Below are 72,089 nucleotides of genomic sequence, written 5' to 3'. Positions count from 1 at the left end.
CAAGAACCGTCCAGTTCAATATGATAGCTCGCAGGGTTTGAGGTCCTGCTGCACGTTTGAAGGAAGGCATTAACACATCTGGACGAAGCTGTCGCAGCCAAGACAGGAACGCTGCAGCGTCTGTCAAACCTCTCTCTAGCTCCTTACAGACCCAGCATGCACCCCTCGGAGGTCACACAGGGGTCATTGCCCTATCCAAGAACCGTCCAGTTCAATATGATAGCTCGCAGGGTTTGAGGTCCTGCTGCACGTTTGAAGGAAGGCATTAACACATCTGTACGAAGCTGTCGCAGCCAAGACAGGAACGCTGCAGCGTCTGTCAAACCTCTCTCTAGCTCCTTACAGACCCAGCATGCACCCCTCGGAGGTCACACAGGGGTCATTCCCCTATCCAAGAACCGTCCAGTTCAATATGATAGCTCGCAGGGTTTGAGGTCCTGCTGCACGTTTGAAGGAAGGCATTAACACATCTGGACGAAGCTGTCGCAGCCAAGACAGGAACGCTGCAGCGTCTGTCAAACCTCTCTCTAGCTCCTTACAGACCCAGCATGCACCCCTCGGAGGTCACACAGGGGTCACTGCCCTATCCAAGAACTGTCCAGTTCAATATGATAGCTCGCAGGGTTTGAGGTCCTGCTGCACGTTTGAAGGAAGGCATTAACACATCTGTACGAAGCTGTCGCAGCCAACACAGGAACGCTGCAGCGTCTGTCAAACCTCTCTCTAGCTCCTTACAGACCCAGCATGCACCCCTCGGAGGTCACACAGGGGTCATTCCCCTATCCAAGAACTGTCCAGTTCAATATGATAGCTCGCAGGGTTTGAGGTCCTGCTGCACGTTTGAAGGAAGGCATTAACACATCTGTACGAAGCTGTCGCAGCCAAGACAGGAACGCTGCAGCGTCTGTCAAACCTCTCTCTAGCTCCTTACAGACCCAGCATGCACCCCTCGGAGGTCACACAGGGGTCATTCCCCTATCCAAGAACCGTCCAGTTCAATATGATAGCTCGCAGGGTTTGAGGTCCTGCTGCACGTTTGAAGGAAGGCATTAACACATCTGTACGAAGCTGTCGCAGCCAACACAGGAACGCTGCAGCGTCTGTCAAACCTCTCTCTAGCTCCTTACAGACCCAGCATGCACCCCTCGGAGGTCACACAGGGGTCACTCCCCTATCCAAGAACTGTCCAGTTCAATATGATAGCTCGCAGGGTTTGAGGTCCTGCTGCACGTTTGAAGGAAGGCATTAACACATCTGGAGGAAGGTGTCGCAGCCAACACAGGAACGCTGCAGCATCCGTCAAACCTCTCTCTAGCTCCTTACAGACCCAGCATGCACCCCTCGGAGGTCACACAGGGGTCATTGCCCTATCCAAGAACCGTCCAGTTCAATATGATAGCTCGCAGGGTTTGAGGTCCTGCTGCACGTTTGAAGGAAGGCATTAACACATCTGTACGAAGCTGTCGCAGCCAACACAGGAACGCTGCAGCGTCTGTCAAACCTCTCTCTAGCTCCTTACAGACCCAGCATGCACCCCTCGGAGGTCACACAGGGGTCATTGCCATATCCAAGAACCGTCCAGTTCAATATGATAGCTCGCAGGGTTTGAGGTCCTGCTGCACGTTTGAAGGAAGGCATTAACACATCTGTACGAAGCTGTTGCAGCCAACACAGGAACTCTGCAGCGTCTGTCAAACCTCTCTCTAGCTCCTTACAGACCCAGCATGCACCCCTCGGAGGTCACACAGGGGTCATTGCCATATCCAAGAACTGTCCAGTTCAATATGATAGCTCGCAGGGTTTGAGGTCCTGCTGCACGTTTGAAGGAAGGCATTAACACATCTGTACGAAGCTGTTGCAGCCAACACAGGAACTCTGCAGCGTCTGTCAAACCTCTCTCTAGCTCCTTACAGACCCAGCATGCACCCCTCGGAGGTCACACAGGGGTCATTCCCCTATACAAGAACTGTCCAGTTCAATATGATAGCTCGCAGGGTTTGAGGTCCTGCTGCACGTTTGAAGGAAGGCGTTAACACATCTGGACGAAGCTGTCGCAGCCAACACAGGAACGCTGCAGCATCTGTCAAACCTCTCTCTAGCTCCTTACAGACCCAGCATGCACCCCTCGGAGGTCACACAGGGGTCATTCCCCTATACAAGAACTGTCCAGTTCAATATGATAGCTCGCAGGGTTTGAGGTCCTGCTGCACGTTTGAAGGAAGGCATTAACACATCTGGACGAAGCTGTCGCAGCCAACACAGGAACGCTGCAGCGTCTCCCAAACCTCTCTCTAGCTCCTTACAGACCCAGCATGCACCCCTCGGAGGTCACACAGGGGTCATTGCCCCATCCAAGAACTGTCCAGTTCAATATGATAGCTCGCAGGGTTTGAGGTCCTGCTGCACGTTTGAAGGAAGGCATTAACACATCTGGACGAAGCTGTCGCAGCCAAGACAGGAACGCTGCAGCGTCTGTCAAACCTCTCTCTAGCTCCTTACAGACCCAGCATGCACCCCTCGGAGGTCACACAGGGGTCATTCCCCTATCCAAGAACCGTCCAGTTCAATATGATAGCTCGCAGGGTTTGAGGTCCTGCTGCACGTTTGAAGGAAGGCATTAACACATCTGGACGAAGCTGTCGCAGCCAAGACAGGAACGCTGCAGCGTCTGTCAAACCTCTCTCTAGCTCCTTACAGACCCAGCATGCACCCCTCGGAGGTCACACAGGGGTCATTCCCCTATCCAAGAACCGTCCAGTTCAATATGATAGCTCGCAGGGTTTGAGGTCCTGCTGCACGTTTGAAGGAAGGCATTAACACATCTGTACGAAGCTGTCGCAGCCAACACAGGAACGCTGCAGCGTCTGTCAAACCTCTCTCTAGCTCCTTACAGACCCAGCATGCACCCCTCGGAGGTCACACAGGGGTCACTCCCCTATCCAAGAACTGTCCAGTTCAATATGATAGCTCGCAGGGTTTGAGGTCCTGCTGCACGTTTGAAGGAAGGCGTTAACACATCTGTACGAAGCTGTCGCAGCCAAGACAGGAACGCTGCAGCGTCTGTCAAACCTCTCTCTAGCTCCTTACAGACCCAGCATGCACCCCTCGGAGGTCACACAGGGGTCATTCCCCTATACAAGAACCGTCCAGTTCAATATGATAGCTCGCAGGGTTTGAGGTCCTGCTGCACGTTTGAAGGAAGGCATTAACACATCTGGACGAAGCTGTCGCAGCCAACACAGGAACGCTGCAGCGTCTGTCAAACCTCTCTCTAGCTCCTTACAGACCCAGCATGCACCCCTCGGAGGTCACGCAGGGGTCATTGCCCCATCCAAGAACTGTCCAGTTCAATATGATAGCTCGCAGGGTTTGAGGTCCTGCTGCACGTTTGAAGGAAGGCATTAACACATCTGGACGAAGCTGTCGCAGCCAACACAGGAACGCTGCAGCGTCTGTCAAACCTCTCTCTAGCTCCTTACAGACCCAGCATGCACCCCTCGGAGGTCACACAGGGGTCACTGCCCTATCCAAGAACCGTCCAGTTCAATATGATAGCTCGCAGGGTTTGAGGTCCTGCTGCACGTTTGAAGGAAGGCATTAACACATCTGGACGAAGCTGTCGCAGCCAAGACAGGAACGCTGCAGCATCTGTCAAACCTCTCTCTAGCTCCTTACAGACCCAGCATGCACCCCTCGGAGGTCACACAGGGGTCACTGCCCTATCCAAGAACTGTCCAGTTCAATATGATAGCTCGCAGGGTTTGAGGTCCTGCTGCACGTTTGAAGGAAGGCATTAACACATCTGGACGAAGCTGTCGCAGCCAAGACAGGAACGCTGCAGCGTCTGTCAAACCTCTCTCTAGCTCCTTACAGACCCAGCATGCACCCCTCGGAGGTCACACAGGGGTCATTCCCCTATCCAAGAACCGTCCAGTTCAATATGATAGCTCGCAGGGTTTGAGGTCCTGCTGCACGTTTGAAGGAAGGCATTAACACATCTGGACGAAGCTGTCTCAGCCAAGACAGGAACGCTGCAGCGTCTCCCAAACCTCTCTCTAGCTCCTTACAGACCCAGCATGCACCCCTCGGAGGTCACACAGGGGTCACTGCCCTATCCAAGAACCGTCCAGTTCAATATGATAGCTCGCAGGGTTTGAGGTCCTGCTGCACGTTTGAAGGAAGGCATTAACACATCTGGACGAAGCTGTCGCAGCCAACACAGGAACGCTGCAGCGTCTGTCAAACCTCTCTCTAGCTCCTTACAGACCCAGCATGCACCCCTCGGAGGTCACGCAGGGGTCATTGCCCCATCCAAGAACCGTCCAGTTCAATATGATAGCTCGCAGGGTTTGAGGTCCTGCTGCACGTTTGAAGGAAGGCATTAACACATCTGGACGAAGCTGTCGCAGCCAACACAGGAACGCTGCAGCGTCTGTCAAACCTCTCTCTAGCTCCTTACAGACCCAGCATGCACCCCTCGGAGGTCACGCAGGGGTCATTGCCCCATCCAAGAACTGTCCAGTTCAATATGATAGCTCGCAGGGTTTGAGGTCCTGCTGCACGTTTGAAGGAAGGCGTTAACACATCTGTACGAAGCTGTTGCAGCCAACACAGGAACGCTGCAGCGTCTGTCAAACCTCTCTCTAGCTCCTTACAGACCCAGCATGCACCCCTCGGAGGTCACGCAGGGGTCATTGCCCCATCCAAGAACTGTCCAGTTCAATATGATAGCTCGCAGGGTTTGAGGTCCTGCTGCACGTTTGAAGGAAGGCGTTAACACATCTGGGCGAAGCTGTCGCAGCCAACACAGGAACGCTGCAGCGTCTGTCAAACCTCTCTCTAGCTCCTTACAGACCCAGCATGCACCCCTCGGAGGTCACACAGGGGTCATTGCCCTATCCAAGAACCGTCCAGTTCAATATGATAGCTCGCAGGGTTTGAGGTCCTGCTGCACGTTTGAAGGAAGGCATTAACACATCTGTACGAAGCTGTCGCAGCCAACACAGGAACGCTGCAGCGTCTGTCAAACCTCTCTCTAGCTCCTTACAGACCCAGCATGCACCCCTCGGAGGTCACACAGGGGTCATTGCCCTATCCAAGAACCGTCCAGTTCAATATGATAGCTCGCAGGGTTTGAGGTCCTGCTGCACGTTTGAAGGAAGGCATTAACACATCTGTACGAAGCTGTCGCAGCCAACACAGGAACGCTGCAGCGTCTGTCAAACCTCTCTCTAGCTCCTTACAGACCCAGCATGCACCCCTCGGAGGTCACACAGGGGTCATTGCCCTATCCAAGAACCGTCCAGTTCAATATGATAGCTCGCAGGGTTTGAGGTCCTGCTGCACGTTTGAAGGAAGGCATTAACACATCTGGACGAAGCTGTCGCAGCCAAGACAGGAACGCTGCAGCGTCTGTCAAACCTCTCTCTAGCTCCTTACAGACCCAGCATGCACCCCTCGGAGGTCACACAGGGGTCATTCCCCTATCCAAGAACCGTCCAGTTCAATATGATAGCTCGCAGGGTTTGAGGTCCTGCTGCACGTTTGAAGGAAGGCATTAACACATCTGTACGAAGCTGTCGCAGCCAACACAGGAACGCTGCAGCGTCTGTCAAACCTCTCTCTAGCTCCTTACAGACCCAGCATGCACCCCTCGGAGGTCACACAGGGGTCACTCCCCTATCCAAGAACTGTCCAGTTCAATATGATAGCTCGCAGGGTTTGAGGTCCTGCTGCACGTTTGAAGGAAGGCATTAACACATCTGGAGGAAGGTGTCGCAGCCAACACAGGAACGCTGCAGCATCCGTCAAACCTCTCTCTAGCTCCTTACAGACCCAGCATGCACCCCTCGGAGGTCACACAGGGGTCATTCCCCTATCCAAGAACCGTCCAGTTCAATATGATAGCTCGCAGGGTTTGAGGTCCTGCTGCACGTTTGAAGGAAGGCATTAACACATCTGGACGAAGCTGTCGCAGCCAACACAGGAACACTGCAGCATCTGTCAAACCTCTCTCTAGCTCCTTACAGACCCAGCATGCACCCCTCGGAGGTCACGCAGGGGTCATTGCCATATCCAAGAACCGTCCAGTTCAATATGATAGCTCGCAGGGTTTGAGGTCCTGCTGCACGTTTGAAGGAAGGCATTAACACATCTGGACGAAGCTGTCGCAGCCAACACAGGAACGCTGCAGCGTCTGTCAAACCTCTCTCTAGCTCCTTACAGACCCAGCATGCACCCCTCGGAGGTCACACAGGGGTCATTCCCCTATACAAGAACCGTCCAGTTCAATATGATAGCTCGCAGGGTTTGAGGTCCTGCTGCACGTTTGAAGGAAGGCATTAACACATCTGTACGAAGCTGTCGCAGCCAACACAGGAACGCTGCAGCATCCGTCAAACCTCTCTCTAGCTCCTAACAGACCCAGCATGCACCCCTCGGAGGTCACACAGGGGTCATTCCCCTATCCAAGAACCGTCCAGTTCAATATGATAGCTCGCAGGGTTTGAGGTCCTGCTGCACGTTTGAAGGAAGGCATTAACACATCTGGACGAAGCTGTCGCAGCCAACACAGGAACGCTGCAGCGTCTGTCAAACCTCTCTCTAGCTCCTTACAGACCCAGCATGCACCCCTCGGAGGTCACACAGGGGTCATTGCCCTATCCAAGAACTGTCCAGTTCAATATGATAGCTCGCAGGGTTTGAGGTCCTGCTGCACGTTTGAAGGAAGGCATTAACACATCTGAACGAAGCTGTCGCTGCCAACACAGGAACGCTGCAGCGTCTGTCAAACCTCTCTCTAGCTCCTTACAGACCCAGCATGCACCCCTCGGAGGTCACACAGGGGTCATTGCCCTATCCAAGAACCGTCCAGTTCAATATGATAGCTCGCAGGGTTTGAGGTCCTGCTGCACGTTTGAAGGAAGGCATTAACACATCTGTACGAAGCTGTCGCAGCCAACACAGGAACGCTGCAGCGTCTGTCAAACCTCTCTCTAGCTCCTTACAGACCCAGCATGCACCCCTCGGAGGTCACGCAGGGGTCATTGCCCCATCCAAGAACTGTCCAGTTCAATATGATAGCTCGCAGGGTTTGAGGTCCTGCTGCACGTTTGAAGGAAGGCATTAACACATCTGTACGAAGCTGTCGCAGCCAACACAGGAACGCTGCAGCGTCTGTCAAACCTCTCTCTAGCTCCTTACAGACCCAGCATGCACCCCTCGGAGGTCACACAGGGGTCATTCCCCTATACAAGAACCGTCCAGTTCAATATGATAGCTCGCAGGGTTTGAGGTCCTGCTGCACGTTTGAAGGAAGGCATTAACACATCTGGACGAAGCTGTCGCAGCCAACACAGGAACGCTGCAGCGTCTGTCAAACCTCTCTCTAGCCCCTTACAGACCCAGCATGCACCCCTCGGAGGTCACGCAGGGGTCATTGCCCCATCCAAGAACTGTCCAGTTCAATATGATAGCTCGCAGGGTTTGAGGTCCTGCTGCACGTTTGAAGGAAGGCGTTAACACATCTGGACGAAGCTGTCGCAGCCAACACAGGAACGCTGCAGCGTCTGTCAAACCTCTCTCTAGCTCCTTACAGACCCAGCATGCACCCCTCGGAGGTCACGCAGGGGTCATTGCCCCATCCAAGAACTGTCCAGTTCAATATGATAGCTCGCAGGGTTTGAGGTCCTGCTGCACGTTTGAAGGAAGGCATTAACACATCTGTACGAAGCTGTTGCAGCCAACACAGGAACGCTGCAGCGTCTGTCAAACCTCTCGATAGCTCCTTACAGACCCAGCATGCACCCCTCGGAGGTCACACAGGGGTCATTCCCCAATCCAAGAACTGTCCAGTTAAATATGATAGCTCGCAGGGTTTGAGGTCCTGCTGCACGTTTGAAGGAAGGCGTTAACACATCTGGACGAAGCTGTCGCAGCCAACACAGGAACGCTGCAGCATCTGTCAAACCTCTCTCTAGCTCCTTACAGACCCAGCATGCACCCCTCGGAGGTCACGCAGGGGTCATTGCCATATCCAAGAACCGTCCAGTTCAATATGATAGCTCGCAGGGTTTGAGGTCCTGCTGCACGTTTGAAGGAAGGCATTAACACATCTGTACGAAGCTGTCGCTGCCAACACAGGAACGCTGCAGCGTCTGTCAAACCTCTCTCTAGCTCCTTACAGACCCAGCATGCACCCCTCGGAGGTCACGCAGGGGTCATTGCCATATCCAAGAACCGTCCAGTTCAATATGATAGCTCGCAGGGTTTGAGGTCCTGCTGCACGTTTGAAGGAAGGCATTAACACATCTGGACGAAGCTGTCGCAGCCAACACAGGAACGCTGCAGCGTCTGTCAAACCTCTCTCTAGCTCCTTACAGACCCAGCATGCACCCCTCGGAGGTCACACAGGGGTCATTGCCCTATCCAAGAACTGTCCAGTTCAATATGATAGCTCGCAGGGTTTGAGGTCCTGCTGCACGTTTGAAGGAAGGCATTAACACATCTGGACGAAGCTGTCGCAGCCAACACAGGAACGCTGCAGCGTCTGTCAAACCTCTCTCTAGCTCCTTACAGACCCAGCATGCACCCCTCGGAGGTCACGCAGGGGTCATTGCCCCATCCAAGAACTGTCCAGTTCAATATGATAGCTCGCAGGGTTTGAGGTCCTGCTGCACGTTTGAAGGAAGGCATTAACACATCTGTACGAAGCTGTCGCAGCCAACACAGGAACGCTGCAGCGTCTGTCAAACCTCTCTCTAGCTCCTTACAGACCCAGCATGCACCCCTCGGAGGTCACACAGGGGTCATTCCCCTATACAAGAACCGTCCAGTTCAATATGATAGCTCGCAGGGTTTGAGGTCCTGCTGCACGTTTGAAGGAAGGCATTAACACATCTGGACGAAGCTGTCGCAGCCAACACAGGAACGCTGCAGCGTCTGTCAAACCTCTCTCTAGCTCCTTACAGACCCAGCATGCACCCCTCGGAGGTCACGCAGGGGTCATTGCCCCATCCAAGAACTGTCCAGTTCAATATGATAGCTCGCAGGGTTTGAGGTCCTGCTGCACGTTTGAAGGAAGGCATTAACACATCTGTACGAAGCTGTCGCAGCCAACACAGGAACGCTGCAGCGTCTGTCAAACCTCTCTCTAGCTCCTTACAGACCCAGCATGCACCCCTCGGAGGTCACACAGGGGTCATTCCCCTATACAAGAACCGTCCAGTTCAATATGATAGCTCGCAGGGTTTGAGGTCCTGCTGCACGTTTGAAGGAAGGCATTAACACATCTGGACGAAGCTGTCGCAGCCAACACAGGAACGCTGCAGCGTCTGTCAAACCTCTCTCTAGCCCCTTACAGACCCAGCATGCACCCCTCGGAGGTCACGCAGGGGTCATTGCCCCATCCAAGAACTGTCCAGTTCAATATGATAGCTCGCAGGGTTTGAGGTCCTGCTGCACGTTTGAAGGAAGGCGTTAACACATCTGGACGAAGCTGTCGCAGCCAACACAGGAACGCTGCAGCGTCTGTCAAACCTCTCTCTAGCTCCTTACAGACCCAGCATGCACCCCTCGGAGGTCACGCAGGGGTCATTGCCCCATCCAAGAACTGTCCAGTTCAATATGATAGCTCGCAGGGTTTGAGGTCCTGCTGCACGTTTGAAGGAAGGCATTAACACATCTGGACGAAGCTGTCGCAGCCAAGACAGGAACGCTGCAGCGTCTGTCAAACCTCTCTCTAGCTCCTTACAGACCCAGCATGCACCCCTCGGAGGTCACGCAGGGGTCATTGCCCCATCCAAGAACCGTCCAGTTCAATATGATAGCTCGCAGGGTTTGAGGTCCTGCTGCACGTTTGAAGGAAGGCATTAACACATCTGTACGAAGCTGTCGCAGCCAACACAGGAACGCTGCAGCGTCTGTCAAACCTCTCTCTAGCTCCTTACAGACCCAGCATGCACCCCTCGGAGGTCACACAGGGGTCACTGCCCTATCCAAGAACCGTCCAGTTCAATATGATAGCTCGCAGGGTTTGAGGTCCTGCTGCACGTTTGAAGGAAGGCATTAACACATCTGTACGAAGCTGTTGCAGCCAACACAGGAACGCTGCAGCGTCTGTCAAACCTCTCGATAGCTCCTTACAGACCCAGCATGCACCCCTCGGAGGTCACACAGGGGTCATTCCCCAATCCAAGAACTGTCCAGTTAAATATGATAGCTCGCAGGGTTTGAGGTCCTGCTGCACGTTTGAAGGAAGGCGTTAACACATCTGGACGAAGCTGTCGCAGCCAACACAGGAACGCTGCAGCATCTGTCAAACCTCTCTCTAGCTCCTTACAGACCCAGCATGCACCCCTCGGAGGTCACGCAGGGGTCATTGCCATATCCAAGAACCGTCCAGTTCAATATGATAGCTCGCAGGGTTTGAGGTCCTGCTGCACGTTTGAAGGAAGGCATTAACACATCTGTACGAAGCTGTCGCTGCCAACACAGGAACGCTGCAGCGTCTGTCAAACCTCTCTCTAGCTCCTTACAGACCCAGCATGCACCCCTCGGAGGTCACGCAGGGGTCATTGCCATATCCAAGAACCGTCCAGTTCAATATGATAGCTCGCAGGGTTTGAGGTCCTGCTGCACGTTTGAAGGAAGGCATTAACACATCTGGACGAAGCTGTCGCAGCCAACACAGGAACGCTGCAGCGTCTGTCAAACCTCTCTCTAGCCCCTTACAGACCCAGCATGCACCCCTCGGAGGTCACGCAGGGGTCATTGCCATATCCAAGAACTGTCCAGTTCAATATGATAGCTCGCAGGGTTTGAGGTCCTGCTGCACGTTTGAAGGAAGGCATTAACACATCTGAACGAAGCTGTCGCTGCCAACACAGGAACGCTGCAGCGTCTGTCAAACCTCTCTCTAGCTCCTTACAGACCCAGCATGCACCCCTCGGAGGTCACGCAGGGGTCATTGCCATATCCAAGAACCGTCCAGTTCAATATGATAGCTCGCAGGGTTTGAGGTCCTGCTGCACGTTTGAAGGAAGGCATTAACACATCTGGAGGAAGGTGTCGCAGCCAACACAGGAACGCTGCAGCATCCGTCAAACCTCTCTCTAGCTCCTTACAGACCCAGCATGCACCCCTCGGAGGTCACACAGGGGTCATTGCCCTATCCAAGAACCGTCCAGTTCAATATGATAGCTCGCAGGGTTTGAGGTCCTGCTGCACGTTTGAAGGAAGGCATTAACACATCTGGACGAAGCTGTCGCAGCCAACACAGGAACTCTGCAGCGTCTGTCAAACCTCTCTCTAGCTCCTTACAGACCCAGCATGCACCCCTCGGAGGTCACGCAGGGGTCATTGCCCCATCCAAGAACTGTCCAGTTAAATATGATAGCTCGCAGGGTTTGAGGTCCTGCTGCGCGTCTGAAGGAAGGCATTAACACATCTGGAGGAAGCTGTCGCAGCTAACACAGGAACGCTGCAGCGTCTGTCAAACCTCTCTATAGCTCCTTACAGACCCAGCATGCACCCCTCGGAGGTCACACAGGGGTCACTGCCCTATCCAAGAACTGTCCAGTTCAATATGATAGCTCGCAGGGTTTGAGGTCCTGCTGCACGTTTGAAGGAAGGCATTAACACATCTGTACGAAGCTGTTGCAGCCAACACAGGAACTCTGCAGCGTCTGTCAAACCTCTCTCTAGCTCCTTACAGACCCAGCATGCACCCCTCGGAGGTCACGCAGGGGTCATTGCCCCATCCAAGAACTGTCCAGTTCAATATGATAGCTCGCAGGGTTTGAGGTCCTGCTGCACGTTTGAAGGAAGGCGTTAACACATCTGGACGAAGCTGTCGCAGCCAACACAGGAACGCTGCAGCATCTGTCAAACCTCTCTCTAGCTCCTTACAGACCCAGCATGCACCCCTCGGAGGTCACACAGGGGTCATTGCCCCATCCAAGAACCGTCCAGTTCAATATGATAGCTCGCAGGGTTTGAGGTCCTGCTGCACGTTTGAAGGAAGGCGTTAACACATCTGGACGAAGCTGTCGCAGCCAACACAGGAACGCTGCAGCATCTGTCAAACCTCTCTCTAGCTCCTTACAGACCCAGCATGCACCCCTCGGAGGTCACACAGGGGTCATTCCCCTATACAAGAACTGTCCAGTTCAATATGATAGCTCGCAGGGTTTGAGGTCCTGCTGCACGTTTGAAGGAAGGCATTAACACATCTGGACGAAGCTGTCGCTGCCAACACAGGAACTCTGCAGCGTCTGTCAAACCTCTCTCTAGCTCCTTACAGACCCAGCATGCACCCCTCGGAGGTCACACAGGGGTCATTGCTCCAGCACACGTCACAGTAAACATGAATCCAATCCAGACCCCCCCTGGACACGGTCCATCTGGAGAGAGGTTAGCAATGGGCAACATTTGTCATATGTCGAGGGAAAGCAGCCTTTTGTCTTCGTAGGCACTCCGCATAAATCAACAAGCATATATCGAATTTTTAACAATATCGATTTTTTTAAAGTGTTTTTTTTTTGTTATTTAATTTTTGCGTAATTTAATTCTGTAGCGGGTTGTGGGTTTATAGGGGAATAGGGTACAAAGTAATTTAATTGCAATTAAATAAATATGTTAATTTATAATTGGTAATTCATTAATTTTTAATTGGTAATTAATTTTTAAATGGTAATAATTGTTATTAATTGATAATTACGTTAATGTTAATAATTTATTTTCTGTAGTGGGTTGTGGGTTTATAGGGGAATAGGGTGGGAAATAATTAATTTTAGTCAAGTAAATCAGTCAGTCAGTCAAAATCTTTATTTCGATAAATAAATATCAAAAAAAGGCACGGTACAAAAAGAAACATACAATCATAATTAAAAACACACATTATACAATAGTTAAAAATATACAACTTTAGAGATAAAAACCACATATCATGATTTAACTAAAAACAAAGATACAAAATTTTTTAAAAATCATCACTGTATAAAAAACTATGTAATTAAAAAATTTAAAATATATCGTTCCGCCATCCACTTGATCCTGATATACATTAATAATAATGTTTGACCACTAAAATGCAAGGTGCAATACTTCATGACAATGTGTCCAATCTCTCTTTCACCATGAGTCCTTTCATGGTGCGCACCGCACACACCAAGTAATTGGCTACGTGAAAGACAGTGCTAGGGTCATTTAACAACTGCAAATAAAGAAGTGCTGGTCTAACTTGCAGAAACCCTACCTTTTTTAAGATTGGCACAAGATACTTCCTTCTTTCTGCTAAAAAATGCCCACAAAACATAATAAAATGCATAGTGTCTTGGATAGAGAAGCTATCACAAGAACAAGGAAGAAATTCATCAGGTTTACACCAGGTTGTGTACTGTCCTAATATCAGGTGAATCATGTTCATGCGGAAACGAGTCAATAAAAACCTATGAAAGGGGTGGTTAACCAGAGTGAGGTAGAATTCAGGGCCAGGTGGGTTTGCAACCAAAAGGTGTGCCCTAACCAGGGGTTTTGTTAGTTCCTTTTCCTCTCTTATTAGCGACAGCCTCAAGAGCATATCGCTTTTGGTTCTAGCAACATCAGCCCGGGATATCAACTCCGGTGAAGAAAAGAGGTTAGGTCGTCCCAGAGCGCTAAAACCATTTTTTACATAAGTTAACCACCTAATTTTGTGGGCGTTGTCAAGTAGGAGACAGTCCCTCAAAATGGCCTGATTTAAAGATAGTTCATTATTAAGCCAAATTTTAAGCCACATGATTAGAGGGGCCACTCGAATTTTGTCTGTTATAAAATCAGCCCCCAGTTCAGAATGGACAGAATAAGAACAAGACTGATCGAAAAAATTTATTTTCAGAAGCCTGAAGACAGTCTATCGAGCCATATCCCCATAAGGAACAACCATAAGTTGCAACAGACACGCACTTGGCGTTGTAGATGGACATGAGGGCTGGGACTGGCCTAGCCCCCAGCCTTCTGCTGAAACTCAGGATGGCAGAAGATGTTCTTACTAGGGCACTATTTCTATTTCTTATTTGAGGTCCCCAGCTCCCTTTATCTTCAAACGTAACTCCTAAATACGGGAATGTGGAAACTCTTTGCATTTCTGCCTTGCTGCAATAGAAAGTTTTAACTTTCTTGCAGCGTGAGCCTTTACCCACCATCATAACTTGTGATTTTTTGGCATTTATCTTAAGGTCTAAGGACGTCATGAAAAGGCCAAAGGCATCCAATAACCGCTGAAGACCCAAGCCTGTGCGGGACAGAAGCACCGCGTCATCCGCGTACAGGAGAACTGGAACACTTGTCTCCCCTATACGCGGTATGTCCGGCGTAGCAGTCTTTAATTCAGATTCGAGGGCATTAATATAAACTGTGAAGAGCAGGGGTGCCAAAATGTACCCCTGTCTCACCCCTCTTTTGGACTTGAAACGACTGGTACGTCGCCCCCCTGAGTCAACCCTGACTGAGGCCTGGAGGTCTAAGTGAAGGTCTGCTAAAAGGTTAACAAGCGCACGATCAAGACCCAAATTGTCGAGAATGTGCCACAGTTTGGTGCGATTGACAAGGTCAAAGGCCGAAGATAGGTCCATGAACCCTAAATATAACGACCCATCTTTAGCCCTAGTGTATTTGTCCACTATCATCTGCAGATTGAGGCACTGGTCCATAGTACCCCGTTTACTTCTAAAACCATACTGCAGGTTGGACAAGACCCCTCTATCATCCAGCCAAGCCTGAAGTCTAAGTAGGAAGACCCTGCCCATAATTTTTACAGATGAATCGATTAGAGATATCGGGCGGTAACATGCTGGGTCTACCCTACTTCCCTTCTTAAAGACGGGAATAATTACAGACTCCTTCCAAGATGCTGGAATACTGTTTCTGGTTATAGCGTTAAAAACACCGCACAGCACCCTCGACCAAAGCTTTGTGTCAGTTTTAAAAAAGTCAGCTGGGCCTCCATCCGGCCCTGAGGCCTTATTTTTTAAGGTCTGATCAATGGCAATTTCTACTTTCGAGTCCTCAAAGACAACACCCTGTGTCTCCTGAGAAAAAGAAAGGCCATCTACCAAATCATCCACTAAGTTGCTCGAATATATCGACTCAAAATGGTTGATCCAATCCCCGTCCGGGATATTTAATTCAAGGGGAGCCTGGTTCTTATCTGAGAAAAAAGGCTGATTAACTATCCTCCAAAAGTCAGCACTATTTTTAACAATCTCGGGGTCAGACAGTTCTGGCCAAGCTAATTCCCTGATCTCCTTCTTTCTATTCTCTATGGCTTTTTTGTACGTGGATCTTAATACAGTTATTAGTGGACGGTCTTTAGGGACAACTTTAAGGGCCTTGAGCAAATCAGCGTGAGCTCTTGAACATGCATGGTCAAACCACTTTTTCTCTCTAGGCTTAGACAATTTTTTATTGTTTGTCAGACTAATGTCAATGGAGTTACAAATGTTACCAAAGGCAGACATTACTTGACTATTTGACGCTCTTGCATCCATACATGTTAAAACATCGTTTTCAGTACTAACAAGGACCGCTTGTAGGACGTCCTCTGGAACAACAGAAGACCACTTCAGTCTACGACCCTTGTCCCTTAACACCACATCTTGGCCTCTATCCCCATTTGGCCCCCACTGAGTTAAAAAGGCAGTTGACAATACCTCCACTACTACGGGGTTATGGTCGCAAAATGCTGAGACAATAGCGCCATAGTTAACCACCCTCTCTAAAATCTGGCAAGACATAAATATGTAATCAATTACAGTACCGTCGCCATGACCTTTGAAGGTAGGAGTTCTACTATCTAATTCCCCACAACCAGACTCGTACAAATTCCAAGCATTCAGATAAGACTCAAGGGTTTCCCCCCTAGTAGAATGCTCAAAGTGTGTTAATGAAGAGAACGGAGGCCCCTCTTCTGAAGAGCTTGTGCATGTCTGGGTGCAGGGGTGAATGTTAAAATCACCTAGAAGAATGACTGCAAACTCCTTTACCTTGGTTCTATAGACTGACATGAAAGAATCAATGATATCTAAATTCTGCCTAGTATCAACATTAGGACTAGAATTATAAAAATTAATAAACAAAATATTTGAATAAGTAGGGGGATTGAGTTCAACGATCAAACAATTTTGCGAACCGGAATTATGTTGTGTTAACACCCCTTTTAGAGACGTTTTAAACAAAGTTAACAAGCCCCCCTTTGGTCTACCAGCCCCTCCGCTAAAAGCAGGCACAGAAAAATGTGTATAACCATCCAAAGAAAAAATGTTCAAAGGGTCCCAAGTTTCCTGAAGAGTGATGATGTCAAAAGTCTTCAGTAAATTAATCCAGTCATTAATCCCTGCCTTGGCCCTAATACCGGCAATGTTCCAAGTCATTATTCGGCAATGTGCATTTAAATTCCCTCATTAATAGGCAGTCAATCATTTTCGCCTAAAGATGATAAAGGTGCAAACCGATTAAACAAGGACAAGGCTGGAGATACTTGAGGATTAGGCCTACACAGGTTATAACAGTATGAATCCATGTTTATAGATGGTTGTTGAACTTGTGGTAATCCAGGGAAGAAGGCCTGTCTATTTGAGGGGTAGGTAGGAGTATAGTGGCCTACATAGGATTTAGGGGTAGGGGTCATGCTCAGGTGGTTGTAGAAAAACCCCAATGGGCGTATACTTATATTATCCTCAGTGACCGGTAAGGAGGCCGCCCTTAATAGTACAGTTGCGACGTGCTGTGGGTGTCTTAAATTTACAATAACACAATCGCCTCTGCAGCATTTTCTTGAGGTACCAATCCATTCAACCCTGCGCACTGACACTATGTCATTGCAAAAGGCGATGGGAAACCCACAATACTTGTTTAGCCAAGCAATGACTTTATTTCCTAAGGAGCTAGTTACCTCTTCCCGGGCTTCAAATGAATTTGGATCAACTGTTGGGACATTTGTTAGGACCACTGTGTATGGTGCACATTCAGGAGGTAGATTCACTACAGGTTTTTTCTTCCCCAGTGGTCCCCCCATGTTATTGACGCCTGTTTTATTAGCAACTATTGTCTTCAATGAAGTAGAAGCTATAATATCAGATGTTGACAAAAGTTGGACAGAACTTGCAGGAATTATAGATGGCCCCGTGGCTGTAGCTTTAGCCACATTACTGCTATTTGACCCAGAGCCCGCTGTCGTAGCTGCTGTAGCAGGTACTCCCGGGCCTACAATCTGGGGCGTCATGGTCTGTGACAAATGAGTAGACAAGAGGCACCCAAGTCTGGAGACCTCCTTCGAGACATGATCTAATTTATAATCAACCCTGTTCACTACAACACCCTCAGAAGTAGCATTTTGATGTGCATTTGTAGAATTTTCAGCTGATGTTTGCGCTGGAGGGGATAAGAGTGAACTTAATCTAGCTACTTCCTTTGTCACCTTATCGACTTTTGTCATTAGAGGTTTGATCAATAGCTCCAATTTAGAGGTCATCATGTCTGCAAGTAACTGAAGATGGTCGCCATTTACAGCTTCATTTCCCCCCCCCAATACTATTGTCATTTGTTGCCTCCACCCGAACAGGCTGAGAGCTTACAGTATTCTTGATCTTACGATGCCCCCCACGCTTGTTGATCAGTCTTCTACAAGCCCTAACTGGGCGGCGGACCAGAGATGGAACAGCAGTGGGTGAAGATGGCAAAACATCATCACTGACAAGAATATCCGCCGATGTAGAAGCAAGGTCCAAGTCTGGCGCTATAGTGGGGGGAGTGAATAGGGCTCCCTCATTCATATCATTGTCATCAGGATTATCTAAAACTACAACAACAGAGTCTGCTGCAGGCGAAGAGGGGGGAGTAGTCCGACTCAGCGACTGTCGACGGTCAGAATTAATTTTCGACACCATCTTAATCATGAAATTGTCTATAGTCCCAGCTAATGCAGGAGTTTTACATGAGCGCAGTTTAGCCATTTAATCAATAGGCAATATCAATATGAACACTGGTTTATTAAGAGGTTAGGCACTCACTACGGGATAAGGCAGTTCTATGTCCGATTTCCAATCCGCCAGGGGTCGTGGCCCTGCCCTGCCTCCTCCTGCCCCGGACGGCCACAGACGGCCCGCCCTTGTCCCGGGCTTCTCCCTGGCGCCTCCCGCGCGCGACTCGTGGGGCGAGAGGTGCTCCTCAGCTTTATCGCGCCTCCGGGCGCTCTGCTGTGACAGACGAGAGCTGCGACCGCTGGGGCACCTGGGTCTTGTGGTTCAGCCCTCTCGGGGGTAGCAGCAAGGGTCCGGGTTCTCGTTACTTGCCCCCGCACACTGGAGCAGAATGCCTGGGTGATATGCCGTTCCCCTCACGGCTCGGTGAGTCCTTCAATGCCCCCAGTGAGCGCTCGGCGCTCCTCAGCTTTATCGCGCCTCCGGGCGCTCTGCTGTGACAGACGAGAGCTGCGACCACCGGCGCACCTGGGTCTTGTGGTTCAGCCCTCTCGGGGGTAGCAGCAAGGGTCCGGGTTCTCGTTACTTGCCCCCGCACACTGGAGCAGAATGCCTGGGTGATATGCCGTTCCCCTCACGGCTCGGTGAGTCCTTCAATGCCCCCAGTGAGCGCTCGGCGCTCCTCAGCTTTATCGCGCCTCCGGGCGCTCTGCTGTGACAGACGAGAGCTGCGACCACCGGCGCACCTGGGTCTTGTGGTTCAGCCCTCTCGGGGGTAGCAGCAAGGGTCCGGGTTCTCGTTACTTGCCCCCGCACACTGGAGCAGAATGCCTGGGTGATATGCCGTTCCCCTCATGGCTCGGTGAGTCCTTCAATGCCCCCAGTGAGCGCTCGGCGCTCCTCAGCTTTATCGCGCCTCCGGGCGCTCTGCTGTGACAGACGAGAGCTGCGACCGCCGGGGCACCTGGGTCTTGTGGTTCAGCCCTCTCGGCGGTAGCAGCAAGGGTCCGGGTTCTCGTTACTTGCCCCCGCACACTGGAGCAGAATGCCTGGGTGATATGCCGTTCCCCTCACGGCTCGGTGAGTCCTTCAATGCCCCCCAAGTAAATCATTTTTATTTGTTTATTGGTATTGATTTTTAATTTATTGTTAATGAATTGTTAATTTATTTTAATAACTAATATTAATTTGTATTTTTCATTGATTAATTATTACATAATATTAAATTGGTAATTTATTTTAATTAATTTTTTCTTGGTATTGATATTTAATTAACTTTTATTAATATATTAAATCTTTACTTTCCCTACTGTTGCACTCTCTGAAAGTGGGAATAGTAACTTTTTACCCCTACGCTATCCAACGCTTTCACTACTGTTGCACTCTCTGGAGTGGGAATAGTAATTTTTACCCCCACACTATCCAACGCTTTCCCTACTGTTGCACTCACTGGAGTGGGAATAGTACTTTTTAACCCCACGCTATCCAACGCTTTCCCTACTGTTGCACTCACTGGAGTGGGAATAGCAATTTTTACCCATACGCTATCCAACGTTTACCCTAGTGTTGCACTCACTGGAGTGGTAATAGTAAATTTTACCCTCCTGCTATCTTATGGTAAAAATATTTTATATTTTTTATTAATATTATGTTTATATATATATATATATATATATATATATATATATATATATATATATATATATATGTGTTAAAAAATACAATTGTATGTTTCTTTTTTAACTTATATTATTTATTTAATAATATTAAGGTTATTTAAGTATTTTTAAGTATGTTTTAGTTAATTATATTTATTATTTTATTATTTTTAAATTACTTTTAAGTTATTTTAAAAAAATCGATATTTTGACTAACTATATTTTTTAACGATATTTTTAATTCAATATTTTTGTACTTACCTGTTTGTAGATAGGACTTTGATATTTTTGTATTCAATATTTTGTCATCGATATTTTAGGTATTCAATATTTGTGTATTCTATATTTGGTCAGTGATCCCTACGTCATAGTGTCCCATGGCCAGGGAGCCACAGTTACTGGCTCCTCACCTTGCTCCAATAGCCTCTGGGTGGATAGAAATGTCCCTCCCTTGCTACTACTGGAGAAACAAGCATTGGCATAGCCAATAGATCTCGCCTTTGGGACCTTATAAGTTTACCCATGCAGCAGATTATCCCTTATTAGCATGCCCACACATTCAACAGAGCCAATAGCCACAGAGGCGCTGCAATTTTGATACATGATTACCGTAGCATGAACCTGCACATATATTTGTGGTATATAAAGTGGTGACAACATACTAAACATTCCGAGGTGAGATGGACCAGGATGAACCTGGTGCAGGTGGTGGTGGACTGACCAGGATGAGAGTCAGGCTGGGGCACGTGAGCAGTAAAAGGTGCACTTAGTGGGGATGACAAGTGCAGTAAGTTTTGTTTCTGTTGAGTTTCATGACAATCTTTGTCATCCTTGATTCAATGGCAAAACAACTTCTAAGCAGGGCTTAATTTGTGCCAGTTTTTGAAGGTAGTGGGCACCAAAGCTGATTTCTGGAGACCAATAATTATTTTTCAACATTAATTAACCTAGAATCAGAGCTTTAAGTGGGCTAGGTTCCTCCGGGCCTGAGACCCGGTAGTTATTTAAAACAGATAGGGCTGGGCCATCTCAGCCGTAAATCTAGGGTTAGGAAATTAGTAGGGAGGCAGGGGTATTTAAAGGTGGACAGCAGGCACAAGGCCCTCTTTCTCCTGGGAATTTTGTCAGGAGAAGACCCAGAGAAGAGAGGCGCTGCTGCTACATGGTGTGAAGTAAGGGTGGGGGGCAGAGATGACTGTGGAGCAGGGGTGAAGCGCTGTGTGGGAGGGATGAGGGGCCCGGTATGGGGAGTAAGGCTGGAAAGGACGGGGTTGGTTTGTGGTTTTTGGGGGTGGGGCAGATGGTCATTACTTCGCCCGGATGCCACCGGGTGAGCCTTGCGTTCAATTGCGACAGATACGTTCGCAGACAGTGACTTGAGCAGACGCGGCGTCTTGCTGGACAGCGGCAGCGTTTCAGGGCATAGCAAGGTTTCCATGGTTTTTAAAGCAACACAAATAGCGTCCCTCATCCCAGGAGAAAGGATCTCTTCGATTATTAAAACCACCCGGTCTGTTGGAGTTCTTGTTCGCGGTTGAGAGTGGATTTTGTGGTACAGACGAATAAGGAACAAATAGAAGGCTCCAAGCAAAAAATATGTAGAAAAGGAAAATATGGCTTACACTCCAGTAGTAGGGTTGCATCTAGGCACCACGGCGGCCTCTGCCTGTTGGAAGTGGGTGGTTGGGAGCTCCCTGATGACCTAGCGAAGGGCGGATGGTGGGGGGGGAGGCTGTAGCATAGGGAACCGTGGAAGCCGCCGTGGCGAAGGTTTGATTACAGTTTCTGTGGGTGCCCGGGAGATATGGGCGGGGGGGTTGGGCGCTGTCTGGAAGGGGTGTATGGCAATGGAGGATGGGGGAGAGGGGAGGGTGATGGGTGCCTGTGGTGCAGAGCAGATTTTCACCCTCAGAGGTGGCAGGGAATGGAGCGTGGCGGGAGGGTCTGGGGTAGAGGGGCAGAGTGTTTGCATTCTCACGGAGAGGATGGGTGCCACCTGAGGGACCTTGTAGCGGCGCACTTGGAAGACGGTGGTACGGTTTGGCCCCAGGCAGGCAGGAGGGAGGGTGTGCCGGGCTTGATCTACTAGCAGGGGGCTAGCATTTCTCTCCCGGACTGAGGGAGGTGAAGGAATGCTGGAGGGGAGGAGGGGGGGTCAGGAGCACGATATTGTGGAAGCAGGGAATGATGGGCGGGGTCAGGGTTTTAGGGGGAAGAGACGAGCCTGGTGGGTAAGGCTGGGTAACCCTAAAGCAAACACATACACACTGATCAGGGTTGGACAAAAATAGTGATGGGTGGGCACCTAGTTATGTAGCAAAGAAAGAAACAGCAATGGGTCTGATTACAGTATAAAGGAGGGAGGAGACCGGGTTGGGGGATGAGGCCATCCAAGAGAATGTATTTCTCGGATCAGGAGGTCAGGTTGGGCGGGAGCTGAACAATGGGGTGGTCTGTACAATTAAAGAGCATGTCCTCGTAGGCAGGGCCAGGCTTGGTCAGGGCAGTGATGCGTTCTAGTAATCCCTCCTATGAAAAAAAAACAAAAGAAAAAAAAAGGAAATGTAGAGCACGTGTAGCAGTTGCAAGCAATTACCGCTCTAAGTGTACTGGGGATCCATCACTGTTGTGTTTGCAGTTGCAAGCAGCAGCATATGTTTCCAATTATCGCGCCCGTGTCTGGGGACGATAATTGGAAACATATGCAAGCATCAGGCCGTGGGCATTAACATGGGTGGGACAAAAAGAGCCAATTGTTAAAAAGACGCATGCAAAGGCCAATAGCCTGGGACAAAACTAAAAGCACACAAACGAGCAGGTGCGAGCATGTAGTGAGCTTTCTGACAGCCCTTACATAGAGTCGAGCAGAGCAGCGCATGTGCGCTGCACTGGGCTCGACCTAAAAAGGGGCAATAGGGGCGGCTGAAATTTTGTGCATTCTAATTTTTCATAAACTATACACAAACTTCGGACTTTTTTGCAAAATGCTTTGCATGCTAACAAAGTTTTTGAAATGTAATTAATCCACAATTGTGAATTCTGCTGACATTTCTTTAACAAAAACACACTTCGACCATTTTGGTATGCATTTTTTAAACTACACAACTTTTCTAATGTTTGCCAAGGCCACATATGTTTGAAGTAAAAAAACACTTGGGGCCAGATGTATCAAAGGGTTTAATCCATTCTCTGTTTATGTTGAAAATGCTTTAGTACATTTCACCCATAATGAGTTCTGCAATGTAAACAAGTGGAATTTCTTGGTTGCACCAGCAGCACACCTTTCTGTATTGTGTGCTTATAAGTTATAATATGAGTAACAAAGGTAGGAAAAAACCTTAAATGTTCTAATCTCAACAGTTAAAACATTCAGATAGCAGAGAAGATTAATGTAAACAAAAACCCTATTTCCAGTGATTGGAAGTAGAGGAAGCTTAAGTGGACACCCCAAACTCAGAGACAACCCATTTAATTCTGACATCCCGCGGCTCAGAAGACCCAGAAGAGCACAATGGTGATCTAACCTACCTAGAAATATGTTCCAGTGTGATGTAGATAGAAGGAAATTAACCATGTTTTGGAAAAAACAATTGCTAAAAATCTGACAAACATTATGTTCATCACATTCTACTGTAACCATTATAGACAATGGGGTAACCCAAAATAGTCCACGGACCTGGGTGTAGATAGTTACAAAAAACAGGGATCTTAGACCAATCAATTATAAATGTATCTATTCAAGATGATAATCATTGAGCCTATTCAGAGCTTATAAACATATATAAATTGTAAAATTCTTTAACAGAAACATGAAGTGCAGCACAAAATGATAACTATCAAGAATTTATTGAAAAACTTAAGGACTAAGGTTAAACAATCCTCTGAGGGTCATAAAGGAGAAATTAATTATAGAAATGAGTGGAAAGAAGTGCTAAAAAATAAGGAGGAGTGTTAAAGCAAACAGATTCATTAATAGGGACAAGAAGAAGGGCACATACAAGGTTTCAAAAGAAAGTGGCTTTATTGCCAATAAAGCTGCAGCTTGAGACAATTTGCAGGAGTGCAAAGTGATCTGGTTTTTCAGTAAGCAAGCCAGTTCTTATATACAGTTTTCAGAACCTGGATACATTAATGATTAACAATGACATCATGGTGTGACCATGCTAGAATTAGGTCCACGTGTACATTACAGTATCAAGGTGCATTTCAAAAATATGCCTACGTTCACAATTTACATTATTTGCAACACATCTGACCATGCAGCTATAGGTTAATCTTTAAACTACCGCCTCCTGACTTTCAGCCTTGCCTTGGCCGGTTATCTTGAAATGTCAATGTGCAATGTTGATCTACTATCAGCAGAGGCCCGTGTTTTCTGCTTTTCCATACAGATGACGCACTTGCTATCTCTGCTATCTATGCTAAGCAAACACTGCCCTTTCACTTAACCGGGCGAGGGGCAGAACAAACTTGGCACGTCCTGGGTCAGCGAGCGATTCTTAGAAAGGCCTCGCTGAACTGACTGACCTGGCTCTGTACATGGGTGGAAAGCTAGTGATTCATTAAACAACTTGGAGCTACAGCAAAATGAACACGCACACGTTCTCCAGCTATTCTTTTCTGGCTTTAGCTGAATTTCAGACAACTTAATTTAACTCTCTGTGCACCAGCTGTGCATCATGGAGCAACATTTCATTATGACTAGTGGGCTTATTTTATTAGCAGGCAGGTTACAAACAGAAATTAATATAAACTACGGTTCAATTTAATATTTTCATTTAACAAAGGGCCAACTTATTTTTCATCTTTTACAAATCGACCCTTTGAACCTCAGTTTAAAATAATTTCGTCACGCAGCATATCACAGTCTAATAATTATAGTGTTCATTCTTATCAATGTCAGAAATGTCTATGTTCATTAACTCAGTAGTGGCTGTTTGCATCAGCATTCTTTCTTTTTCCTTTAATTTCCTCACTTGGCATTTTGTCATCTGTCCCAATAGTTGACAGCACATTGGCAGGCAATTAATTAATAGACAACAGCCTATTATTAGTAGGAAAATTGTTATGAACACCATTCCTATCTTCCAACCCCATGCGCTCAACCAACTCCAAAGTGAACCTCCTATATCCCATGTACCAGACTCCTGATGTGCTTCTACACCTATATGATGTAATCTTTTTATTGCTTCCCTGACAGTAACAGAGGTGTCAGGGACATAGGTACAGCAGGACGCCCCTATAACTGCACAGACTCCTCCCCTTTCTGCTAGCATCATGTCAAGAATCATTCTATTTTGTAATGAAACTAATCTCACAGCTTGAAGCTCTACTGTAATATTTTCAAGTGCACTTGTAGTTTCGTTTATTGTTGCTTCGAGTAGTCTGGCTAATCTACGTATATCCCCTGAGTTGATAGATAGACCAATCCATGGTATTATTCCTTTAAATATATCACTTGCTATTTCCGCTGCTGTATCTCTTTGATCCACACTCCTTCTGCCTTGCCGTGGTGCATGTCTTTGCATGTCCCTTCGTACTTTCTTTGTGTCTTTTATCGCTATAGCAGGTAATACAAAACCTAGGTGACAACAACCACTCCAACTTGTTGGAAGCCATGTATAAGCCTTATCTCCACAAATGAAATAGATTGAGTCACCTACGTAAAGTGGAATGCTAATATTTCCGGCCGTCATTTCAAATGTCATATTGCAATTTGTACTATTGCCCACCTGATAGGTCCCGTTACTCTTAATACAAATACTCCCTATTGCGTTGTGTTTTCTTAATTTTAACTTCAAAAATGGTATATTCTTATTTGCCTCTTTTGATGGGCCTGCTATCCCAATGCTTGTATTCTGAGTTGGAAAGATCGGGGTAAAGATGTCAGACAGGGGAAATGTTGCATTCTGCTCTACTACCTCCGTGCAATTTCCCAGTGTCAGAATCTCTGCCATATATTTGTTATATAATGTTCCTGCAGGCGGAGCCGTAGTTGCCCCTGCACCACCAGAGGTGCTTTTCTTTAAATTCTGTAAAACAGCTATTATCTCTATCTTTACTATTGTTACGTAAATAGCATAACAGGATGCTGCGAAAGGCAGTGGGACTTGAACCAGTGGCAAACTTTGGTCTACCGAAGCTGGGAATTGCAAACATATCCAGCAATCTCCCCTTGGTAATATTTTATTGGTATGATGCAACAAAGTCACAAAGGTATTGTGGTGCATATCTTCTCTGTGGGCTATTTCTTCAGGTGACAAAGTGTATGCAGGTATTGTAGCAGGTGTTGTTGGTGCTGGGATCAATTTTTCCATAGGATAGAACACATCTAATAGATATACAGTAATTAATGCTAGCAATAACAGACAGAATATCACCCCACGTATACACATTTTAGACTTGTACCATTTTTTCTTCATTTTTAAAGCTGTATTTTCCCTATCCATACCTATCTATTCCTATACTCTTGTTAATTGGATGTAGAGCTATTGATGACACTATGTTGTGAATTATCACTGTGAATTTTTACTATAATATAAGCTAAACACACAAAAAGCATGAACACATATAAGGTGAGGCTGTAGTACAGAATATATTGCGAACAACTATTCGTTAATATTTCAGATGGTCTCTGAGAATTTCTTGGTACTTCTCGCCTCCCAAAGATATGCATGTAATTTTTGTAATGCACGACCCTTTGATCATATATATCAGTTGGTAGTGCAGCCACACTTAATTTCACAGGAGTGTCCACTATACCTCACCCCACAGGTAATTTTCTAAAGCTAGCTGTCTCGACGACTTGAAAAAAGTTCTTTGCTGGTTGCTGCAGCAGCACGGGTGCTCGCAGTGACAGGAGGACTCGCAAATACCTCCCAGATCAGTTCATCTGCTAATGGCTGCAGTGGCACGGGCACTATGCAGTTACAGGAGGACTCGCAAATACCTCCTGGATCAGTTCATCTACTAATTACTGCAGTGGCATGGGCACTATGCAGTTACAGGAGGACTCGCAAATACCTCCTGGGTCAGCTCATCTACTCAACGTTGAACTTCCCTGATGAAGTGTGCTAAACTTTTCTTGTTCTGCAACTGAGCTATTACTCCTGGTGGTAGTGTGCAATATACCCTAGTTGTATTTTCTTAGTCTGAAAGTACTCTACTCAAGGCTTCTTGTAATGCTATGCTATTTAAATCTCGCATTAGTTGGTATTCTAGCTGATCAAATACTTCCTCAAGGTAAATGAGTGCGTTTTCGTTGTCTTCCTCACTGCTATTCTCAAAGTCAGAAATTGTTGTCAAAATATCTGTTAGGATGATATCTAGTAGTAGTACTTCACCTACTTCCTGTAGAAGATCAGGTACTGGAATCACTGACATTTCATCTCCTTCTTCTTGGTAGATCTTAAATTGTACCTTTTTTCCTCTTTGACTGGTTCTGGTGTTGGCGTGTGTTGCTGACCTGTGTCTTGACTGGATGCCGTCTCAGTGGGTGCCCTCTTTATATGACTGGCGTGAATCCAGGATTTGTAGTTGGTGCATTTCACTGCTGTCTTTGTAGCGAGCAGCACCTGCTGCGGTCCCTTCCAGCGAGCTTGGAGGCAGTTGGACCTCTGGAATGCTTTGATGAGCACCCAGTCTCCAGGCTTGAACTTGTGCCCCTCGACCTGCAGCGGCTCTGGAAGTGCTCCCTTCACGTGCTGGTTGATAGAAGCAAGAGTACGTGTAAGTGACATGCAGTAATCATTCAACAGTTCATTCGTCATCATAGGCAGAGCATTTTTGTCTGGAACTCCCCACGCTACCATCGGCAACCCAGTGACAATCTCGTGTGCACTGAGTTTGGTCTTGGCATCTGGTGTGCTCCTCATGCTCATCAGGGCAATAGGTAAGGCATCCATCCAGGTCAATTTTGTGTCAGCACAGATCTTGGCTATTTTGGCCTTGAGCACGCCATTTTTTCTTTCCACTGCGCCAGCGGCCTCTGGATGGTAGGCACAGTGTAGCTTCTGCTGTATTCCCAAGGCTTTGCATGTCAGTTTTATTAGTTCATTACAGAAGTGACTGCCATTGTCTGAAATATTGTTTTTGGGACCCCAAAACGTGGGATCAGCTCCTTTATCAGGCACTTGGCTGTTGAGATCGCATCATTGCATTTTACCGGGTATGCCTCTATCCATTTTGAATACATGCACACCACCACCAGGATATACCTATACTTATTTGTAGGGGGCATCTCCACATAGTCTATTTGCAGGGCTTCAAATGGCATTGTTGGCTTCTGAAAGTGTCCCTTGGGTACTGGAGCAGTCTTACCCACATTGTACTGTGCACATACCATACATGTTTGACATATCTCCTGTGCTATCTTTCTTATGTTCTTGTTCACCCAGAATTTATCCATGCAATTTACAATCGCATCCCTGCATATATGTGCCGGGCCATGCATGGCCAAACACATAGAGTAGACCATCCTGTCTGGTAACATATATTTATCTTTGGCATCATTCATCCAACATCCTTGAACAAATGACCCGTTCTTTGACCAACCCATCTGTTCTTCTGCTGTTGCTCCTTGTTGCATTAGTCTTATACCTTCACTTGTTAGATCTAATGACTTCACTTCAGCAGGTAATTCTTGGACCGTTAGTACTAGTGCTGAATTATTTCTTGCTGTCTGTTTTGCTGTAATGTCAGCAAATGCATTTCCCTGGCCTACCTTGTCTGTAACTTTCTTATGAGCACTGCATTTAACTATGGCCAATTTCTTTGGAAGTGCCAAGGAATTAAGTAATTTAGTGATCAGCACTCCATGCTGTATCTTTGTACCTTGTGAGGTAATAAAACCTCTTTCCTTCCAGAGTCTTCCAAAGGAATGTGCCACATTAAAGGCGTATTGGCTGTCTGTATATATGTTAACACACCTTCCTTCAGATAATTCACAAGCTCGTGTGAGTGCCACAATTTCTGCTGCTTGTGCAGACAACTCAGGTATCTTACAGGACTCAACTACAGTTCTATTTGTTACAACTGCATAGGCTGCTGATGTATTTCCATCCTCTGTTCTAAGGCAGGACCCATCCACCCACAGTTCTCCTTCAGCATCTGCATAGGGTGTATCAGTCATGTCAATTCTACCCTTCGTTTGTTCTTCAGTTAACAGAATACAATCATGGTCTGAATCCACTAAATCATCAGTGGGGACAGGTAACAGAGTGGCAGGGTTAAGCACATTGCATTTGTGAAGTGTCACATGTGCTGCGAATAAACAGATCTCATACTGCGTGAGCCTGGCATTTGTGAGGTGCTGCGTGCGTGTCTTATTCAGTATCAGCTCTACGGCATGTGGAACATAGACATCAACTTCATGTCCCATTATAATGCTTTCTGCACGTTGTAGTGCTAAGGCAGTTGCTGCAACAGAACGTATACAGGAAGGTAAAGCCTTGGCTACAGTATCCAAGGTGGCAGAGAAATATGCGCATGGTCTTTTGTGGTCACCAAACTGCTGGCATAGAACCCCAAGAGCACTCCCGTCAGACTCATGGACATAGAGTAGGAAAGACTTAGAATAGTCTGGTAGGCCTAGAGCAGGAGCGGAGCAGAGAGCTTGCCGAATGGCAAGGAAGCTTTGTTCATGTTCTGGCAACCACTGAAGGGGTTCGGGAGTGTCCTTGTGGGTCAGGGCCAATAAGGGTTTTGAAATCAAGGAGAAGTTAGCAATCCACTGTCGACAATAGCTGGCCATACCTAAAAAGGCTCGCACCTGTTTTTGGGTGCGTGGCACTGGTGTCTGTAGAATCAATTTAATGCGCTTGTCATCCAATCTTCTCTGCCCTTTCGACAGGATGTGTCCTAAATAGGACACTTCCTGTTGAACAAATTGTAGTTTCTCTGGGGAAACTTTGTGACCACGTTCAGCTAGGAAATTCAACAAATTGATGGTGTCAGTTATACATTGTGGCTCAGAGTTGCTGCCAATCAACAGGTCATCTATATACTGTATTAGCACAGAATCTGGTGATAAATTGAAAGTATCTAGTTCTCTTTTCAAGGCCTGATTGTAAATGCTTGGGCTTTCTGTGAACCCCTGGGGAACCTTTCTGAAACAAAAGGTCCTCCCGGAGACTGAGAATGAAAACAGATACATGCTACCCTCATCTAATGGAATTGAGAAGAAGGCATTCTTCAAATCGACCACTGAAAAATATGCCATTTCTGGTGACAATGTTGACAGTATTGAGACTACATTGGGGACGACCGGGAACTGAGGCACCACAATCTTATTAATTTCCCTGAGATCAAGAATGAATCTATAATTCTTTTCAGTAGTATTTCCATCTCCCTTTTTAAGGACCGGTAAAATAGGGCTGTTGCAAGGACTGCCTGTTATTTCTTTCACAATCCCTTCTTTGAGCAAGTCAGTTACTATATCCTGCAACCCCTTTAGGCCTTCTGGAGCTATTCTGTACTGAGGTATCCTTGGCAATTTCACATTCTGTTTAATTGTAATTGTTACAGGTGTCATGTTCATTCTTCCTGTGTCATTTTTATGTTTCGCCCAAATTCTTGAATCTATTTGATCCATTATGTGTGCTGGTATATTTTTTATTCCTATCGACAGTAAACAGTTGTCTATTTCCTTTGTCATTGGCCCATCTACTTCTAAGAATACTCCATCTGCCCTACACGTAATAGTTGCATTCATTTTCTTAAGCAAGTCTAATCCCAACAAATTAAATGCACATTTTTCTGATATTAGAAATGAATGGGTGTCCTGTAGTGGGCCTATACTGTATTTCAGGGGAGCCGAAATTGGGCTAGTTACAGGTATGTTGGTGAATCCCACTGACTTATTTATTTTTCCCGAGAGAGGAACATCTGGAAACTTTTTCTTTGTTAAGGAGGAATTGGTGGCCCCTGTATCTATTAGTAATTCCACAGGTGTACCTTTAATCTTACCCCTGACATATGGTCCAGTGGGATCTACAGGGATTACCATCCTCTGTATTAACTCTCTCGGGCCTCCCTATCGTGCATAATAGTCCCATTCCCCTTGGGGCCCTTCCTGATATATTCCATCGTAAGGGTGATGCACCTGCATTTTTGGTATTTGTTCATTATCAAAAAAATTTGTGTTGGGGGGATAGTCTGTAGGGGCAGGTTGTGAGTCACGTCCTTGCTGTTGATAACCAGCTCTTCCCATGCTCCTACCCCGACCTCTTGATCTCCCCATCCCACCCCCTCTCTGTGACTGTTTAAGGGGGTGTGGGCATTGAGCTCTCCAATGATCCTGACCCCCACAATTAAAGCATCCTTGTGTGTGTCCTTGTTCATTTGTGGTGGTATGCTGTGTAGGGGGAGTAGAAAATGACCTTTGTGGACCCCCACGGCCTCTTCCTCTACCCCTGCTTCTTTCTCCTCTGCCGCTATACTGGTTTGCCTGCTGAATCAAAACTTTAGTTTTTAACTCTTTTAATTTGTTATTTTTACTTTCCAACTCCTTTTTACCTAGCATTTCGTAATACTGCGCCAATTGTAAAACTTCAGTTAGCGGTTTGCATGACCAAGTAGGGTTGTACTCTAGAATCCCTTTTTTAATTGATGGTGTTAAATTATTTACAAAACAAGAGACAAGTGCACTTTGTGATGCTTCCTTTTCAGTATCTAAACCACTGGAAGCTGTGAAGACTTTCTGTATTCTAGCGAAAAACCCAGATACTGTTTCTTCAGTGTCTTGAATGCATGCATTTAATTTTGACCAGTCTATTTGTTTTCTGGGGATCAGTGTATTTACTTTAGCCATTATTTTTGCTGGTAAGTCTCTAATCTCATCTGAAATATCATCTCCTCCTTTCCTTGTTACTGAAGTTATATCTTCCCATTTTATTTTGAAAAGTTCATCATCTTCTCTCCTTATTTTTCCCCAAATGTCTGGTGGCAATATTATAGAAAACATTTGTTCAATGTCATCCAGTGTCAGAGTGCCAACTCTTAGTATTATTTCTGTTTGTCTGTACCATTCTTCTCTGTTTTGTCTAATGTCTGGAAACTGAAGCGCAAATCTATGTAATTCAACATTTGACCATGGTGTGTGAACTTTAATAGTTGGCTTCCCTTCCTGACTTCCTGGTACTTCTCTTAATGGCAGGGCTCTAGAAGTGGAAAGAGTACTATCTTCCTCTTCTTTACTTTTTTCCTTTTTGTACATTTTTGTTGTAGTATCAGAAGAGTATCTATCCATTCGGCTAATATCTGGACAGCCTCTAGTATCTCTGTGCTTAATGCCCCTACATCATCTATTGCTGCTGATATCGTGTTGCTATGAGCACGGGACAATCTGTCAGGTTGGGGGTAGCTGTCTTCCTCAGGCCAAAATTTGGCCCAGTCTTTAAACCAGCTGTAACTTTTTTTGTCCAATTTATGCAAAGCGCTGCGTTGAAGTGCAGGCGTGAAATCTGGGGGGAAGCGACATTTTGCAGTACGCCATGTAGCGGTACCATTTTTCATAACGTCCATCACCCACTCGTGTATCATTTTCTGTTCTTTTTCTGATATTTTTTGTCGTAACCCTTGTCTACCAGAGTGAGAGAGAGGCGTGTCATGTAGTGATATAGGTACTGTCTTACTAGGTGGTGATGTATCTCGTGGTGTGTGTGTCTGTGATGCTGATGGAGTTTGCATTGTTTGTGGGCTGTATGGTGGTGGAGTTGTTAATAATGCCTCTATTACAGGATCTTCAGTATGTTCCTGTTCTAAGGGAGCATTAGGTAGAGTTGGGTAAATATCTGGCATTGGCTCGTGAACTGTGAAGCATTTGTCTACTTCCATTTCCTTTTCCCTACAATTACTTACATGTCTTTCTTCCCATTTCTGCCTATCATGTACCATAGCTTTTCCTTTCATACTTTTAGGTTCGCATGAGAATCTTGAAGCTACATATGATCTCCATGCATGGAAAGCATCCCACTGCAACAAACGTACCTTCTTCCCTTTCTTTTCACGTTCTCTTAAACAATCTTCTAAATAAAGCATTTTAGCTTTATCAAACGTGCCATATTCTGGCCATTGCAATTCAGTATTTTTCCTGGTGTAATGAGTCCATTGATCTAGATGGACAATTGTAGAGTATCCCTTTTTCCTTGACACGTACCATGCTGGGGTACCGCGAGGTGCTGTCGGTTGAGTGACATCTAATGCTGCCCTGCGGCCTTTAGCTGTGCTCAGAAATAATTTACTAAGCATTTTTTAGTTATTTATGTATGTATTTATCAATTTATTTTTTAGATATACACTGTTCTACACTTTATTTTAACACTGTTGTACAACCTATTTCAGCAATATGCATATTTTTCTAGACGTCTTTCAGAAGCATGCTCTGTCTAAAGGCGACCACCCACGGTCCCTCTTCTAAAAGCGACCACCCATGGTCCTTCTCCTGTCCTTGAGATCCTCAAGATCTTTCACAGGTTGGACAGTTTTCCTCAGGTATCTTTCTTAAAGGCACCCTCAGACCTCCCCTAGAGACCCCTAATGAATCTCAGTATATACCTTCTAATGTATTTTTAGAAAAACACTATTCATTTAATAAACTTGAGTTCAGTGCATTTAAGCACTGCCTACCTGATCATCAGACCAGACAGTATGATGCCGTTGTATGCGTCCTTCTTTGTTGTGGCAGCAAAAACCTGATGGCCCAAAGGAAGCTGGTGGTGTCTTTTGTCAAAGGATGATCAGCGGGAGCCTTGCCTTCTGGGCGTGTCAGGAAACAAGTCCTCTCCTCAGTAGCTGCGCAGATTACACCGAGACTGGAAAGGCCCCTGAAGATTCCAAAGACAGCAGTTCTTTATCCCCTGCAGAGACCATCAGTTCCTGTGGAGTCACGGCACCATTCTGTTAAAGCAAACAAATTCATTAATAGGGACAAGAAGAAGGGCACATACAAGGTTTCAAAAGAAAGTGGCTTTATTGCCAATAAAGCTGCAGCTTGAGACAATTTGCAGCAGTGCAAAGTGATCTGGTTTTTCATTAAGCAAGCCAGTTCTTATATACAGTTTTCAGAACCTGGATACATTAATGATTAACAATGACATCATGGTGTGACCATGCTAGAATTAGGTCCACGTGTACATTACAGTATCAAGGTGCATTTCAAAAATATGCCTACGTTCACAGTTTACATTATTTGCAACACATCTGACCATGCAGCTATAGGTTAATCTTTAAACTACCGCCTCCTGACTTTCAGCCTTGCCTTGGCCGGTTATCTTGAAATGTCAATGTGCAATGTTGATCTACTATCAGCAGAGGCCCGTGTTTTCTGCTTTTCCATACAGATGACGCACTTGCTATCTCTGCTATCTATGCTGAGCAAACACTGCCCTTTCACTTAACCGGGCGAGGGGCAGAACAAACTTGGCACGTCCTGGGTCAGCGAGCGATTCTTAGAAAGGCCTCGCTGAACTGACTGACCTGGCTCTGTACATGGGTGGAAAGCGAGTGATTCATTAAACAACTTGGAGCTACAGCAAAATGAACACGCACACGTTCTCCAGCTATTCTTTTCTGGCTTTAGCTGAATTTCAGACAACTTAATTTAACTCTCTGTGCACCAGCTGTGCATCATGGAGCAACATTTCATTATGACTAGTGGGCTTATTTTATTAGCAAGCAGGTTACAAACAGAAATTAATATAAACTACGGTTCAATTTAATATTTTCATTTAACAAAGGGCCAACTTATTTTTCATCTTTTACAGGAGTCAAGAGGACTGGAAGTTTGTCAAACAGAAGATGGAGCATATATTTACATAAATTTACAAAAACCAATATTAGATATGCAGTTCAATGTAATCTGGCCATGTTCGAAAACAGTCATTTGTAAATTATATATTTTGCAAACAAAAGTAAATTGTTCTAGACAGGGACAAGGGTAGTGGGAGCAATGGTCCTGGTGCGCGAAGGGGATAGCGTTGACGTTTAGATCCGACGATTAGCCGGAGAGGGAAATTAATGCCTTGGCCAAGCAGATCTTTCTCAGGAAAGGGGAAGGGGTGAAATGACCCTTGTAAATTACCTCCACACTGAATGGGTCCAGAGTTTATGTCAACAGTACCCAAAATAAACTTGTGGGGATTCAAGGTGGTGGCGCTTGTACAATCCAAACATGATGGTATCGTACGGCCCGTAATACATGGCCAGCGGTTTACTTCGGCAATCCAACAGTTATTTACGGCAGACCGACACAGCTAAAACAGCTCAATCCCCAGCGCAGCATCACCGCAGACCTGCCCCATCCCCAGCGCAGCATCACCGCAGACCGGCCCCATCCCCAGCGCAGCATCACCGCAGCCCGCCCCCATCCCTAGCGCAGCATCACCGCAGACCGGCCCCATCCCCAGCGCAGCATCACCGCAGCCCGGCCCCATCCCCAACGCAGCATCACCGCAGACCGGCCCCATCCCCAGCCCGGCCCCATCCCCAGCGCAGCATCACCGCAGCCCGGCCCCATCCCCAGCGCAGTATCACCGCAGCCCGGCTCCATCCCCATCGCAGCCTCACCGCAGCCCGGCCCCATCCCCAACGCAGCCTCACCGCAGCCCGGCCCCATCCCCAGCGCAGCATCACCACAGCCCGGCTCAATCCCCAGCGCAGCCTCACCGCAGCCCGGCCCCATCCCCAACGCAGCCTCACCGCAGCCCGGCCCCATCCCCAGCGCAGCCTCACCGCAGCCCGGCCCCATCCCCAACGCAGCCTCACCGCAGCCCGGCCCCATCCCCAGCGCAGCATCACTGCAGCCCGGCTCAATCCCCAGCGCAGCCTCACCACAGCCCGGCCCCATCCCCAACGCAGCCTCACCGCAGCCCGGCCCCATCCCCAGCGCAGCCTCACCGCAGCCCGGCCCCATCCCCAGCGCAGCATCACCGCAGCCCGGCCCCATCCCCAGCGCAGCCTCACCGCAGCCCGGCCCCATCCCCAACGCAGCATCACCGCAGACCGGCTCCATCCCCAGCGCAGCATCACCGCAGACCGGCCCCATCCCCAGCGCAGCATCACCGCAGACCGTCTCCATCCCCAGCGCAGTATCACCGCAGCCCGGCCCCATCCCCAGCGCAGCATTACCGCAGCCCGGCCCCATCCCCAGCGCAGCATCACCGCAGCCCGGCCCCATCCCCAGCGCAGCATCACTGCAGACCGGCCCCATCCCCAGCCCGGCCCCATCCCCAGCGCAGCATCACCACAGCCTGGCCCCATCCCCAGCGCAGCCTCACCGCAGCCCGGCCCCATCCCCAGCGCAGCATCACCGCAGCCCGGCTCCATCCCCAGCGCAGCCTCACCGCAGCCCGGCCCCATCCCCAACGCAGCCTCACCGCAGCCCGGCTCCATCCCCAGCGCAGCCTCACCGCAGCCCGGCCCCATCCCCAGCGCAGCATCACCGCAGCCCGGCCCCATCCCCAGCGCAGCATCACCGCAGCCCGGCTCCATCCACAGCGCAGCCTCACCGCAGCCCGGCCCCATCCCCAGCGCAGCATCACCGCAGACCGGCCCCATCCCCAGCCCGGCCCCATCCCCAGCGCAGCATCACCACAGCCCGGCCCCATCCCCAGCGCAGCCTCACCGCAGCCCGGCCCCATCCCCAGCGCAGCATCACCGCAGCCCGGCCCCATCCCCAGCGCAGCCTCACCGCAGCCCGGCCCCATCCCCAGCGCAGCATCACCGCAGACCGGCCCCATCTCCAGCCCGGCCCCATCCCCAGCGCAGCATCACCACAGCCCGGCCCCATCCCCAGCGCAGCCTCACCGCAGCCCGGCCCCATCCCCAGCGCAGCATCACCGCAGACCGGCCCCATCCCCAGCGCAGCATCACCGCAGCCAGGCCCCATCCCCAACGCAGCCTCACCGCAGACCGGCCCCATCCCCAGCCCGGCCCCATCCCCAGCGCAGCATCACCACAGCCCGGCCCCATCCCCAGCGCAGCCTCACCGCAGCCCGGCCCCATCCCCAGCGCAGCATCACCGCAGCCCGGCTCCATCCCCAGCGCAGCCTCACCGCAGCCCGGCCCCATCCCCAGGTCTTTAAAGGAAGCATTTTGAGAAAAGTGTACTTTCATTTGTTTAGAGATTCTGTAGCCAGCTCGTTTGACCACAAAAAACACGTTCTGAGGCCGCACAGTACTGTCTTATCTCTATAGCCAATTTAATTTTTTAGGAACACAGATACCAACCTTTTAAGTAAAAACATGCGACAGAGAGAGAGGTGGGCACAGAGGGGGAGGTGGGCACAGAGAGAGAGGTGGGCACAGAGAGGGAGGTGGGCACAGAGAGAGAGGTGGGCACAGAGAGGGAGTTGGGCACAGAGAGAGAGTTGGGCACAGAGAGGGAGGTGGGCACAGAGAGAGAGGTGGGCACAGAGAGAGAGTTAGCAGGTGACAGGGTGGAGTGAAAGCGGGCAGAGGCAGCTGTTTCTATGCACAGGGTGGAGTGAAAGCGGGCAGAGGCAGCTGTTTCTATGCACAGGGTGGAGTGAAAGCGGGCAGAGGCAGCTGTTTCTATGCACAGGGCACTTGGATGTTCCTCTTCAGATACAGCAACGGAGTGAGTCAGCCGGTCCGACCTCACCCGGAGTAGTTTATAATATAATACGGATAAGCTTCGCCTCACAAAATTAAGCACCCGGGGCTCTCTCTGTAGAATGGGCTGGCTTCATACTGTAGCCAGATGTTTGTTATAACTTGCTGTAATAGGGGAAAATACAAAATGTTAGTATTTAATGAATATTTAATTAACTAATCAAGAGGCGGGCGGCCACAGGCTCTTTGAATATGCAGGCTGCAGGGAGAGATGGGGGCCGTGTCCTGCAGCTAACACTGCACCAAAGTTCACTTTTACCCAGTGCATAGCGTGCAAAGCACAATAGCAGTGAGAGCCTGGACGGTCCCAGCTCGTGCAATTGCATGGGGGGTGCAGAAAAGAATTAAAAACAAACAGAGAGGGCAGGGAGTCCCGGCAGGGCAATGGAACTGAAGAATGGGTGAGGGAGAGAAAGCAGCGAGAGGCCTCCCCTTTCATCTCCACTTCATCAATTAACCCAGCTGTGCATTCATGGTAGGTAGATGAAATAAACATATTTAATAACTGCAGCAATTGACTACGCTCCCAGAGACCCACCCCGTTGTGATTATTTAGGGGATGGAATTAAAAAGATGAAGTCACATAAATTAATGTGTTTCTTCAAATAACAATAGTTTTATCCAGATTTAGGTTTATGGGACGCGAATGTCCTTTGATTGGAGATGAAAGGGGAAGCAGCTCGCTGATAATGCACTATCTGAATCTCCTATCCCAACTCAGCCTTTGAACCGCCGCGGGACTGATGAATGCCTTTATTTTAGCCCTCTCTTGCCTGAAATTGCATTTTCTACAACAGAAGTCAATGGGGGTGGGGCGTGGTCTGGCCACGCAGGAAGATGGTCGCCTGTTAGCGCAGCTCCGCCGAGGGACGGACCCCCGACGAGCTTCCCTATCTCACCTGCTCGTGTGGGTCGTCTCTGGGGCGATTCCTGCCCTCGGAGACCCATGGAGAGTGCTGCGGTGTTTTCCCTTCCCAGCTGGTGGTTTCCATTCCAGAGATAGCAGCGGGACGGTGAGCCGAATGCTTCTGTGACGTTCGCTGCGGGGTTCGCGCGCTTCTCACGCCGCGCCTCTCCTCAGCGAGGGCGGCGTTCTCAATACCACAGGGCCGCGCCTCTCCATATTGTAGGCCGCGCCCCCCTCTGACGGTGGGGGCGCGTTACAACGAAGCGACAGACTGCCTTTTTTAATACTTTGCCTGCATTTTAGAGCACACGGCGCCCTCCTCAGGATTTTTCTGTGTTGTTTATTTCGAAATTAACAGCAACCTTACTTTGAATAGACACCGTGAAGGAACAACAAAAACAGGGTAAAGTCATTGATCAACTGCCACATTGAAGGGTGTTCTTGTCACACATGTTCTAATGACCTGGTGAAATGAAACAACTTGCACGGCTGCAGCTATGAATATCCTTTGAAGAGTCAGCATTAGCGGTACAGGCAGATTTACTTGTAATAGTACTGCTCCATCTCTCATCTGATTTTGGCACTTTTATTCAGCCGTTTTATAAGACATGTGTCATTTGGGACAGAGCTACTTGTCTCTATCACTTCTTTTACTATGTCACCCTCTTCCTCTACTGGGACGCTTTGCTAGTTCTGCTACTCTTGCTTTAACAGGTGGAGGCAGATAGAGGGTAACAGGATAGAGGCTGCATTTTCAGTTATGATCGCCATCATATGTTATTAGCTCATGTATATTGCTTTATAAGCCAGCGTCATCATCTCACGTTTTCTTTGAGGCAGCCCTGAATGTATAATATTCCTAATATCTCATATACTACCCTCCATTAGAGACGCGCTTTACTTTCAAAGTGTACTCTCATATTTTGTACAATTACTTTGTCATTTTTGCATTGCTAATCCACTGTAACACTCATTTATTCTACTTTATGCTTTGTTTCTGTGGTACCTTTCGCACGCATGACCTGACACTTTAGCGCTACTTTGGTTTAGTAGCATGCTATTTGTTATCTTGTGACAAAGCTGTAATAATTTCTTCAAATTTCAGGCATTACTTGTATGCTGTTCGATCTGGACATTCACTTGCTGCTCATATTTTCCTTCCTTCCTATTATTGGATATATTTCATCATTGCCTCCTATTCCAATATTTCCTCTATTCGCTATTGCAGACCATCAATACAGCAGTACTCGAAGATGTCTAATAATCGAAATGGTGGTCGTGGGCCTAAACAACCACTTTTTACTGATGTGATTAAACAATCCTCTACTTCGACGGCTAAAGGTAATGGATCTGTGCCACTTCCTACACCGCCAGCTACATCATCTCAAAGCGACAAATCTTTATCTGACACCATGCAACGTATTCTGCAAGAACTCTCTGGAGTTAACCGACGACTGGAGGGTCTGGATATTGCCATGACTTCCTTAACTGCAGAAACCAAGTCTATCAGGGCAGAACTCACCACTTTCCATACAAGGATTGACGTCATGGATTCTAAAATAGTGGCTATAGAAAGTCGATTGGATTCTATTCAAGGCTCAGATCAAGATCTGCTCTTTCTACACAGTAAGATCATAGATTTGGAGGATCGCAGTCGTAGAGACAATATCCGCTTTTTTGGTTTTCCCGAAAATATTGAAAAGCAAGATGTGAAGTCATTTCTTTGTAATGCTCTTCCTACTTTGACTGGAATTTCCTTTACTCCACCTATTGAGCTCCAACGTGCTCATAGACTGGGCCCACCACGCTCTAGTCCTTCGGCAAAGCCCAGGCCAATGATTGCGTTTTTTCTTCGCCATGAGCAAACTAGACAGATTTTATCATTGGCTCGCGCTCATGGCTCTTTCCTGTTTCAAGGTCATACCATCCATATGGCTGCAGACTTTTCCAAAGAAACGAATGAACGACGGAAAGCGTTTCTTTCCATGCGACCCCAGTTACGTCAAATGGACATCAAATATGGCTTATTTGAACCTGCACCGTGTTACCAGGAATGGAGAGTCCAAAGACTTTTATGATCCTGCACTTCTTCAACAGTTTCTGGACGATATCAAATCCAGTGATATGGAGACTCAGTCTTCTTACTCTGCCCCACCTCCTCAGTCTAAGTCCTCCTCTCCCACTCTGCCATCATCTCAATCCTCCACCTCTTCTTCCATTTTTCTATAAGAATAGGGAGTTGAGGTGTGTGTTGGTTGTTGTATTCGCTCTAATGTGTGATTTTCAGTTTTGCAGTCATTTAATCATTTTCAGGTTCCGATCACTATATGCTATAAGGATGTTATCTTCCTGCAGGTAGTTTTTCTTTATGCGATTCTCAACCTTACAGTCACTCAATCTTTTTCAGATTCTGCCTATTATATGCTATAAGATTGTTATTTGTTCCATAAGAGATCTTTTTCTACTATTGTTCGTTATCTTTTCTATGGTGTTCTGTTATTATTCCGCTTCTCGTCATTCACTTCATGTATTAACTATTTTGACTTTCTATGATATTCTTTACTTCACTGAGTCTCTCGTTTCTCACTGTGCTTATTATCTTTTCTATCTTCTCTACAAAATGGTTTCAGGAGGCCCTTACTTCTCTTCTTTTATCTTTTTATGACAACATTGGTATGTTCCTCATCACCTGTTTTCTTTTTCCTCGTTATTGTCTCATTGTAGGAAGGTGGCTACCTGACTATGGTTACCCCTGATTTTTTGCCTGTGTTTAGCTGGTTTTTTGACTTAGTTGACCTGGTTCCCTGCTAATCAGGGCCCCAGGCCATCTGCTCTCTCTGTGAAATGGATTCCATGTACCCTAGGTACATACCCCAATTGGAAATGGACCCCTTGTCAGCCCCTGTATAATGCACTATAGGTGCCCAGGGCATAGGGGCCACCAAGGCCTACCAGGGGCTGCAGCATATCTTTTGCCACCCCTGGCTGGTTCTTAAATTGACACAACTGGCTGATCACTCAGCTGGGGTAAGGTGGTGTAATCACCCCTTGCTTAGATGTAGTATACCTATATCTAAACCTATATCTGGACACATATTAACCTGTGAGCCACTCCTATGGAAGGCCTCATCAATCCTGGAGGCAGAGTGCGTGGTTTCATGTGAGATGGAGCTCTAGCATGAGCTGAGCCTGTCTGCCGCTGTCGGGAACAACTCCCTAAGCTGTTTCAGGATAATGCCATACCATATACTCTTAAGTGCCTTATAATCCTCGCGGTTATATAGCAACTTTGGTTTGGCTTTATCAAAACATGTCGTGTAAGGTGTCATACGATTTGGAATACCATCCCCTCGCCAGTTCTGGCGACGGGGATGGCATTCCACCCCTCTAGAGGGGTAAGACATGTTCCTTTACTAAATGCGGTTAATTTCTCCAAAGACCTTAAGATCCACAAAATGGATGCCTCTGCCACAGACAAATGTCTGGACCCCTGCAGTTGACCGAAACTCAGCAGATGGGGCCTGGACAAAGGGTTTCCTGTCACAGGAGGGTGTCACCACCCTCCAGACAGGAGATAGTGGATTGTAGCAGGGAGGTTTGAAAGAAACCAGACACTGCCTGGGGCGCACAAGGCTGCCCCTTGCATAATCCGGCCAAACCGGTTCTGGGGCACTCCAGCCCTCGTGCCAGGGCGGCCTGGATCAAAGGAAGGGGGTGTATCCACCCACTTCCTGGGTCCCACCCATAGGAGGGGACCTAGCAGGTAATCACGCCCCCCAGATTGGAATAAGAGTGGGAGCAGTGCCAATGCACATCAGATTTCCTGGAAGAAACATTAGAAACGAAACTCTGGACCCTTGGACCTCCATCTCAACGTGGAAGCCCGAAGAATCTCCCTTGTGGTCAAGGAGTGACCACCCTGCAGCAGCAGGCACCATCCAGCCCTCGACGTCTACTTAGTTGCAGTTCCCACCGGAACTCGAGCGACTGAGATCAACGAGATCAAGCTTGCCTGCCTTCCAACAGCCGGATCCACAGTCCCTGCAGAGCTGAGACCCGTGGATGTGACCGGAAGCGTGGGGCACGCCATCTTGAATTGACCACGAGACGCTGACCGTGCAGCCCACGAGTGACCCTCGAAGCTGTGCACCGGGGTTTGAGAAGCCCCCACCCTGAGCTGCTCCTGAGCCGAAGTTCAGCCCTCCACACTCGACGAGTGCTGCGTGGGGCCCTTTGGCTCTATTTGGCTCAACGCGTTGGCCCGGTCACTTGCCAGCTGGCTAGTGGTCCCTGTGCCGACGAAACTACAAAGAAGACTCGTGAATCTGGTTGCTCCAGATCGACACCAGCTCCCCTGAAAAGGAGCCCCGACTCTGACCTTCCTGGTCCGAGTGAGAAGCAATCTTCCGATCCCGCGTGGATTGCTCTTGCCAAGGCTTGTTTGCTCCAAACTTGAAGCCGACTGCACCGACGGTGAGAGCCTGCGTGGGACAGATCGTGACCTGCTCCTGGACGTCGCAGATGCCCCAGAGCCCACGTGACAGCGGAGAGAAGCTCCTCGACGACCACCTGATTGCGCCCGACATTGCCTGGTTCCATCCTGGTTCCACCCTGGTCACTGCTGAGTGACCCAGACTCTGTCCCCTCTGCTTTCAGGTACTCTACAACTTGAGTCCACCCTTGGACTCCACCGGACACTTCATCTTCAACCTGCCTGCAGCCCTTTCAGCTCCAAGCACCAAGAGCCTGCGTGTCAAAACCCTACGCCACTTCGACCCTGTGCACCCACTTCCTGTGGGTGAGGTAACTTTGCTCCGCCGATGTTCCCACACTGGTGCACACCTCTAGGGTCTGTGTGTTAAGTTTTGTTCCTCTAGGTTCAGCGGAAGTGTCCTTAAACTTTAACTCTATGACTTTTACGCACCATTGGTTAACATTGGTGCATGCGTGCGCTTTCCGCACATCTCCCGAATCCCGAGGGCCATTCCCGACTTCAGCATTGCTTGTCCTGACTGCTCCCAGCGATTCCCTAGGCCCTAGGCCTAACCACTGTTCGAGTGGCCTCTCTTATACCACTTGTTTAGTATATGGTTTGAGTGGCCACCCGCCCTCATCCATAATTGTGCAACTTGTATGTTTAAACAGTGCTTTTGATTTAACGCTTGTGCCCCTTCATTCATAAAGAATACTGGGGATTGTTTTTAGTAATAAACACATATATTTTTATAATATATACTTGTGTGGTGTCCTTTCATTTGATATTACAGGATTGTATGTGGTAAAACAGCTCGCTTAACACGACCTCTTAAGTTAAGCCTTTAGGCTGCTTAGTCCATGCTACCCCTAGGATAGCTTGTCTAATAAGGTTGACTTACAACCAGACACCATAAGGGATTGTTTGGTCAGGTAGTAGGTGGTTCCAGAATTGGAAACATCCCCTACCAGGCCAACTTCTCACATTGGTGAGCAGCGGTGCGGATTTGAGCTTGCTGTTGTTTTACCATTGCAATCTTTGTATCAAATTGAAAGATCACATCAAGTACCTCTAGGTACATATAAATCAAAAGCTTAGCATATTAAGTTCTACTGAACTTAGTAAGTGTAGGTTGAAGGGATTAGCACACCCTGACTACAACTCACTAGCAAGGTACAGTAGGAAAACACTTAGTGTAGGTAAGTGCACCACTTACACCTCACTAGTAACCATGTCTGACACAGGAAAAGCCTCAGGGTCTACTCCTGTGACAGTTGACCCTACCCAGGCAACTTTTGGATATGACAAGTTAACCCGTAGAGACTTGATTGCCTTGTGCAAAGCAAGAGGGTTAAAAAGGGGCAGAAGCCCCACCTGCCAAATCCTGGTAGAAATCCTAGAACAGGATGACTTAGAGAAGGCAAAGGCAGCTTCCCTAGACACAGGAAATGGAGGGAACCCCCCTGAAACTGATCCCCCTCAGGAGGAGGAGGATGATGATGACTTAGATGAGGACTCAGATGTTGAGGACTTAGAAGTTCAGGATCAGGGTAGCCAGGTTCCAGTTGCCAGGCTTAGCCAGGCCAACTTGGACCTACTGGGGAATGGAGAGGGCCAGCACCTCCCCAGAACCCAACATGTTATTCTCCCAGGCAACAGAAGAGTGAGATCTCCCTCAGGGGACTCTCATATTTCTAGTGCCTCCAGAGAATCACAGAGAAGCATGGGTGCTTCTCAAAAGCTAGAGCATAGGGCCAGAATGAGGGCTGTCAAACTCCAGATAGAGAGGGAGGAGGTAGCCTTGGCTCAAGCTAGACTTGCCTTGGCAAGAGAGCAGAAATTGTGTGGCTTAGATGCCACTGGTGGCAGCAATATTCCTAAAGAGAAACCCAGGTCCTATGATAGTAGAAACCTGACAAAGATTGTGCCCCCCTACAAGGAAGGGGATGACATCCACAAGTGGATAACTGCTCTTGAGAGAACCTGCATGGTACAGCAGGTTCCTGAGGAACAGTGGGCAGCAATCTTATGGTACTCCTTTTCAGAGAAAGGGAGAGATAAGCTCCTCACTGTCAGACATGAGGATGCAAACAATTACAAAGTCCTGAAGAGTGTCCTAATAGATGGGTTTGGCTTAACCACTGAACAGTACAGGTTGAAGTTCAGAGACACCCAGAAGACACAGACTCAGGACTGGACTGATTTTGTTGATTGTGCAACTAAGGCTCTGGAGGGTTGGCTACATGGCAGCAAAGTACATGACTTTACAGGATTGTATAATTTGATTATGAGGGAGCAGATCCTAAGTAATTGTCAGAACCAGCTCTTACACCAGCACCTGGTGGACTCTGATCTGACCTCTCCCCAAGAATTGGGAAAGAAGGCAGACAAATGGGTCAGAACCAGGATTATTCCTAAGAATCAGGACAGTAACCAGAAGAAGGAGTCTACCAAGCCTCAAGATAAGGGTGGGGATAAAAATAAAGACAAGACTTCCCCAGGGCCCCAAAACTCCAAGGATGGGGGTGGGTCCCAAGACACTTCTTCAACTGAGAAAAAGCCTTATTGTTATGCCTGTAAACAGGTGGGGCATTACAAAACAGACAACTGTTGCCCCAAGAATAACAATAAAGAAAATATACCTCCAAAGCCAGCTTCCACACCTCCTGTTACTGTCAGCAGTAATCCCCCAGGAAGTGGAAGCACACCCAGGAATCTGGGTGGGTTTACTGTTGGAGCTCAGGTGGACCCTGGCCTATCCAGGTCCCCATCACCCAATGATCTTGTTTATGAGACTGGCATGGGGTTTGCCAACTTCTCTGCTTGCCCAAATACTTTGAGCAAGTATAGACAAGAACCCATCATCAATGGTTTGAAAGTTGAAGCTTTTAGAGACACAGGGGCTAGCATCACCATGGTGGCTGATGGCATAGTCCCCTCTAAGCAACTTTTACCTGGTGCCACATACCAGGTTACAAACATTGATGGAATCCAAACAAATCATCCCATGGCAGTAGTAAGTCTCAGCTGGGGAGGTGTCATTGGCCCAAAGAGAGTGGCAGTGTCACCAAACTTGCCTGTAGACTGCCTACTTGGTAATGATTTGGAAATCTCAGCCTGGGCTGAGGTTGAACAGGAAACCCATTCTAGAATGGTGAATTCCAATGGAAAGGTTAGTGGGGCTGTCATGGCTACAGCCCCAATTCAAGATGTCCTTCCTGAAAAGGTTGGTAGGGCTGAGAAACTCTCTGCCCCATCTTTAGCAAAAACTCTTCCTGAACAGAATAGCAAAGCTGTTATGATAACAGCAGAAACCCAAACTGAGTCTCCTCCTGAAAAGGTTGGTGGGGCTGTGATGGCCACAGCCCAAACTCAAACTGATATGTGTGTTGTGAAGCCTGAAATGATGGATAACTCCACACAAACTGAGAGCATGGAGGAGAAAGAGAAATCTCCCCCTCACCAGACTTTAGGACAGGATCAGCCTCCTCAGGGAACTGATCTTACCCCTGATGAAGGAACTGCCCCAGAGGTTGTTAGGCCTGGCCTGACAGAGCCTCTGATGGCGGTGGACCCTTCTCAGGTGGGACCCAGTCTGGAGCAGGTAACCTGCCCCTCTCTCCCTTGCCTTAGCCAGCCCAGGGCTACAGAGGACAAGAAGGACAGTGAGACCCAGAGGGACCCCTGTCAAATAAAGCACCCCCATCAACAGATTAGGTGCACCAAAACTAGTAGCCCTAGTGAGGTGAAAACTTTAAAAACTCCTGAGGGAGCCCCCTTAAAAACAGTTAGGGACCTCCCACAGATGGATTCTGTTGGGCACAGCCAAACCTGGGACCCAAAGGGCCCAAACCTGAACTGTCCCTCCAGCAAGCCAAACAGAGGGACCCAGCCTCCAGCTTTAGGTAGCCAGAGGTTGACCCTGAGAGCACAGTGCAACTCAGTTAAAGAAAGAAAGGCACACATGGTGGAAGATAATTGGAGGAAGCCAAGCCCTAACTTAGTAGAGCCTCACTTCAATACTCCATATCCAAACCAGCCTTTAACTTTGCATAAACACACCCAAGGTAGTGATTCCCTATGGTGGAGACCCTCTGATACCCCAAGGGTGAGGGACTGCTTAGTGGACCATGAGACAGGGGGTACCCATGCTAGTGCAGGTACTTCCTTATATGGCCACTCAGGCAATATAGGCTTACCTGGCCAAGGATAGCCTTATCTCCTTTCGTTTGGGGGGGGTTATGTAGGAAGGTGGCTACCTGACTATGGTTACCCCTGATTTTTTGCCTGTGTTTAGCTGGTTTTTTGACTTAGTTGACCTGGTTCCCTGCTAATCAGGGCCCCAGGCCATCTGCTCTCTCTGTAAAATGGATTCCATGTACCCTAGGTACATACCCCAATTGGAAATGGACCCCTTGTCAGCCCCTGTATAATGCACTATAGGTGCCCAGGGCATAGGGGCCACCAAGGCCTACCAGGGGCTGTAGCATATCTTTTGCCACCCCTGGCTGGTTATTAAATTGACACAACTGGCTGATCACTCAGCTGGGGTAAGGTGGTGTAATCACCCCTTGCTTAGATGTAGTATACCTATATCTAAACCTATATCTGGACACATATTAACCTGTGAGCCACTCCTATGGAAGGCCTCATCAATCCTGGAGGCAGAGTGCGTGGTTTCATGTGAGATGGAGCTCTAGCATGAGCTGAGCCTGTCTGCCGCTGTCGGGAACAACTCCCTAAGCTGTTTCAGGATAATGCCATACCATATACTCTTAAGTGCCTTATAATCCTCGCGGTTATATAGCAACTTTGGTTTGGCTTTATCAAAACATGTCGTGTAAGGTGTCATACGATTTGGAATACCACCCCCTCGCCAGTTCTGGCGACGGGGATGGCATTCCACCCCTCTAGAGGGGTAAGACATGTTCCTTTACTAAATGCGGTTAATTTCTCCAAAGACCTTAAGATCCACAAAATGGATGCCTCTGCCACAGACAAATGTCTGGACCCCTGCAGTTGACCGAAACTCAGCAGATGGGGCCTGGACAAAGGGTTTCCTGTCACAGGAGGGTGTCACCACCCTCCAGACAGGAGATAGTGGATTGTAGCAGGGAGGTTTGAAAGAAACCAGACACTGCCTGGGGCGCACAAGGCTGCCCCTTGCATAATCCGGCCAAACCGGTTCTGGGGCACTCCAGCCCTCGTGCCAGGGCGGCCTGGATCAAAGGAAGGGGGTGTATCCACCCACTTCCTGGGTCCCACCCATAGGAGGGGACCTAGCAGGTAATCACGCCCCCCAGATTGGAATAAGAGTGGGAGCAGTGCCAATGCACATCAGATTTCCTGGAAGAAACATTAGAAACGAAACTCTGGACCCTTGGACCTCCATCTCAACGTGGAAGCCCGAAGAATCTCCCTTGTGGTCAAGGAGTGACCACCCTGCAGCAGCAGGCACCATCCAGCCCTCGACTTCTACTTAGTTGCAGTTCCCGCCGGAACTCGAGCGACTGAGATCGACGAGATCAAGCTTGCCTGCCTTCCAACAGCCCGATCCACAGTCCCTGCAGAGCTGAGACCCGTGGAGGCGATCGGAAGCGTGGGGCACGCCATCTTGAATTGACTGCGAGACGCTGACCGTGCAGCCCACGAGTGACCCTCGAAGCTGTGCACCGGGGTTTGAGAAGCCCCCACCCTGAGCTGCTCCTGAGCCGAAGTTCAGCCCTCCACACTCGACGAGTGCTGCGTGGGGCCCTTTGGCTCTATTTGGCTCAACGCGTTGGCCTGGTCACTTGCCAGCTGGCTAGTGGTCCCTGTGCCGACGAAACTACAAAGAAGACTCGTGAATCTGGTTGCTCCAGATCCACACCAGCTCCCCTGAAAAGGAGCCCCGACTCTGACCTTCCTGGTCCGAGTGAGAAGCAATCTTCCGATCCCGCGTGGATTGCTCTTGCCAAGGCTTGTTTGCTCCAAACTTGAAGCCAACTGCACCGACGGTGAGAGCCTGCGTGGGACAGATCGTGACCTGCTCCTGGACGTCGCAGATGCCCCAGAGCCCACGTGACAGCGGAGAGAAGCTCCTCAACGACCACCTGATTGCGCCCGACATTGCCTGGTTCCGTCCTGGTTCCACCCTGGTCACTGCTGAGTGACCCAGACTCTGTCCCCTCTGCTTTCAGGTACTCTACAACTTGAGTCCACCCTTTGACTCCACCGGACACTTCATCTTCAACCTGCCTGCAGCCCTTTCAGCTCCAAGCACCAAGAGCCTGCGTGTCAAAACCCGACGCCACTTCGACCCTGTGCACCCACTTCCTGTGGGTGAGGTAACTTTGCTCCGCCGGTGTTCCCACACTGGTGCACACCTCTAGGGTCTGTGTGTTAAGTTTTGTTCCTCTAGGTTCAGCGGAAGTGTCCTTAAACTTTAACTCTATGACTTTTACGCACCATTGGTTAACATTGGTGCATGCGTGCGCTTTCCGCACATCTCCCGAATCCCGAGGGCCATTCCCGACTTCAGCATTGCTTGTCCTGACTGCTCCCAGCGATTCCCTAGGCCCTAGGCCTAACCACTGTTCGAGTGGCCTCTCTTATACCACTTGTTTAGTATATGGTTTGAGTGGCCACCCGCCCTCATCCATAATTGTGCAACTTGTATGTTTAAACAGTGCTTTTGATTTAACGCTTGTGCCCCTTTATTCATAAAGAATACTGGGGATTGTTTTTAGTAATAAACACATATATTTTTATAATATATACTTGTGTGGTGTCCTTTCATTTGATATTACAGGATTGTATGTGGTAAAACAGCTCGCTTAACACGACCTCTTAAGTTAAGCCTTTAGGCTGCTTAGTCCATGCTACCCCTAGGATAGCTTGTCTAATAAGGTTGACTTACAACCAGACACCATAAGGGATTGTTTGGTCAGGTAGTAGGTGGTTCCAGAATTGGAAACATCCCCTACCAGGCCAACTTCTCACACTCATGTTGTGTATTAGGCCTTCTGGTTCTTTTATGCTTTGTACTTGTTGGTTGTCTCCCTTAGAGTATTTTCATCTCCTTTCCATATAAACCTTAGGATGCTGGGCGTTTTCATATGTTGGTTACTTTTATTATTCCATTTTATAACAGACCCCTGAGAAGATATCCAGGAGTTGGTCCAGCTTTTTATGTTGATATTTTCCTGTTTTCAGACTTATGCATTACATGTCACAATGTATCCTCTAAGTCCCCATTTTTTCTTCCTCGAAGGGGGTCTGATCCCTTCTGGCGTTGCTCTCAGTGCACCCAGACCCGCAGTTCACAGTCCAGATTGCTCTCTTTTTTCCTTCTCCCCCTATATTTCCTTACTGACTTTTTCTTCCCCTTTTCCTTCTTTTCTTCTCTTTCTTCCTCCCAGAGTAGCATTTCCTTTTTCTCTCTCTGACTTTCCCCATTTACTAGCCACACAATCCTAATATCATGCCCTCTACCCATCCGTTATCTGTGGTTTCTTGGAATGTTCATGGCCTCACCCATTACATAAAACGTAAAAAAGTTCTTTCCTATTTACATTCTAAACATGTGGATGTGGCACTATTGCAGGAGACTCATTTGGATGATATTGAGTCTAGTAAGCTCAGCAGAGATTGGGTGGGTAAAGTTATCCATAGTTCAGTCTCTAAACCTGATCCCACCAATCCTAACCCTCTTCGTAAGTGTGGAGTTGCCATTCTTTTTAGGAAGTCACTTCCTTTCACAATCTTAAAGACATGGTCGGATCCGGACGGTCGCTATGTTTTTGTTAAATTGAAACTTGGCAATTCCTTCCTTTGTCTTGGCTCTGTATACGCTCCGCTTGGCTCCAAAAAGCAATTTTTTCTCCGATTAAATCGCCTTCTCACGGAAACCAATGCTTCTCAACTTCTAATTGGGGGTGATTGGAACCTGGCACTGGATCCTGCTCTTGACAGAACGGGTTGCATTGACACTATTAATGCCTCTGACAGAGCCATTTTTGGTGACATTCTTGCTGATGTTGGTCTTGTTGATCATTGGAGATTAAGTCATCCACAGGATAAGGAATATACATTTTTTTCTTCCACCCACGGTACGTTTTCACGTCTTGATTACTTTCTTCTTTCGCAAGATTCGGTCCGGCTGGTTACTGATTCTAAGATTTTGGAAGCAGCTATTTCTGATCATTCCCCTGTCCTCTTGTCGCTGGATTTGGGTCTTATGAATCCGGGGCGCAAATCGTGGCGTTTAAATATCAACAGATATAAAACACCTGCGGGTAAACTTCTTTTACAATCCCACTTACATGAGTATCTTCTCCATAATGCAGACTCGGTTTCCTCTAAACGTATGGTTTGGGTGGCTGCTAAAGCCACCATTAGAGGCCGGCTTATGCGAGATGCTGCTCTGTATAATAAAGAGAATATTGCCAAGCAGACTGACCTGGAAAAAGATATTCGACGACTCTCTGAATTATATATTTCGCAACCATCTCTCCAAAATCGAAAGTTATTAGAACAGGCGCGTATGTCTCTTAATACACTTTTCACCTCTAAGGCGGAGTATGCTTTACAAAAAATGAAAGGCCGCCATTATGAGCAAGGAGAAAAAGCTGGCCGGTTATTGGCTGCGCAGTTACGCCAAAGAGAGGCCGCTATGGCGATCCCAGCAATTAAATCAACTGGTGGTGATATCCTCACTCAACCACAGGAGATAGTTGTGGAGTTCGCCTCTTTTTATAGATCTTTATACTCCCCAGGTACTCAGGTAGACAAGACAATGATGTCTAGATTTCTGGATGGGGTTCGTCTTCCACGGCTCTCTGATGATGGCAGAGCTTTACTTGAGGGACCTATCACGAAGGAGGAGATTTCTTCAGCTGTCTCTTCTTTACCATATCATAAGGCCCCAGGTGATGATGGTTTCCCTCCTGAATTTTTTTAATGGACTGGTCAGTCTATGCTTGATACTCTTCATGCCGCTTTTGAGGAAGCTGTGGGGGAGTCCTCTCTGGGTTCTATCTCTAACAAAGCACTCATAGCAGTCTTGCCATAACCCGGCAAGGATCCTCTTTTGTGTAGTAGTTATCGCCCCATATCTCTGTTGAATACTGATGTTAAACTTCTTGCCAGCATTCTAGCTTCACGACTTCGCAAGGTTTTGCCTTCCTTAATACATAACTCTCAAGTAGGTTTTGTTCCCGGTCGTTCCTCCCGTAATCATTTGCGTACCCTCTCCCATGCCCTATGGTCCGCCAAAAATCTTACAGATGATGCCCTCCTTCTTTCTTTAGATGCTGAAAAAGCATTTGATCGTATTGAGTGGGAATACCTCTTTACCATCATGCAAAAATTTGGATTAGGCGATCAATTCATAGCCAAGGTGCGTCTACTTTACGACAACCCATCAGCCCAAGTTAATTGTGGGGGCTTTCTTTCCACTTCATTTCCTATTCGGCGGGGTACCCGTCAAGGTTGTCCGCTATCCCCTCTCCTCTTTCTTTTGGCTATGGAACCACTGGCTGCTGCAATTCGTCAATCGGCTGATGTGGTGGGTGTTCCTCTTCCAATTGCTCATTCCAAAATATATTTATATGCGGACGATATTCTTCTTACACTTACTGATCTTCCGCGATCGCTCCCTGCTCTTCTCCGTATTATTGAGGACTTCTCTTCTTTTTCTGGATATAAGATCAATTGGGATAAAAGTGAAGCCTTACCTATGTCCTTAGGTACTACAAAAGAAGCAATTTCGGGTTTTCCATTTCACTGGCAACCTTGTAGACTTAAGTACTTGGGTATTCTCCTCAACAGAGGATTAGATAATGTTGTAACAGACAATTTAACTCCCTTGATCACACAAATGCAACGGGACTTCGATAAGTGGAAGGCTTTAGGTTTATCCCTTTGGGGACGGGTTCAGGCAATTAAGATGGTTACTTTACCACGCTTTCTCTATGTTCTGGGTATGCTCCCTCTGTCTATTCCTTTGTCTACTCTCCGGTCCATTGATTCAAAAATCAAACTTTTCATATGGGGAACAATTAAACCGCGTCTCGCCTTTGCGAAATTAAAAGCTCACCAACTATATGGTGGTTGAGGTCTTCCATCTATTGAGCACTATTCTCTTGCCCTTCATCTTTCCCACCTCTCTTTCTTTTTACCTAAGTTCAAGGACGTTCCTCAATGGGTACCACTTGAACGTCATTTGTTGGCATCTGGTCCTGGTTTATCCCTTTTATATGGCAAGGGTTCTAGTTCTCTTGATCCCAAAAACCCTATTTTGTCTGCCATGTTTAAGTCCTGGCAAAGAAGTCATCGTCTCCTTAAGTCTAATCCGCGGCTTCACCTTAATGCTCCTGTATGGTCTAATTCAGCTATTCGAGTGAGAGGTCGAACTCTACGTTGGCCTTTATGGCAAGAAGCTGGTATTCATTCCCTGGAACAGTTGTTTCATGGTGACCATTTCAAATCCTTCTCCCAATTGAGTGAAGAATTTCATCTGCCACTTACTCAATCCTGTAAATACTCTCACCTCCAACAGGCTATTACAAAGCATATAAGTTCCCCGCCTGAGTTGTTATCCGCCTCTCCTATCTTAGCTTATCTGAATTTATGGGGCACTTTTAAGGGTGTCACTTCTGGTCTCTACAAGACTTTTCTACACCCTTTATTTTCGCTACCTTTGTCCAAAGCTCTTCAATTAAAATGGCAAACACGTCTTTCTGTGACCTGCTCAGATACTCAATGGGATCTTATTTTAGAAGGATTGCACAAGAGTGTTAGAGAAGCCCGCCTTAAATTTAGTATTTTTAAAATCCTTCATGAATGGCACTGGTCTCCGGTTAAACTGCATCATGCTAATTTACTTTCGCATTCCTTGTGTTGGAGATGTTCAGCTTCCAGGTGTGACATCACGCACATTATATGTGAATGCCCTCGTACTAGATCATACTGGCTTTTCATACGAAATACCTTGGCTCATTCTATGTCATTGCCCCTACCCTTTACCTCTGCAAACATAATTTTACATGACTTTCGTGACCTTCTCAAGTTTACCAAACCACAGGTTCGCCTTCTACACACTGCTTTAGCCACGGCAAAAATTTGTATACTGCGTCACTGGAAATCCTCCCTACCTCCTTCTCAGGAGGAATGGTTGGTGCCAATGATACAAACAGCTTCATATGAGCGTATAATTTATAATGTACAGGACCAAGCTTCCATTTTTCTTCAAGTATGGTCCCCATTCTTGGAAACCACAGTCGATAATGAGTCTGCCTCTCCTACTTCTTCTGCTGCGCCTATTACTCCTTCCTAATCTTACCTTTTTTTTTTTCCTTATACCATGTTTCTTTTATCTTACTCATCTATTTATTTATTTTTTGCCTCGTATCGTTCTTTTTATTGCTTTCATTCTTCTTTATAACTAGATTGCTACTCTGGGGTTTTTGTTTTCCCTTTCTTTCTCTCTTACCCTTCTTATTTCTTTTTTCCTTTCTTCTTCTTTCCCTTCTTATTTCTTTACTAAACTACACTTTCAGAATACTAGAGGATATGTTGTTTTACATCTATTTTATCATAATTTAGGAATGCCTTCCTCATTTGTATTGTATATCATTCCTTCTTCTGCATATGTATCTGCATTTGTAATTTGTTTGAAATTTTCTTAATAAATAATTTCAACACAAAGAAGTCAATGGGGGATTTTCCTTCCCCTGATTTTCTATTTTAAATCTCCCCTCCCTGTCCTGAAATGTTGCCTGTGTGATTATTACTGGATTTGAGACTCTTCGCAGCCTGGACCCAGAGCACAAGTCCCCATGGGGCTGCTGCAGGAGCCTTGCTGTCACTGAACGGGGCGTGGCCAGCCACAGTCATTTGCATACCCAGAAGCCTCTGCGGCAAACACCAGATTCATCACTGCAGGTGATACAGGCGTTTGTTTGATAGGAGAAGGAGCGCCTGTAGCTGTGCACTCTCAGGCATTCATGAGAGTGACTGACACGTCACCGCTGTAAAGTCACCCTACCAGTAGGAATTGATAGTTTTATTGTGATGGTGTGGACAGGACAACTATCCACATTATCCGCATTTTATGTTCTTCATTTTTGTCGCGGGTCACGTGCACTTCGAGGGGCCGTGAGAAGCGGAATTTGTTGACATTTTTGTAGGGTTTCTGTACTAGAGGCTCCGTGATTGGTTGAAATGTGAGTCCTCCGTGTGTGGTCGGGCCTCGCTGAGGAGAGGCGCGCCCGCTGCTTTCTTCAGAAAGGCGCCATCGGAGCGCGCGCGTCACCGGGTGACGGAAGGCGTCACAGGGTCACGTGACGCAGAACGAGGCGCCATGCGTAAGGACTGACGCGCGCCTGCGGGAGGTGCACCGCTCCTTCTTGTCGCTAGAGGTCAGGAGGCTCCAGAGGAACTTTCAGCGCGTCACCAGCACTCTGCATACCCACAATCCTGTGCGCGCCTCATAATGCTGCTTTACTTTCAAATAAATGCAGGGCTCTTTGAGGCATTGAATATGATAAAGAGCAGACGTTTAAGAACGAAGAGGCCAGAGTATCAGTCCTCAAGTAGGAAGACACGAACCGTTGTTAGGCACACTACTTTTCTAAGGGAAATTTCGGGTTATTAGTGTATGGTGCTGAAGATTAAAGGAAATAAAGCATTGGCAAAGTCAATAGTGCCCAATATAGAGACCTCAATTAATAACTGGAACTGCTCCCCATTTGCTGGAAAACATACAGTCGGTTTAATACTGAAGTTTATAAAGCGCGACAGCTACCCCAGACAAGGGGATACCAAGAGAAACTGAAGATTTCCCTAACCTGACCGATAGAAAGCGAGTGAATGTCATCAATGTAATCAACGTGGATGCAGAAGACAGAAGCGGGAGGGACCTACCTCAGAAGCGGGAGGGACCTACCTCAGAAGCGAGAGGGACCTACCGCTGGCTCTAACGAAGATAACGAATGAACACAGAGGACAGAAGCGAGAGGGACCTACCTCTGAAGCGGGAGGGACCTACCTCAGAAGCGGAAGGGACCTACCTCAGAAGCGGGAGGGACCTACCTCAGAAGCACGAGGGACCTACCTCAGAAGCAAGAGGGACCTACCTCAGAAGCGAGATGGACATTCCTCAGAAGCGGGAGAGACGTACCGCTGGCTCTAACCAAGATAACAAAGGAACGCAGAGGACAGAAGCGAGAGGGACCTACCTCAGAAGCGGGAGGGACCTACCTCTGAAGCAGGAGGGACCTACCTCAGAAGCGAGAGGGACCTACCTCAGAAGCGGGAGAGACCTACCGCTGGCTCTAATGAAGATAACGAATGAACGCAGAGAACAGAAGCGAGTGGGACCTACCTCTCAGAAGCGGGAGGGACCTACCTCAGAAGCAGGAGGAACCTACCTCAGAAGCGGGAGGGACCTACCTCAGAAGTGAGAGGGACCTACCTCAGAAGCAGGAGAAACCTAACTCAGAAGCGGGAGGGACCTAACTCAGAAGCGAGAGGGACCTACCTCAGAAGCGGGAGGGACCTATCTCAGAAGCGGGAGGGACCTACCTCAGAAGCGGGAGGGACCTACCTCAGAAGCAGGAGGAACCTACCTCAGAAGCGGGAGGGACCTACCTCAGAAGTGAGAGGGACCTACCTTAGAAGCAGGAGGAACCTAACTCAGAAGCGGGAGAGACCTACCTCAGAAGCGGGAGGGATCTACCTCAGAAGCAGGAGGGACCTACCTCAGAAGCAGGAGGGACCTACCTCAGAAGCAGGAGGAACCTACCTCAGAAGCGGGAGGGATCTACCTCAGAAGCAGGAGGGACCTACCTCCGAAGCAGGAGGGACCTACCTCAGAAGCGGGAGGGACCTACCACTGGGAGGGACCCATCTCAGAAGCAGGAGGAACCTACCTCAGAAGCGGGAGGAACCTACCTCAGAAGCGGGAGGGACCTACCTCAGAAGCAGGAGGAACCTTCCTCAGAAGCGGGAGGGACCTACCTCAGAAGTGAGAGGGACCTACCTCAGAAGCAGAAGGATCCTAACTCAGAAGCGGGAGGGACCTACCTCAGAAGCAGGAGGAACTTACCTCAGAAGCGGGAGGGACCTACCTCAGAAGCAGGAGGGACCTACCTCAGACGCAGGAGGAACCTACCTCAGAAGCTGGAGGGATCTACCTCAGAAGCAGGAGGGATCTACCTCAGAAGCAGGAAGGACCTACCTCAGAAGCGGGAGGAACCTACCTCAGAAGCGGGAGGAACCTACCTCAGAAGCGGAGGGACCTACCTCAGAAGCGGGAGGGACCTACCTCAGAAGCAGGAGGGACATACCTCAGAAGTGGGAGAGACCTACCGCTGGCTCTAACGAAGATAACGAATGAACGCAGAGGACAGAAGCGAGGGGACCTACCTCAGAGGCGGAAGGGACCTACCTCAGAAGCGGGAGGGACCTACCTCAGAAGCAAGAGGGACCTACCTCAGAAGCGGGAGGGACCTACCGCTGGCTCTAACGAAGATAACGAATGAACGCAGAGGACAGAAGCGAGAGGGACCTACCGCAGAAGCTGGAGGGACCTACCGCTGGCTCTAGTGGAGATAACGTATAAATGCACAGCTGGAGCTGGGCTCCCCTGCCGCACCTCGGTTAGACAAGATAAAGTATTCTACTCCCGGCCTTTAAAGTGTCAAGGGCTGTTGATTTACAAAAAACTATTCAATATAAGGTGCCACTGCATGACTAATATGCTCTGGTCGCGAATGCTGTACTTGTAATTGTACTGTTGCTATTGCTAAAAAGACAATCTTTTAAATTTGCTTTTAGAAATTTGCCATGTTTTAAATACTTGCACATTACTCATATGTTTGGGTCTTCAGACTTATCACTTAGTATTCTGTTTTCCTTTCCGCTTGTTGCCTCCTCTGCCTTGTGCCCCTTTCCACCGCGGGTGTTCCCGTTTGCATGGAGGGCGCGTCGGCAAACAGTTGGTCCCCACTCCCATTGGCTGAACTTGGTCAGGTGGGACGCCAGACTCGGGATCGTACATATTTAAACGGGATGACTTTCTCCGGGTTCAGCGGACGCGCGCCGAGGTCGCGCCAAAGTCAAGCCCGTCCGCGCCTGTCCGCGCTGAGGACGCGCCAGGGGCCAGGCGGGCCGGGCCAGGATTCGCTCTTCAGCCAGATCGTGAGTTGTATACTCGGTCCGCTCTCCTCTCTGTCAGGCCTCCTCCTAGGTCATGTCATTTTACCTTATATCCAGATAATTTATTTAATATGCAGTGTTGCAAGGGGGCTTTAAGATCTGTACGGTCCCGGCAATTCATTAGAAATCAGGTACAGCCTGGGCGAGCAAAGCCCGTAGTAAACTCTATAAACCCTATTAAGGAGGCAGGCTTGCTTATTAATGCTAGGTCACTGGTCCGAAATAATGTGTCTTTTAACGACTTCGTCTCGCAAAGAAACCCCCCCTGGGTTTTTATAACCGAAACCTGGGGCTATGACTCCTCAGGCCCGGATCTTGTGGAGGCAGTCCCAAAGGGCTATACTCTGACCAGGATGGACAGGACTGGTCGCAGGGGTGGGGGGGTGGGAATTTTATTTAGAGACACTTTCATCTGCCGCACTGAGCCTCTTTCCTCTACCTCCGACAATTTTGAGGCAATGTACTTTTCTATAAACTTCACCCCCTTAGCTTCCTTTTCAGGCATTCTCTGCTATAGACCTCCTGGCCCTAGTACTACTTTTTCTCAAAATGTTCTTAAACTTTTAGCGCCTTTTATTGATAAACCCAACTTAAGTATCTTAGGCGACTTCAATTTCCATCTAGAGGCTGCAGATGCTAAAGACACTGCTGCTCTGGTGGAAGATCTAGCCGCATGCAGTCTGGTCCAATTGGTTAATGGCCACACGCTGGATGGCATCTTCACTAATAATGCCAGATTAACGACTGGAACACCCATCCCTCTGACTTGGTCCGATCATCGGGTAGTACCATTCCACCTTAATGTTAATCCTATGCCACCTAATCTGCCTAAGAGTAACCTATGGGAGACCAGAAGGAACTATAGAGAGATCAATGATGCTACTCTTGCACCATTTATGAATGCTTTTAGTTCTCTCCCTCTGTCTGATCCCAATACGGCCGCACTAGGTTTGTCTAATGCCCTATCCAATGCAATAGACACCAAGGCTCCGGCAAAACAGCACTACTCAGCCCGTAAAAGTCCCTCACGGCCCTGGTACTCTGATCGCCTCAGGCTTCTGCGACAGAAGTGTAGACGACAGGAGAGGTTTTGGCATGCTCACCCTGACTCCATGGGAAAAGCCCTACATAAATCATTGTTGAGAGACTACAAGAAGGCTATTGTGGAAGAAAAAAGGAGTCACTTTACTAACCTTACTTCCTCCCTAAAATCATCGAGAGATTTGTTTAAAATAATTGACACACTTTCTGCACCTAAAGTAGCTGACCCTACTATTGAGACGCAAGAGCTTTGTGATAATATCCCGAGTTTTTTTCACTCAAAAATTGCTGATATTTACAATTCTCTCGAAACTCTCAACCTGGAGCTGGATGCCAACTTGGCACCTTCCTCTCTTTCACTCTCTCCCTCCCAAGTTGAGGCCGTCCAAGTTAACCCCAAATTGCGTCTCATCGGCTTCCCTCTTTTGACCCTAGAAGATCTAAACCGCCTTCTTGACGCCACTAAGTCAAGCTCGCCCTTGGATCCCTATCCTTTAAAAACCCTAAAGACCTGTAGAGAGGTTATTCTTCCACCTTTATTAGAGGTCATGAACCTGTCTATTAGCAAGGGGATTTTTCCTCTATCATGGAAAACTGCTGTTGTTAAACCGCTACTCAAAAAGGCCTCTCTGGATCCAGGAGTCTTAAAAAACTACCGTCCTATTTCTTTACTTCCAGCCCCGGCCAAGATACTTGAGGCCCACCTCAATCGAAATCTCTCCACTTTTATGGAAAGTTCTAACCTGCTGGATATTTCTCAACACGGGTTCGTACCGCACACAGCACAGAGTCTGCCCTCACGGTTGTGATTAACAACATCCGTTCTGAGGTTGATAGGGGACACTCGACTCTGCTGGTGTTGCTAGATCTCAAAGCAGCTTTTGACACCCTGTCCCCATCCATCCTGATCTCCAGGCTTGAGGGGATTGGTGTAGAGGGCACTGCTCTCAGTTTACACTCCTCTTTTTTACATCATAGAGAGCAGAGAGTTAAGATGGGTAATTTTCTCTCTTCCTCTCAGTCAGTGCAATGTGGGGTACCGCAGGGCTCTTCGCAGAGTCCTCTATTATTCAACATCTATGTTACCCCACTCGCTAAGGTGGTGAGATCTTTCGGTTTTGAGGTGCTATCGTATGCCGATTATACCCAGATTATAGTTTCCATCACTCAGTCGGCAAGCGATTCAGCCCTTAAATTTAGAGCATGTATGGAGGCAGTCTCCCAATGAATGGTGCGAAATTTCCTAAAATTCAACGGGGAAAAGATGGAGGTTATGATTTTTGGAGGAAATCAGAACCTGTGGTCTGAGGACTGGTGGCCACCCTCCTTGGGGGAATGCCCTCATCCTACTCTTTCCGCTAGAAACCTCGGAGTGTTAATCGATTCAGCTCTATCATTTGACTCTCAGGTCAACAGAACGGTGTCCACCTGTTGTGCCATCCTAAGAACTCTGAGGAAGATCGCCCCGTATCTGTCCCATGCAGCACGGAGACAAGCAACAGTTGCCTTGGTCTGATCTAGGGTTTATTATTGTAATGCCCTCTACAGCGGCATTAAAAAGAGCTCCATCCATCGCCTCCCAATGGTGCAGAACGCCGCGGCCAGGATGGTCTTGAACCTTCCTAGGCTAGCTTCGGTAACTCAGGCCAGAAAGGATCTCCACTGGCTCCCGATACTCTCCAGGATTTCCTTTAAACTTCTTTGCCTGGCCCACAGAGCTGTATATGGCTCAGGCTCAGAGGGTATTAGGTCCCTTTTGTGTGTTTACACTCCCAGTAGAACTCTCCGCTCAGCATCCAAGAAGCTGCTTTCGGTTCCAAGATTTGTGAAGGCAAGGTGGGGAGGTAGAGCCTTTTCCACCCTGGCCCCCAAACTCAGGAACTCCCTCCCTCCGGAACTTTCCAGTCAGTCTTCTCTGGTGGTCTTTTGGAAACTCCTAAAGACCTGGCTTTTTTCTCAGGCGTACTAGTGGCCTTGCATTCGGCAGTCTGAGATTTTATGTTTGTTTTCTCGCGCCTTGATGCCCTTTGGGGCTAAGTTTGCGCATTATAAAACTCCTTTTCCTTTCATTTAATTTCATTTCAGTATGCAACACCAGCTGTACAGGGTATGGAAAGGAACAATGTGCAGCACAGAAAGAGCAGACATGTGTTTTGCTGTACACTGACATCCCTGAGTGCACGCACAAATAGCCAAAGAGACTGTACATTTGAAGGAACAGTTTGCACAGATGTATGATATTGCGGAAGGTGGTTTGATTGGTGATGCAAATGATCTTGACAGTAGGGGAGATGTGGCCACCACTATGGCTTAGCAATCCATGCAGCTGACTCGCCGAGCTGTAATCCATCCGTCACACTTTTTCATTACTAGATTCACACACACTGAGGGGCATATTCACAAGGAGCTATCGCCGAGTTAACTTAACTTTATCACAGCCAAACTCGCGATAAAAACATCGTCCCATTCACAAGCTGGTGCAAACTGCACATAGCACCAGTTTACCAGCAATAGCAGCCGCAATAAACATCGCCACAGATGACCACAGCAACCGTCGCTAATGAGATGCAGAGTAGGCGTTCCTGTGCCAAAAGCCGCAACAACACCACTCCTCAACATTCACAACAAACAGCCCAATCGGCCCTAAGAACACAGAACAGACGATAAAGCACGTTTGCACCAGGAAATTAACATCTGACCTGGTGTAAAGTCGGACCACAGCCTGCCCCACAAAAGGGAGCCCAGCCCAGAGCCACACCTGAAGAACAACAGATGCCATGGAGCCAACGATCATGCAGCTCGGACCACCAAGAGAGCCACAACACCCACCGATACCCCCCCCAACCCAGGACCCCAACCCCCCCACCCCCTGAACTCTCCCCGGACCACCACAGAGGCAGCGCAGACAAAGACAGCAGATCCTGGAAATGCATCTGCATCACAGACCAAACACCTGACAATGCCATTGCCCCAAAAGGACAACCATCCTACGCATCCTGACCATCATCGCACAACAGGCCGATGGCACCAACACAGCGTACAACCAACATCCCACCACACACAAAGCGGCTGGCTGTGATGCACATGTTGGCCTCTGGTACCCCCCAAACAACACCCGCCAAAGTCTGAGGAGTCACACAACCAGCCACATCAAAGTCCTGCACACCTATCGTGGACAACACCACCAGCCTGGTACCTCATTCCATATACGTACAACACAATGCGCAGGATCCGTCGGATACCAAGCAAGGACCATATGCCATAGCTGGATGCACGCACGTGTAGGTGGCTATCCACAGCACACATGTCATGCTTGTGCCCCTTAGTGACACAGCACAGAAGCACTTCTACAGGAAGCACACGTATTCCATCAATGTGCAACCAACAGTTGACCACCGTATAAACGCCGCCAATGTTGCAACAAAATACCCAGCCAGTGTGCATGAGTCCTTCAGCCTCCGACAGTCCATCATCAACCAGCGCACCCAGGATGGTACCAAGGAAAATGCACAACCCCTTGTCAAGTTGCTAATGAACACCCCACACAACTCAAATCAAAAACCATGCAACTAACAACTCTGGATATGCACACGTCACAAAATCCCAACCAACATGCAAAACAACATGCCCACCCACCAGACACGACAGAACAACTTACAATGGTAAACTGGGATAGCCGTGGACATGAGCCATCAACGTCATGGCACCTCAGCCACACAATTGCGGAATGTGGGGAGAGGTGGAGCCAGGCATTTGTGAAGGTGGTTGGAGAACCATGTTCTGGAAAGTACACAATGCCAAAATTTGGAAGGGTGCAGTAAACACCCATATCCATGGCGACATACACCGCTGGTGTATGGAGTGTAGTGGACAGTGGACGCAACCATGTCCCCACAGCCAGTGGGGTACCCTGAATCCAGAGACTGTATAGTCTCTCAAGAAAAATATCATGAGAGACCGTGTCGAATGTCGCGGACAGGTCGAGAAGCACCAGCATCGCTGCTTCACCTGCGTCCAAATATTCTCAAATGTTTTCAGAAACCTCCAGCAGCGCAGTCTCTGTGCTATATCCGGATCTAAACCCGGATTGTGAGTCATGTAAATGATGGCACGTCTCAAGATAGCTCGATAATTGCTCCTGAACTACTTTTTCCTGGACTTTGACTCGTTTAGGTAGCAGGGAAATGGGGCGGTAATTTTTTAAAACAGAAAGATCTGCATCCGTTTTTTTCCAAATAGGTATTAGCGTGGCCTGTTTACAGTTCAAAGGGAAAAAGGGAAAGCCCCAGTTCACAGGGAGGTGTTCCAAATCAGGGTCAAAGGAAAGATAATGAGGGGGGCTAAAGAGCTAAATAATAATGCCAGGCAGGGGTCCTTTGTGGAGCTTGATTTACAGGCGAGTAATTTTTGGAGTGCTAAATCAGTGGAGATCGGGTGAAAGGTGGTGAAGGCTCACTATTGGTTACCACTGAGTTATAAACCGGGCAATCCAGAGTAGGGCCGAACGTAGAGTAAATGTCTAAAATGTTATCTTGAAAGAAATCCAATAGTCCATTACAGAGTTCCTGAGTAGGGGGAATCATGCTAGATACTGCGAACGGTTTAGTAAAATCTTTCACTATTATAAAAAGGGTTTTCGAAGAATTACCGGTGGAGTTCACTTTCTTGACAAAATACTCTCTCATTACTGAGCGCTTAAGTTTGTGAAAATTCTTAATCGTGGCTCTGTAAATTGATTTAGCCTCTGTTTCATAGGATAGTCTTGAATTCTGTTTGAGTTTCTTGCACTGACTTTTTTCATCGCGCAGAGCGGGAGTAAACCAGGGGGCAAATGTTTTTTTTCTAGAGGAGACAATAGGGTGCTCAGGGGCAACCGTATAAAGGACAGAGGAGAGCAAATAATTAAAGTTAGATACATCTAGTTCCAAACCCCCCCTCCAACTGCAGATGGGTGCGAGAAAGGGCGGGAGCCAAAGTGTTACAAGTGATTTTAAACCATTTCCTACTGTGTTCCCGGGCCAAAGAGGAATTAGTTGATTCAGAGAGAGTAGACACACTAAACAGGATTTAAAAAATGGTCTAACCATGTAAAAGGTATATAAATATGTGAATATTGTACAATGATGGTTTGATATAAATTGGATAATAAAAATAATTGATTTACTCTGGAATAAATAATGGTTCCAAAGACTTACTGATTTTTTGAGTAAGTTGTGAGGCACTCTACAGGCCCCCTTCCTATTCAGTGGGCAATACTGGTGCTTGTTTTGGTTTGTAGTTTATAGTGAGGCTTGTCCTTATTGCCCGTGAGCCCAGACCCAGTTTTGGTTATGGTACGGCATGTAAAAGGTATAGGCAGAGCCGTGGACAGATTAGGGTTGTACGTAAACAATAAATGAGAGTATGGTCGGCCCGATGGGTAGGGCCTCTAACCCGCTGGGTTAGATTAAGGCCTTCCAGGGTTTCTAGGAGCTGTCCAGCTTTAGTGCACTTAGTATCATCCACATGTAAGTTAAAATCACCAAGGAATATAATATGTGTATGTTTAAGCGACATATCAGCCGCAATATTATAAAACTCTGTAAAATGTTGAGGCGGGGAGCTAGGGGGTCTGAAAATAAGAATTCCAGCCATGGCTATATTCGATACAGCAGAGATGCTGAAATACATAGATTCTAAGGGGCTGATGTTAGGGATTTTCCTGGAAGAAATAGCCCAGCCCGAACGCAGGATCACTGCAATCCCACAACCCACCTTGTTGTTAGGCCTCTTTATTCCCACAAAACGATATTCAGGGGGGGTGCCAATATTGAGGTCGGGATTAGAAATATCCCTAACCCATGTTTCCTAGGCATGAGTTGCAAGGAAAAGCAAAACGTCATCCGAATGGCGGGGTAGCGATCTACAATTGAGTAAACAGGTTTTAGTGGGGGTGCAAGACAAATTTCCCCCTTTGCAGGTCCAAAGCGCATTGGGTGTAGTCTGGTAGGGGCTACGGGATCTAAATTAAAAGTGAATAGACAAGCGGCACAATTAAATTGAGACAAGGGGCCGAAAAAACTCACATAAGGTCGGGGCACCTCAGCACTTATCTCTCACTTCAAGCAGTTGCGACCTGGACCAAAGGATTCGAGCACCGGAGGGGCACCCAGCAGAATGGCTGGCGCTGACGGACTTGCTATTTGTGTGCCTTAAGTGTGCCAGCGGCGCGCCCGCTGCGCGCGTCTGCTGAGTGTATCCGCTGCACAACAGAAATGCTAGGTTTAAGTAGTAAGTGGACGGTAGTGCGCTAACCCGCTTGTTCCACCTCCAGAAGCAGCCGGAAGTAGAGAAGCCGGTAGTCCTCTATACTCTACACTTCAAACGGGCACGCCCGCCATGGGCCGGAGTAAGAGGAAAAGAGGCAAAGAGCGGCTGAGGTAGCGGCCCTACATACAAGATAACCAAAGGTGCAATGTGCCAGCAATTGATTAAAAAACAGTTAAAAACACAAATATTAGTTTCAATTTCAAAATCTAAACGCAAATAGCGCGAGTGCCTTACATCTACGAGCGCTGGGTAATAAGAAGATGTCGAATATTTTGGTACGTCTGTATGTGCGAGTGAGGAAACCAGGCCTAGTGGAAAAGGGGGCACCTCGTTGGTCTGATCCAGTGAGGATCGTAAAGGTGTTGGAAGGTGCAGTGAAACTTGAAGATGGGAGAGTGCGGAATTTATGCCATGTGAGTGAGTGCGAGAGAGTTAGCGGACATAATGGTCAGGAGTGTGGTATGCATGACATTGTAAGTGGATACTTGATGGGTGATGAGGTGTATTCAAGGGTTGAAGCAAACTTTAGGGTGAGTGAGGTGTGTGGGAGTTGTGGGGTGGCCAATGGTGGAGGTCAGAGGGTTCCAGATGTGAGAGTATTTCGAAGTGCGAGAGACAGTAAATTTCCTGGTCGTATTAAAGAGTTTGTGATGGGATAATATTATATTTTATTTATTTACAGTGTGCATATTTATTTCCGGGTAGTTGGTGTTCTAAGGGGCAAATGAGCATGTGTCATTCATCTATTGTTGTTTTGTTGTGTATGTTATTTGTATTGAGGGGAAGGTGTGTGGGACATTGGAATGTTGTGAGTGGAAGGTTGATGAGGGACATGATCGGGTATTAGAATAGGAACATTGGGGGCAGCAGTTAGCCAGGAGTGGCTGTTGTGCTGGGTCTTGCTGGCATCACTCTCTATGTATGAGGAACAAGGAACCTATGAATAAACACGTTGGGGCAGATTTACAAGCCCCTTGCGCCACTTTTGCGTCACTTTTCCCATGTTAAAAGTGACACAAAAGTGGCAAGGGGCTTGTAAATAAGCCCCGTTGAAGTTAATCTTACCAATCTGCGGTGGAGTCGTTCTTAACATGCAGTGCACCGTTTATTATCACCACAGTATGCACAGAGCCTGCACACACCGCACTGTTGGATGTGTTCAGGAAACTGTTAATAGTGTGTTTAATGTGCACCCACGCATAAGCCCGCAGCACTGCATTGCTCAAGGTGAGTGTGCGGTGGAAGAGGAGATGCAAGGACAGAATGTAAAGGTATGGGTGTATCAGCCACAGTGTTTTTACAGTGTTTACTTACACGCATCAATAAAGCTATAGGGGGCTTAAGACTTGAATGATGGATTCGGCAATATGGTGGTATAATAACAAATATGCCTGTGCTGGGGCGTCATGGTATAATCTCCTAGTTTCACCATGAATGATCAGACCAATGAGATCATCTTCTGGGCAGCTGTAGTGCCCCCTGCCCTCTGTGACTGAGAAGTGCAGTCTGTCTCTGGCTATTGCCCTTCCATTTCTGGGGCCTCATTTATGAGAAATGACGCATCGCTGCGTGAAAGCAGCGATGCGTCACTTCTCAGTGCGCACTCCTTGCGACATTCCTGATGCGTCATATTTAATGTATGATGAATCATGTCGCAAGGAGTTACAGATACGTCAGCATTTCTGATGTATCTGTAAGCGCAAAAGGGAGGCATTGCTGGAGTGTGTCACAAAAGTGACGCAACTCCAGCAATGCGTCCTTTCACATGGGGCAAGCCCATGTGAAAGGGCCTGCGTCAGTCTTATGCCTTTTTCAAGATTTTGACGCAGATTTTGACGCAACGGTGTCCTAAAAGTGACGCAGTGAAATCTCATAGATTTCACTGCGTTACTTTTACGACCCTTCCTTTCGTCAATACGCCCCCCCCTTGCATACATTATATCTGGCGCAGGTATAATGTGGTGCAGGGGTTTACAAAGTGACGCATCTACCCAGATGCGTCACTTTGTAAATATGGCGCAACAAGGCGCATTTTTTATGCCACTGGTGCGTCACAAAAAGTGACGCACTGGCGGCGTAAAAGTGACGCACGGCCACATAAATGAGGCCCAAGGTGCTTTGCAGCAGTTTTAAGGTCTTCTTAGAGTTTCTTTTGCTCAAATGGGTGTAACTTCTGATATTTATATGCGTCCCTCGTCTTCATTTCTTGATTTTGCTCTTGAGTAAGTGTCACTCATAGCCATTGAAATGTCACTCATAACTACACTGAATTTATTAAAATTTTACTCATAGCGATCTGTAACCCTCAGCAGGCAGGCTTCATTTGGGCGTGGGTGAAGCCCAGTGATTTCTGGGTTTAATGTGCTGCTGCGGCAACTTAAAATAAAGCTGCTGCCTGTAGGTGTGTGACTCTGGTCAATCAGGCCTTGCAAGGTCACAGTGGGGCGGGTGGGTTGCCGGGAGTGAAAAAAAGGCAAGGTGCTGCCTCCAGGATCCATGTCTGGAATATTAAATTGTTGTGAAGCATTTTAGATTCCTCGTGTAATTTTCCTATTCATGCCCTTACATAAGTATAAATCACCCTATCCTTATACAGGCATAGAACAAACCTAATAAATATTTAGATATAGCTTATGCAGTCTAAATACGGTAGGGCTACTTCCACTAGTTCAAAAATCCACACCGATTCCTTAGAGAAACCCACCTTCAGCAGTCAGGAAATTCCCCCTGCTGAATATTGAGTTATCCTAAGAAATCATGGAGTTTTCAAAGAACTAAGGGGCATATTACCAACAACTAGTGATAATTATCGCTATGTTGGCTTAGCGGCAATATTTTTATCGCCGAGCTGCGGCGATTTTTATCGCTTAGGAACCTTGCTATTATCAAGGTTTATCTCCTAAGCGATAAAAATTGGTCGAAATGCATGAATATCGCGGAAAAGTCAGCGATATTCATGCATTACCGAGCTAATGCTCTTAGCCATGTTATCCATGGATAACATGGCTAAGAACTGCTCTGGGGCAGGTGTTAGCTTTTGGAGATATTCTTGCTTAGCGCGAATATCTACATCTTGGCATGCCCACTTTGCATGTCATTAGTGATAAATTTCACTTTTTTTTTTTTTATCAAAAAGGAGAGAGGTAAGACAAGTGATCAATTTGATCAACAGACACTGTTTACCACTCAGGAGGGTGGAAGGTCCAGTAACAGCTTGTGTCCGTATCTAGTACTGGGCAAGCAGAAGAGGGGTTGCTGAACTGTTCCTGTGGAGAGATAGGGAAGTTTTTAGCTGGCGTGACCAAAGGCGTTCGTGTGACACCCCGGGGCATCCATTATGTCGGATGTATTTGCCTCACACACCCAAAAGGGTGTCATGCTTCATCATCGGCGTTTGCTCCTCGTCGGGGAGGCGGTGCAATCCCCGACGGGCTCACCTCAAAGAGGGGCGCTTTGGCGGAGATCTTTTAATCCGACAGCCTTATGATGAGGTGGGGGTGTGTGGGCAGGATGGTATGTTAATGTGATGGGGAGATTAAAATGTAGCAAGGGGTACCGGAATTCACTTTATTCTGGGGGTCCCCTGGCTGCAACTAAAAAGTGGGGCTAGCTCGCTAGGTGTCAACAGGTAAATTCAAGTGATCCTAGAGGAGACTAGAAGTGCAGGTGGTCGACATGTTTCTCGCAAGGGGTGTAGTCACCCGCGATTCATCAGGACCTTTACAAAAGTGAGAAAAAGGGGAAAGAACATCAATAACATGCTAGTGTCATGTATGTGGTGTATGTTACCTCTGTGGATTCTCCTATGCCTATACATAGAGAAGAAATAAGGAAACAAAGGTTAAAACGTAATTTCATTGAACCAACATAAGTCACGTAATTGCCAGGGCATAAAAAAGTAGTGGCATGCTGGCGGTGTTGTGAACTATAGTGCACAACCACTGCATACCTGCAAACGTGGAGCGTGCAACGTGCATAGTTGAGTGCACACATACCACTGTATATGTGGGTAGAACTGTGGTGTGAAGGAGTGAAGTTTAAGAACAAGGATTTTAAAATGCAGCATACTTGGACAGATGAGTAGCCCATCCATTACCATTTAATGAACAGTTCTGTTGGTGGGGGCACCAGATAAGGTTTACTGTGGCTCAGCAACTACCAGACAAACAGGCATCCAACTCACTCACAGTGTGACCATGATAGGCGCTGTAATGTTACAGCACACGTCCCCTTCTTACCTATTGGTTAAGGACTAATTGCCACATGAGGGATCGTCGGGGCCGGACATCAGGGATGAGCCCATTCAGTGTAGCTGGAGGGAAGTACATAAATGGCGCTTAAGGGTTACTTAAACAAACACAGGGGTGTTCGTCGGTAAAGGCTATAGGCTATAGCGTCCCTTCTCCTGCTTGGAGCAATGTCACTCACCTCAAATCGCCAGTGTCCGCGTGGGGAGACCTACCCATGTCTGCCGAGCTCGAGTAGATAAGTGAGCTCGGCGGTCGGTGTGTTTTAACCTGGCGACCGACCCGGCGTGCAGGGACGTGACGCCGCCTACTCCATAAGGTCACGTGATTACAGCCGGTAATATGACGGCCATCTTAAAATGGTAAACGGGCGCTGGAGCGCTGGCTACTTGGGTTAGTAGTCCCCTATAGTTTATACTGAAGGGCCTTAGTGTGGGGAGCTTATGGAACTAAGCAGAATGAGGAGGACCCCGTGTGTATTAAAAAGGGGGTGCCCTACGTATTTCTGTATGGACATCAGGTTATCCAATTACCCCGGTGTCAGTTCCAGGAGTGGCGGCCATATTGTAGTGGGCAAGTGGCTCATTGTGGGTAGACAAAAACGGGAATATGTAGTGTAAAGGCCATTTGTTGGTCTTATAGTTGGGCGGACCCTGGTGTATAGGTAGAAGGGAACAACCGTCAGAGTGTGGTCAGGACCTGAGAGGGGTGTGGTAGTAGCCTAGGAGAGCAAGGTAAAGTGTCGCCTATGCACTCGATGTATGCCCTTGTCAGATGTAACAGCAACCAACAGTGGGAAGTAACCATAATGCAAAAAATATATATAACTGGCTGGTCTACAGTGAGTGCCAGGGAATGTCTTCGTTAAGGCCCTGTTTATCTGTAGAAAGTCGGTGTACCCATCTCTGTTCCTTCCGGAAGAGGGCACTCTTTGGGCAGTGTGGACTGGATTCTAGCACTATCCACTTCATGGAGTCTTCTTTGTGGTTGGAGTCAACATAGTGTTTACACATTTTTGTGTGGGTCTTCTTGCAGCGAAAATTGCTGCGGTGTTCGATGATACGGGTTTTGACTGGGCGGGTCGTCATCCCGATATATTTCAAGCCACACGGGCACGTGAGCATGTATATGCAGTGTGATGTGTTGCAATTGGTGTGGTGTCTGAGCTCCCATAGGAAGGTCTCGGAGAGTTGTATGGTCTTCAGTGTCATGGTGTATTTGCATACCCCACACATGCCGCACGGGTAGTGGCCCGTCACGGGGGGTAGATGCCACAAGGTTTGTTGAGTTTCTTTCCTGATATTCTTTGGCCTAGTGCTGATTAGAATATCCTTCAGGTTTTGTGATCTCTTGAAGGCGGAACCTTGGTTCATCCAGGACCATGTCTCCTGTGTTGAGAATACCCCAGTGGTGTTTGATCGTATTCCTGATTTTGTTGGATAATGGGGTGAAGGTGGTCACACAGGTGATCGGTTGATTCTCAACCGGGACTCTTTCCTGGCGGTCAAGGAGTGCTTCCCGGTTATTGTTCCTGGCCCGTTTTCTCGCTTTTAGAACCTCACTTTTAGGGTACCCTCTATCAAGTAGGTTCCTCGAGAGAATTGAGGATTCCTTCTTGTAATCCGATACAGCACTACAGTTGCGCCTTATCCGCAGAAATTGGCCGAAAGGCAAGTTGCTGCGTAAGGCCTTGGGATGGTGGCTCTGGTAGTGTAGGAGGCTGTTACGGTCTGTGGGTTTTCTATACATCGTTGTTCTTACAGACCCTTCTTCAAGTTTTATTGTTAAGTCAAGGAAGGCGATCTCATCAGGTGAGGAGACCATGGTGAAATGTAAGTGAGGGTTCAATGTGTTGATCCACTTGAGAAAAGCTACATGAGAGTTGGAAGAGCCCTTCCACAGAATTAGGATGTCATCTATAAAGCGTCGCCACATTTTGATGTTGTCCCGGAAAGGTTGATAAATTTCACTGACATGCAAAGCGGGGCCCAAGGTGGTCGCTATCTCCTACTAGCTGTCGCAAACTGGTGTTAGCGACAGCTAGGTAATAGGGAGATCATTTTATCTACGCTTTCTTGGCTTTTAAAGCCAAAAAAGCGGAGGCAAACCCCCTTGATAATATGCCCCTAAGTCTTTGTTGACGTTATTATGCCAAACCTTATGTCAAACCCATGGTATAAAAGGCCCGCACTTGTCTTAGCAAGCACACAGTGGTCTGGAGCAGTTCGACTATCACCTTGCCTGACTCAGCTCACTGCAGCAAGTGCCGAAGAAGCCGACCCTACCCTCCAGCTGACACACTGATTTTAAACGGTGATAATGGGCTTGATAATATGCTCTATAGAATTCCTATCAGAAACTAATCCTTTCTTGTTTATTTGAGAAAGTTGGTAGTGACCTCTGAGCTAGCTAGCACTCATAATTATGTTTAATATATTCATCTAACCTATAGGATATATTATTAAGGGTGGGCAGAGGTTTCCAATTATTATAACAGAAACCTCATATTTTCAAGGTAAAATAACAAGTATTTCTAAATGCAAAAATGCTTATAGCTTAGCCTCTAGCAAGCAGTGAGAGAGGTGATGATTTTGAGATCCTCCCTAGTCTAGGGGGAGAACCAAGAAGATGCCTTCAAAACAAAAAGTACATCTTGCTGAACGA

Source organism: Lissotriton helveticus, assembly GCF_964261635.1.
Source record: "Lissotriton helveticus chromosome 1_1 unlocalized genomic scaffold, aLisHel1.1 SUPER_1_unloc_3, whole genome shotgun sequence".
In the NCBI taxonomy this organism is placed as follows: domain Eukaryota; kingdom Metazoa; phylum Chordata; class Amphibia; order Caudata; family Salamandridae; genus Lissotriton; species Lissotriton helveticus.
Note: the sequence above shows the minus strand (reverse complement) of the source record.